The 72089-nt window shown below is 44.6% G+C and overlaps 1 protein-coding gene across 1 annotated transcript; it reads left to right on the forward strand.

The window, feature by feature from the left end:
• Nucleotides 1-21014: 21014 nt before the first annotated feature.
• On the forward strand, nucleotides 21015-46114 carry LOC119440929 (uncharacterized). The gene is made up of 8 exons (XM_049662715.1): nucleotides 21015-21104; nucleotides 22321-22367; nucleotides 24983-25021; nucleotides 30137-30181; nucleotides 33230-33323; nucleotides 36244-36383; nucleotides 43355-43508; nucleotides 46104-46114. The coding sequence occupies exons 1-8, from the start codon at nucleotides 21038-21040 to the stop codon at nucleotides 46112-46114; spliced, it is 597 nt and encodes a 198-aa protein (XP_049518672.1). The 5' UTR covers nucleotides 21015-21037.
• Nucleotides 46115-72089: the final 25975 nt, after the last annotated feature.

The raw sequence follows: 72089 nt of genomic DNA on the forward strand, positions 1-72089 counted from the left end.
GAATTGACGGGTCTTCATCTCATGCACCGTTTTTTAGTCATTCTTTGTTATTAGCAAACACTTTTTACGCAATTTATTTAAGGAGTCTGGCTTGTCTCCTGGCGACAAGATAAACCGCTTCGTAAAAAAAATTATTGCCTATGCAAGTGGACGTGGGAATTCAAATATAGGCATAATCTGTGATCATAAGTCGGAACATTCATTTTGATATAACTTTTCAAGGGTACTATTGTCGTCAGTTGAATTAGCAGAGATATTCAGTGGTTGTTACGAGAACTTAGGAATCTCTGTTAACATGTAGGCTACACGGCAGTTTCGCCATCAGCCTTTGCTTGCAAGCACCGTCAGTTTTGAAATCACGGCACCTCTTTTGCGCATCGCTGGGAAAATGGGACGGGAAACGCCAGCGAAGTTCTCTATGGTTCACTATATATAGTCAAACTCCTCTATAATTATGTATTCGGCACCCCAGAAATACTTTATTACACAGGTTGATCACTTCGGTCGAGCACCCTACCGCTAACAACGGAACAGGCTAGCCACGTTCAACAAAAGAAAGCCCTAACTTAACCTTAATTTAAGAGATATTTAGTAAAATAAATCGCCATTTTTTGTGCACCTTTTGTCGAACAGACATTGCGACTTCAACAAACCCTTTGGCACCAGGGCTCACAGTAGGCACACCAGGGATCAAGGCGAAACCCGAAAGCTACGCAATGTAAAGCTGCAAGTCATCGAATGGTGGTATCACCTCCTGTGCCGTTCAAATTATTGGGTCGCTCACAGAATCTTCATCTCTGTTTCCTTCGTTGATATACACGTCCGTTCATCACTAATGGTTTTGAAGACGTTGTCGGTTGTCAGTTACGACTACATCCCCACGTTGTCATCAATTGCGATGTATTTGTCGGACGTCGCACCCGCTGGAGCATTAGAACAAACAGCGTATGAGCTGAGCAATTCTTAATGCCGTGCATAAGGACTACTACTTACATCGGCACACCAGTCAAGTGCATCGCTAAAGCTGTTGTTAGCGCCAGCGCAGAGGGCACGTTGGTTACGTCTGCGGAAGGCAGTAAAAGCACCACCACGTGGCATTAAGGTGTCACGCGACAAACATGCCGTCCGGGACGCCTACATTCCTTCATTCTACAGGCAAATTTTCTTGCAGCGGTCTTCGTCGTAAAGGCGTTCACAATACGTAAAAAGAATAGGATTTCGGCCGCAACGTAATCAATCATTCGTTATACAGGCCATTTTCATGTAGAAGCGTTCTTTGTAGAGGCGTTGGACTGCGTATGATTACACCGTATTTTCTAGAAATGTTTTGTTGTGCGCGGTGTATTTGAGCGTGGAATTTGTCTACAGAGATCGACGAAATCGTGAGTGTGTTTTGCGTTCAATTCGTGATTGCGATGCCTTGCAAGTACCCAAACAATAAATTACATGGAAACTGGTGGGACTTTACATTACACCCTCGCTTACGCATCCGATGTTTCCTTTTTTAAACGCGTGTGAGAGTCAACTAAACTGTCATAATAAACTTGGCTGCGATCACGAAGCTCCTGATTGGGGAAATAAGCTATACGACGATTCTTTTTGATGCACTGTGCATTGTGATATCAAAGTAGCGTTGTTGCTTCTACATGAAGCGTATGTGGTTTTGGATCGCAATAATTTGCATTGTCTTTAGAAAGCGCTGAATATAGGGGGCGTAAACGTAACCTTGGCGCTGTTCGATATGTCCGAAGTGGGGATATGCTGCAGGAAATTACTGTTGCGAGATAATACGGGCATGAATCAAGCTTTCATTAGCATACGTCCCTCGGCATGAACAAAACCTCGGATGACTGCAAGGAAAGGACCGTGAGTACAGCGAGATCCCGCGTTGCCTCTTTTCTCGTGGGCTTTCCTTATCGATTATACTGCGGGCGACATTGCGTTCACCGTTCTTCCAGCCTTTCTTTTTTAATTTTTAATTTTTGGCCGTGTAGTGTAGTGTTTCATTTGATTTCCCATACTTGTGACCTTATTCGCCGCGCAAGTCGCCAATCCCGGTAATAACAGTAGCGCAGCTACCTTTGTGTCCCTGAGGAACGACGGGCGAAATGCAAGGATAATCAATTTCTTACGTAATACACTCCACTGACTACAAGCTCTCGTGAAAACTAGAAAAGCCTGGGTTACTAAGGATTTTTCGTTGCGATTATCCTTCGGAGGATAATTCACGCACTTTACTTCCATTATATGTTTCTACCTATCTACGGACGTCTCTAATCGTTTTTTTTTTCGCGAACTAGTGTCACCGGGTAGTCGAAGGTCCAACGGCGGCTGTTCTGAGATAAGAGTGTACACAACCAACCGTCGGACCAACTTCGGTCACTGGGTATGAGGCACTTGGTATGCGCCGCCCTGCAATAAGCCTCTTTCACGTCAACTTGGGTAAAGATATATGTGCCACAACGTATGTGCTGCTCTTCAATGAACCTCTTAGAAGCCAACTATGGGTTACCAGATGTGTTTCACCGGGTAGGTGCAGCTCATCAAAGAACCTCTTCGATCCCAACTTGGTTCACTGGATAGGGGCCACTAGGTTTGTGCGACTGGGTGTGTGCAACCCTTCAACGACAAAAAGAAAATCCTTGAAAATTTATCCCGTGGCGGGTGGAATCCAACTTGCGTCATAGATATTCAGATAAAATTGTTCGAATTCATATTCACACGCGCGTTACATGCAGAATTTGCGGGGGCACCGCTATACGGCACAGCGTGTCCGATGAAGCGGCAGAGAGAGGAGCATGGCTGCATACATGCCTCACGCTCGACGCGTTTCGGCGTTGGCAATACCATGTGTCGGTACATTGCTGCAATTCTAATCACATTAGCGTTGATATTCATGGCGAGGTGGGTTCTGCCGGAATTTTTCCTGGCTTGGCAATTCCTTACACCATAGTTTATGTCGCAAATAAGTACGCGGCTGCTGTTTAGATAAGGGCTATAGTTCATGCATATATCTTAGTAGCAACGGTACCACAAGTTCACTGCTGTAACTAAATAATAGAAAGTCAGCGATGGGCAAGTACAGCAGAGATACATCGAGATATTACATTCAGCTCTGTTTAGTAGCCAGAAGTTGTTATGCTTGCCTGGAGAAAGTACCTCGCGTGTGTTGGGACTTGGTCCTATGTCATCGCCGTCGCCTCACGTGTATCTGTCCACTGACATACTGTTCTTCGCCTTCTTCCTGCGCACTCCGAACGCAAGAATATTTTTCTTTCACGCACAGGAATGAGTAATCACAGATTATTATGCCGGCAATTCTTGGTGCCATGGTCGAGAAGCCGCGCTGCTTCTTCCGTCCCTGACTCCAAAATCCGCCAGTAGGAAGCTTTCGGTGGCTGCTGAAATGTGGCCAATTTTATCGCTTGCTGCGCAACAAGAATATTGGCGCTGCGTATAGACTACCACACTTGGGGGCGAAGCAGTGCAGCTGTTAAAACATTTTCATAGCTTTTACTTCATGCAGGGCCGTCGACTTTTTGGTGCTCAATACTGAATACCTCTCGCGGGATGACCAGGTTACATCAGCCCACTCGCCACTTTACGGGAAAAATTCTTGGGTGAGAATACTTGGCAGTAACGACGGGTGATGGAGAGTTGTCTTTGCTGTACACATTGAACTGCATATTACGGTGCTTGTCTGTACCGGCATGGATGATCTTATAATGTGCTAAACGTATAGCAGGATTTACTTCACTGCACGTATTGCGTGATTCTCTTTATATAAATTAAGAGCAAACAGTAGCGAATGCGAATGATCGTAAGGAAGATGGCAAGCTTGACTTGACACGACTTCGCATAGTTCATCACTTACTGCAATATTCGTATATATAACACTCACCAGGGCAAATAATTTCTGCTTAATTACCAACTACAGGGACGATAAAAAATATGACTAACATACTTGCAGATGAATGCTTCAGCCTGGAGCCTGTATTTCTGCTTATATATCATGAGCGTGAGTGCTCGTTTATATTTGCTCTTTCTTACCATTTTTTTAATCTAAGCAGTAGATAGCAGGAAGCTGTGCAGTTTTGCATACTAACCGCATTATTACGCTTATTTCTCTCTCTCTCTCTCTCTCTATGAGCATTCAGCCGTCATTGTGATAATGAAACGCTACAGGAACGAGTGGAATATTAATGAAGTGCTTGTAACAGGTTTGCCATTGCCTTTTTTTTTCTTTCGTCTAAACCATATTTCAGACAAGGATGTGGGTTTTGCGTTGCTACTATTTCTGCAGTTTTTCTTTCGTTTACATCCAGCTGTTATCATTGCCTAAATGCTAGGAATGCCCCGTAGCCCTCGTCATGTTTTATTTTTGTGTTTGAAGGTTCCACTTAAGTATTGAACCCTTATATTAGAGTGAAATATGCGAAAGTGCGCCATCGACGTCACATGAATTTGACGTCGATGGTACACATTGGCGCCTTGTTGTCGCACCGTGCCGCCTTCGAATGAGAGTGACGTCACGAGATCCTTGCGTCCGACGATCCCTGCAGAACAGCACCCTTGGAATGGTGTATGCCCGCACTGGATCTCTATCTCGGCTGGTGCCCTACAATACCGTTCATGTCGCGGGAGTTCGAGCTGCGGGAAAAGCTGCCCGGCGCTGTCAGCGTACGCGCAGGCATCGGGTGCCGAGGACCGGCCTCGCAGACCCAGTACCACTCTCGCCAGGTGTCAGGGCCTTTTTCGAGGTACCAGTGCTTTCTTCAGTGTAATAGTAATGTTTACTTGCATAGACTGGCAAGTGCTGCGTTTACCGCAGAAGCTGAAGAGAGGGGTGGGACATGCCTGGAAGCATGCGTTATGTAGCCCTATGCTTCAAGTTTTGATATACCTTTATATACGCTGTATAAGACGTGTGCTGAGAATAAATTCCGGCCGCGAGCTGCAGAGAATTAACTCATCGTTTATCAAGGCAGCGGGCTCACTTAGCGGGAACTTTCTACGATATTATGCACACGCTGTTTTCATTATCTCATTTATCTGTCTTTAACGCTTTTGTTGTTGCACTGTCCATGCCAAGACATCGTGAACGAAGTATTTCTTTTGCGTGTAACTGCAGAGATTATAGACCATTTCTTATGAGGCATAGTCAGAATATAATATTTTCTAGCTCAGTGGCACGGTCGCATTGCTTAATTCAATTTGACACCTGCACGTTTATTGCAGGTGTGTCGAACCTTAAACGACACATCGTGGATGAAAGCCTGGCAGGAAGACGATTACTGCTTTATGGATGCCAAAGAACGACGATTCATCGTTCTGGAAACAAGAGAAAGCATCACATGCAAGGCAAGTACGCATGACATCGTACATCGGTCACAGAGAGGCATCGCTACAGAAGTAAATTGCGCCGATTGAGGCACACTGGGAATGTCGTCGTGCCTCGAGACTTTAAATAATTTGGAATTGTGTTGAGTGCGCAGATATTCAGTTTTACATTGTCACTCTGCAAGCTAGCATAAATATCATTGGTGAAGGTGGGCTCCAACCACAAGTGAGCTGGCTGCAATAAACATCTTTGGCTGGCATGTGTCTAGTTGTGATAAAAAATGTCACAGTTTCGCCCTAAGGGCGAAGCAATGAATGCGATAGCAACACAGCAATGTCATACGAAGTACGGTGAGCGGCTTTGGTAGCAATATGAATTGTAGTAAACATAAGCTGATTAAGTAAGCAGGTGTGCTGCGGCGTAAGTAGACCGTCATGAAGAGAGACTTTCTGCCGACGGCAGAAAGTCGTTTGAAGTGTCCATATAATTCCTATCGCAATAAAAAGTGATATAACCATGAAACAATAGCGTATTACTGAAATCTAAGCTCCACTTTATTTCCAGGACCGATCACTCGTACAGTGGGATAGTGAATAGATTGGCAGCATATTCTCCAGGTGCATATACTTGCCAAACGAGTTCGTTTATTTATACGTTGGACAGATGAACGATGACGAGGGAATAGACACACACGGTGCTTGCATTTGAATATACTCTGAACGACACTTCGGCGCACATTATTATTTGTTTTATTTCCCTCACCCTTCGTGTTGTCTATGGCGTTGTTGCTAAGTACGAGGTCACAGTTTCGTTTTCCGGCCGGGGCAGCCGCATTCCAACGGAAGACTGTAAAAAATATCAGTTTCAGTTGAAGGCTTGCATTTGCTATGGCTATCACCAGAGCAGTTTTACCTGCTGTGTACGGAGGACTGTAAAAAATATCAGTTTCACCTGAAGGCTTGCACTTGCTATGGCTATCACCATAGCAGTTCTACCTGCTGTGTCTATCAAACACATTGATAGACATTGCAAGGCTTAGCGTTGTTCTGTAGCTCCATGGTGTTCCAACTGTACGCCTCAGGCGACGTGGCGTGATGAAGCACAGCAGTCAACTGCTCCTGCGCAACAGGAACATCACCTTGGCAGGTAACAGGCGTGCCACAATGTTCGAGATAAGATGAACGAGGAAAAGTTGGCGTTTGTCAGCGCCCCATGAAACGATTAGACAAACTTAGTTTGGTATTAACAATGCGTTTCTCTGAGGCCCTTTGCATGTACCGCTGTGTGTTATACACATAGCTCCTCAGAAGGTACGCTAATGTGTGTGCGCGCAACGTTGAGACCAGCAGCGGCAGCCAGGATGCTGTCCACGCTGCGGCAGAGCCGACTGAGGGGAGCCTGACGGAGGAACCACTTTTAATTGCCGTTTAAACAGCCAAGCTCACTGCGCGTTTCTGGTAGCCTTCTCATCCTTCACGCGCGATCTGCGCATGTCACGTCGTTACCAGGACAGCAAGATGGCGCCAACGGCGACAACTCGCCACGAGTTGCCGTATAATTGCTATCGCGATAAAATGCTCTTGCGCTAGACGTAGATGGAGTACAAATAAATTCACGTGGTCAAAATTTGTGTGTCCAAAAACAATGTTCCTTCCGCTACGGTGCCTGTACTATCTTGTGTATTTGTTGGGATCTTAAATTTCATAATTTCATTAGGTCTTTTCTTATATTTTCAGCCCGATAATACCGGTGATTGCTACTGAACACCTGTGGGATGAAACAGCACGCGAGTGCCACCAGTCGCTAAAGCACTGAAGAAAAGAGAGCATTCTGGAAAAAGACATTTTTTTTCTCGTTTCTTTCTCCCAGGGTATAAAAAGTAGAAAAACGCATAGGCTCCAAGTTCACCTAATAAAATAAAGTGCAATAATATATATTATGCGAAAGTTGCATTCGTGTCAATTTGGGAATACAAACATTCAGGTGACGCATTATCTCATCCAGTTGGTGCCACAATTTCGGTGGTAGTAGTGTGTTACATGTACATCGTATGTTGCTCAGAGAGTCAATGTCTACATGCGTCACTGATCGCGATATGCAGATCTGACCTTTTACGGATAAACACGACAGCGAGGGCATCCCTGGTAAAGGGCTCATTCACAATTATTCAGAAAAACTGGTTTTCACAGCGTCTTCGATCTCTTCCTTGATCTGTCATTGTACCTCTGGGTGAGTGCAACAAATAATTACCGTTTCAGGTGCGACCAGCTCAAAACGTGCGCCAAGAGCAGCGTGGCATCGGACAGAAACATTCAGTGCTATTTAACGGTACATGTGCGAGAAATGCGTAAGCGTTAAGGCGCATCTCTTTGAGGATCTGGATCCATGATTGGAACCGCGTTAACCATAGTGCAAACTGTTGGTTAGGAGCTCACTCGACAAACGTCCTGCCTTTTCTAGGAGCGAAGTGCAACTGTCGGGGGTCCGGAGCAGACAACCATCACATGCTCTCTCTCTCTCTCTCTCTATATATATATATATATATATATATGCGCCTCGCTGCAAAGCATGCGCCGCCTCAGCCGCTCGTCCCACTCAACTGTATTCCAGTACACTCTAGCCGAAGCGCAGCCACGACCGGTCGTGAGGGCAGTGCATGGATGGAGTGAATGGAGAAAGAAAGCATCTCGGTCCGCCATGGTGCAGCGCAATGCGCTGCTGCTAGGCGGCCGGTTGAGAACATGCGTGCAATCATGGATGGACGCAGTGCCATATTTAAGCCGCATGACGAATTATCTTATCTTACCAGTCATCGTTTTACCAATTCGCATTTGAAGAATCAGCAAGTCGCGAACGCGTTTACACCGCTCTGAAAGCATTAATTACGTACATTGCATGATTTAGGTAAGGAATACAATGGCATCCTTTGGGTTGAGGCGACTTCGATCTTTCTGGAATTTTACATTCTGTTCAAACAGCGCAAAATATGACGGAAGAAGAAAATGGAAGTAGACAGGAGTAGCACTGCTAGCTTCCAGCTGCGCCGGGGCAACCGGTTTTTCAGAGGCGAGACGCGCGAAGATAACTCTGTGCACGTTACATGCACACTACCAGAAAGCCCGAGCCCCGCCCGGACCCGGGTCAAAAAGCACATGCCGTGCCCGAGCCCGGCCCAAGCCCGTGCAACAACTGCCCTACCCGGCCCGAACCAGCCCACGGGCCAGGCCGGGCCCGGGCTTTCGGGTAAGCCCGAGCCCGTGCAGTGCTCTAGCCGACACCACTGACGTGTTCACACATACAGTGTGAACCTACTGCCGAAAGCCGAGTACATTTAGTACTTGACGGGACAATACGGAAGAGCGGGTTCGCCTGCATTTCCATGAGAAGCATAGAGTTGGAATGGGAAATATGGCAGCTTCCTGCGATATTGTCACTGTATGGCTTTTAACCACCACACCTAAGGCGTCGTTTAGTTTGTTGTGATACCACCTGTGGCCGGAACCTCTGCTTTCAGCGCAAAAAAAAAAGTCTCCTTTTTCACGTCCTACGAGCTCTGTACTTGGTTCACGTTTTAACGGGTCACATAGAAGGTGCCGTAATTAATTACTTGTGGCGCTCTCGACGAATTGAGGCGGCGTGCTGTAATTACACAGTCGACAGCTGCCTAAAAAATAATACTTGCGTTTCTCGGCGCAAAAGCAAGGACACCATCCTGTGGAGTTTTCGTCTGAGATTTCGCCGTGGTGGCAGAAAAGCGCCCCGTCCTCTCCACCCCGTCGTTCTTTTAGACATTTTCCTGCCACTAGCTGTTCTCTGCAGAGGAAAAGATAAGGTTTGGCTTACTGTCTTATTTTAACACAGAAATCCTCGTGCTGCTTTTCGCAGATGCTCTTCATTGCTGCCCACCGCTTGCTAGGCGTGGCGCTCAAGCAACTCGGGTTGGATGCTTTTCGAGCGTCACCAGAGTGTGGCCCTCAGCCCAGTCTGTTTGACGCCGTGGCTACCCAGTTCCGGCAATTCCAACGCAGTGGAGAGGGCAAGATGCAGTGGAAGTCTTCCGGCGTGCGGCTGACCGTGGTGCGAGAGAGTGGAACAACCAGCTGTGTTGGCATTGTCTAGTCAGATTACAGCCAACTGCGATCGCATTGTTTTCCTTTGAGGACCCCGTACTGCTTTTCGTAGTGCTTGATATACTTCGAATATTGAGATGATATGCACAATTTTGATAACGGTGTGTTGTTATCGCGATTTGAAATGCATGTTTAATATATTGTTTTCGTTCCCGAAGCTTGCAGTACGATCAACGCACGGAATACATGTTTATTAGTTGTGCTGCAGCTTTTGCTTGAGGAGTCTTTAGGCACCTATCTGCCCACGAATGCACTCATGTCGCAAATAGGAGACGCTGCAACTCCAAGTTTTATTTATGGAAGGGAAAATGACTTAGAATGTAGAAGAAATGTGTTCGTAATGCCCACATCTGCAATAGCACAATAGCAATTACAACTAGCATGAATTCCTATTTTTGCATTTAAGAACCGCCAGACTACTTTCGTGTTTTTGTAAGTGCCTTCTAAATCTGTCATTAAAACTCTGGCATCCTCCTTACTACAGTGATTATTATGCTATACACGTGTTACGTTCAGACAATGAAACAGTGGCTGAGTGACCGGATGATCTGTATCGTGAAAGTTGCGTTTTTCGGTGAATTGGTTGGGACGTAATATAGTTTTGTGTGATTCTTCATTGTTTAAAATTTTCTAACTTTGAAATTTTGAATTGTCAGTGAACACACATTCCTCACTATTATCAATAAAGCATTAATAATTGTGGCAAGGGGTTTCGCACCAGTGACTTCTGTTGAAGAGCACGTCCCTCGGTGTCCCTTATATCTCCTATGTTCCCTGTGGTAATATCCCCTGGACAAAGTAGCAGCAGCCTCTGCACACAGTGTTGGTAGCCCCGGAACATGCCGAAAACACAGTTCCCAATGTTACCAGCCTCTGGACTTAGCCTCATGTCTACAGGAGAGCATTGCGGAATATGTAATTACACTTTATTCATTAATGATTCCCTCACTTCTTCAATTTCAGCTGTGCCGACAATTCGGGTACACTTGACGTAGAAAAGAACCATGACCCTGTTTGTGTTTGTGAGCCAGTTAATTCACCTCATATATGTGAACATTCTACATGGCGCATGAGATTTTGTGGGTGCATCACATCAGTAAGCTGTATCAGTAAGCAATGATGGCGAAGTTAGGTTTGCTTATATTTATTACGCTGATTCAGGTACCTGGTATACCTCTATTCGTTGCTTTCTTATCTCGCTCCACTGCATAAGTGACGCGCTTTAATAGCTATTGCTTTGGATTCGTGTACTGTCGTCAGCTGCACCGATATGTGACTTAGGCTCTTATTTAGCAAACGACAAGTTCAACAAGTGGTTTCTGCACGTTGACCAGTCAATCGACAGAGGTTACCGCCTTGTGCGACGGCTTTACTCGTACCTCATTTGAGAGCAGTGTCAGCGCTCACCCTATCATTGGTCCACGTGTTCCTTGTGTGTACCTGTGAACGAGATGTATAAGCTTGCGCTGTCAAGGTGAGAGTGTCAGTTGGCGCTGCTTATGCCCTCTCAGGGAACACTGATGGTCAGATTCGCTGTTCTTAAGGATAAATATAACCCACCTCGACCACGTGCATGGCCGCTCGCGTACACTGGGAGCACGCACGCACGCACTCCCACACAAGCGCACACGCACGCACGCACGCACACACGCACACACACGCGCGCGCGCGTGCACGCACGCGCATGCACACACACTGTTTCCGTTGTTCATCGGTACGATGTTTTCCGTTGTCTCTGCGCTGCTATCTTGGACCCGCACGCACGCACGCACATTTTATCCAATCGCTTCTTAGTATCTTGTCCACGGCAGACATGCCAAAAGGGAAGCGCAGTCGAGGACGGCAGAAAACTAGGTGGGGTGATGAAGTTAGGAAATTTGCAGGCGCAAGTTAGAATCAGCTAGCGCAAGGCAGGGGTAATTGGAGATCGCAGGAAGATGCCATCGTCCTGCAGTGAACATAAATATAGGCTGATGATGATGATGATGATGATGAAGACGAAGTCAGACATTTGTTCCGTGAATTCTCTCTCCATTATGGTGTGATGCCTTGACTAACGGAACCGCTTCAAATCAAGCGGTTGCAACGGCACGTTATTATTGATTTCTGAATCTTTAATGTAGCTCAACTGTCGATCTGCTCTATGTCATTCCAACGTTATACCGTAAGCGCCGCAAAGTGTGTCCAGCACGAAGCAGCCACTGTAAGCGTTGCCAAAGAATGCATGGACGCACGATTACGCAATGTGGAAGGCCAAAGAACTTGAGAAGCAGAATTCTGCTGGCCCCGCGCCCACGCTATACCCGCGCGTTCAATCATGCAGAACGTGTTTTTTTTTTATTAAAGGACCACTTTTTCTCAAGCGAGGACCGCCGTGCGCCTCTCACCGCTTTTGATAACACTGACACCAAAAATCGTTGACTATGTGGCAAGTCGCAAGTCAGCGTCTTATGGGAAAATGCAATCGTCGCTGAGTGACATTGAGTCTGATTTTTGAAAGCGCCAAAAGCGACTCGATCGATTTCGCTCAGCCTCTGAGTGCCCATCCTAACAATGCCAGAGCGAAACGAATATCCGCCTGACCTGGTTACGCACTCCTCGTGCTCTACGTTGCAAAATCCTTGTTGTGCCTTTAGCTGACCACATTACGAAAGGTTGCGGTCGCCTTACCCACGTGTGGTCTTGTCGCACACGTGGAAAGCGTGCTCGCTGCAGTAGAAGAAAGGACGAAGCGATAGTACTAAAAACATGACTGGCAAATGCTTGCTGTAAAAACTCTCCTTGCGAAATAAAGTATAGAGGCTGTAGAACCTACACGCCGGCTCAAATGCGGCACCACTTCTTGTTATGTGATATGTAGACTTTTATAGAATTGACGTGAAGAAGAACAGGGGAAGCGTGCTCGTAATTCCCACCGGCAGAGGGGCAATGCCTCCGGCTCTGCAGAAAGAAAGGGAGCAGTAACATTGATATTGAACAAGGACAAGGAAGAAGGATAATTCATATACCGAAAATAGGCAACGCTATTGTAGTAACACAAATGCTTGCTCAACGTTGGTAATCAAAGTCGCGTTAGCCGCGTTAGCTAGTGAAAGAACAATAAATGACAAGGGGTACATTACTAATCATGCAGAATTATATTGGCTGTATATAGGGGCCGCCTATGCCGTAGTTCCTTGCACGACATTGCCATGAAACAGCAGTCCAGCTGTGTTTCAAATAATTTTCAGTATGTCTCATTTGAAAGGGCGCTTAGCTGTGTCAAGAAGCAATGTGCTCTGCACATATTGCTGATGATCCTCATTCACTGCAATGAAATTACACAAGGTACGAATCACGATTTCCGTCTTGCCGTAGAGCCGAATACTAGAGACTTGTGAATGCTATAATACCTTTGTATAATGATAATCATGCGCTGCCGTAAGTCAACTAGCATTAAAACAAGGAATGGTGGCGTTTAACTGCACGCCAGTGGGCTGCTAGTTAGGCTTGACTACCCTCATTTTCTAACATGCATCCTAAATGGAATACGCGAGATGCATTCTGATACGATGTTTTTGGAAGAGGTGAATTTTGCCACGGGATCAAAGAGATTATTACAAAGTCGGGCATAGCTTACGAAAACTTTATATATATATATATATATATATATATATATATATATATATATATATATATTTGCAACATTGGTAGCGTTTTGATTTCGGGGTTTCTTTCTAACAATAGACTAGAATGCTAAGAAAGAAGGTCCCGCACATAACGGTAACCATTCAGCTTTTGAATGCTTGTGAATGGAGGTCACTTACACACGTGAGTGATGTACATGGTTAGTTCGTGACCGCGATCACAGTTTATTGATTCTGATGTATTGCGATTTAAAGATAGCGGAAGGCTGGAACAATGGATGGATGGTAATAACTTTATTGAATTGTCCTGCAGTTTTGACGACCCGGGCTCAAGAAAATGAAGTTATTTAACTTGACAGAGAGTAGGGCCCGTGTAACTTGTTTCTACGTGTAAGAGCCTCCTGCTAGTTTGACTACAGCCGCTTCTTTCTGAGTGGAAGTGTTCTTGGCAAAAAGGGTTGGTACTGGTTATTTCACTCGCCGTAAGCATCCAGGTAGGCGGACATGTTACCTTGGGAACAGGAGCGCAGGAAACATCTCATGAAGGAGAGCGCAGGCGTCTAACTTTCCGTAATAATGGTCCTCATGGACAAACCAGGGCAGTACTAGGAAGCAAATGGTACTGTGGGTAAACCGAGCTTTCTGAAGTGTAACCCCATCGTAACACTTCTCATTGCAGAGCCGCCTTTGACGCTACGAGCAAAGCCAGAAACCAGCTTAAAATTTAATGGCTTGCCATCAAGATGGCATCAGTTGTCACCACGGCGGTTGCTAATAGAGGTTCTCTCATGAAACGTCTCCTGTCACCTCTACTTCTCTTTACCCCCTTATCTTAGTGCAGGGTAGCCAGCCAGTCCATACACATTGGCTAACCTCCCCGTCTTTCCCTCTTTTCTTCGTCCTCCTCTTCCTCATCCTTCCTCAAGAAAAGTACAACGTTAGCGAGTCAAGGATCCTCTTCTGATACTAAGAGCAAACAGTGCTTTTCCTGCAAAGACGGCATTTTAGCAGGCTTACATTATTCAATTTACAGCTTCAGCTTTGTGATAATTGTGCACGAAAAGAGCAAAACGTGTTGAAGTTGGTTTCTCTTTGTCCAATAGTCTTTTAGTGGGCACTGTTTTCTTCTAGACTGGGCAAGAATCGTAGTCCTATAGGTGGCAGTTTTCAGACATACGTTATCTGAACCCAATTCACAGTAATGTCGAGTAAAAGGTAACTCTGATTTTCTCTAGGCTACAAATTGCTATGTATGCTGTATACATTCCTTGCCAGCACAGATGATCCTGAATTTTCTTTGAACTGCGTGTGTGATAAGGAGCAGTGGTTCATTATAGGGCTCAAAGAATGCATTTTTTTTTCATTGGAAAGATTGAACAAACATACAGGGACATCAAACAGAGAAGAACCGCGGGAATACCGACTAGTGGTTTACTTCTTGAAAAGGAAAAGCATAATGACAACTGCCAAACAAAGCAGTTAATACACTTAGCACTTGCCCATTGGTCGAAACGCCATGCTGAAATTCTTTTTACCCACCGCGGCGTTTAAGCGGCTATGCCGTTCAGCTGCTGACGACGAGGTCGCCGGTTCATTTCGCGGACACAGCCGCCGTATTAGGATGGGGGAGGGGGGATGCAACATATGTACATTAAGGAAACTCAGGGGGTCAAGATTAATCAAGATCCCCGTACCCCAAACGGCGTTTCTCATATAGACCCACAGTTTCCTTCGGATGTTAAACCCCATGAATCGATAAAATTTTGTTTGTTTTGGCGTTAAGGTCACAGATGGCATGGTGGTACAGCCATCGCGTTCTCATGCTGCAATAGGCCCTAATAATTTGCTCAATATCTTGCGGATATCGTCGAAGATTATGCTTTGCTTCTAATAGCAACACTGTTAAGCGTGTTTTTCAATCTGCGCCGGCATTGTGGTCACACCGATTGTCTACTCTCTCACTTTTCCCCTTTATTTCTCTGTCTCTTTTTGTTGTGGTCTATTCCGATTACATGCCCTAAGGGTTCTCTAAAAATGCTTGGCAGTGGTACGTAGTTTATCTTCACTATATGTAGTTACTCGTTGTAAGATTTGATCAGCGTCTCTGCTTACCCGCACTCCCACGGCCGGCATTCACAGTAATTCTGCGTAACTTGTTCGATGAAATCGGCTGAGTGGTGCCGTTTCGGTTGCGTTATTTTTTTGGCTAAACACAAACGCCGCGATTTCCTAGTGATGCTTTCCACTCATTTATATGCCACTCTTGCCATCCACTGCTCATGGTCCGCTGATTCCATCCATATCGCGGGGGGAGCATCGCTTTGACCACTGACGAAGCGTGAAAAGCACAAAAAAGAATAGTATGGAAAGGCATCGCTACAATATCGCCGCCCGGCTAGTTTCTCTTGGGTTCGTCCATCAATCTGAGCATAAAACGTAACCAGTCACGTCGCAAACCACTCACAAACATTCCGTTGTTGGGGAGTCACATGATGTGTTGCTGCATTACTTAGCAATCAACGCGGATAAGTTCCTGCTACCCTTGCGCTGTTGCTGCTACTTATTGAAAAAAGGTAACGTTCACATATACAGTATTCGCTCCCGGACAAAATAAAGATATTTAGAAATAGTGGTGCATGGGAAAAAAACTTCTCTTGATAAAGCAGCTGCGTTGCACGTAGCAAGCTGACAGTAATGATGAATACATTTTGAACATAGATATCGACAGCATGTGATAAGCAATCGGGCGCAGCTAGCGATGTCGGGAAATGTACGTGGTAACGAAAGGATACTGTCTTAGCTGCCACCAAATTTAACTTGTCATTCAAACGTTTTGTAATATTTCTGCTTGTTAAGAATTATTTCGAAATCTATATTGCATTAAAGACACTATCTCATGAATCTTTTTACTGTACCAAGTAAAAATGAATAAATGAAAAGAAGCAGGAATTGGGGCCAAAACAATGCCACGTGCCAAAATCAGTTAAAACAACAAAATGTTTTCAGGAAAGAGCTGAATTTCCGCGGCTCTGACAACAACTTGCCAGGTTTAAAAAATAACTTGAATAAACAAGCTTCGCTTTGATATGTTTGTCGACATGAAAGCATATGGGACGGATTTAAATTGCCTTTGTGAGCATGTCGTCATTGAAGCGCACCCGAGCAGCATTAGGCCCCCTGATGTCACCCATTGTCATGGCTAGCGTTGCCATTTCGTTCCAGTCCGGGTGTCCGTGAAATGCACTGGGAAGTTTCCATGCCTTTTATGTGTCACGTGAACCCAATGAGAGAAAAAAAAAGATGGCGTCATGCCTTCCAGATCCGCTCAAACACAGGTGAAATGGTCGTGAGGACAGCATGCATGCAGATTACAAACGCCGCTAAAAATAAATTGTAAGCTGCGATACTGACAATGAGCTTGCGTTTTGTGCTTTGGCACGTAGTATAATTCACCAACGCTTATGATTGATATGAGTGGATGTGTTTTTCAGGCGATGCAACAAAAGGAAGCAAAACCAAACACACACACACACACACACACACACACACACACACACACACACACACACACACACACACACACACATATATATATATATATATATATATATATATATATATATCTGTGTGTATGCGTGTGTGCATCACCTTTACAACATCCAAATACGTATGTAGTCATGTCATTACTGCGGGCTTTACTCAAACAAGGATCGGCGACAGAGAAAAGATCACATGGGCAGCGCGTGTCTCCGGAATGAAAATGTTGAGAGGGTGCGGCGCTCCACAGAGAATTGATCAATTTTTGGGGGAACTGTGTGACAGCTTCGTTCGTCTTTGATTAACGATTCGGTTAATTAAGCTGTGTAGGTATGCTGCCAGCTTTATTTTCACTGTATGTTTCTTTTTTTAGAGGAATAGGCGTCGTTAAAGCGTTCATAAAAGTCCGTACAGACACGCTGAAGCACCCAAACAATGGCAAGTCATAACCTATAAAAAGCTGTTTTTGTCTCATTAAATTTATGTAGTGAACGAGGCTTCTTAGCAGGCGATTTTCACTTCTAAGCAACCTTTATTGCTTTGCGATTGCACCGAAAGAGTCATATCCTGCCTAAATAAAGCACGTAGCTTCGCGTCCACCCTACTGCATAGAGCAAAGATAAAAAAAAAGCTGTGAAATTAAGCAAATTGTGCTGATACGAGGATCTGTTAGAAAAGTATCTGACCTTTGGCCGAAAAAAAACACACAGGCATAACTGGAGCGTTGGAAACCTAATCACCCTCAACGTAGTCTGCGTCACACACTTCTCCCAGCGGTGCTGCCATTGTTGTAAGCATTCCGAGAAGGCCTCTTTCGGAATGGAGTTTAGCTCAGCTCTCGTCGCAGCCATAATGTCCTCTGTTGTCTGAAATCACGCTCCTTTCAATGGCCTGATTTTGGGAAACAGCGAGAACTCACAGAGGACCATATCAGGAGAGTAAGGAGCTTGTTGAACTACAGGAGTTCGGTTTTTCGCCAAAAAAGTCTGAATCAAGTGCGATGAATGTGCAGGAGCATTGTCGTGATGGATGCGCCAATTTCCTGTTGACCACAACTCCGGTCTCTTGCGCAGTACAGCATCACATAGGCGACGGAGGACATTCCTGCAGTACTGTTTGGTTATTGTTTGACCCTGTGGTCAAACTCGTGGTGTACCACACTGCGGGAGTCAAACAAAGCAGGCAGCATCACTTTGAGGTTGCTGCGCACTTGGCGGGCCTTCTTTGGTCTTGTTGACATGAAATGCTTCCACTGTGACGACTGGGATTGGGTTTCCGGGTCGTACCCGTACACCCAAGACTCGTCACCGGTGATTATGGTGTTCATTTTATTTTTATTACGGTGTTAACTAGTGATTATAGGATTTTTATATTTGAAACAAATTCGTGTTTTATTACAGCTACAGTGCCGTAAACCGTGAATTGTGCGATATTTATAGGCTGTCACGGCATTCAAGCTATCATTATTGTCCTTCATGCGCTTATATTTTGTTATAATGCCATTGTGTACCGGCGCACTTTTGCCCGGAATATAATATTTGAGCAGTTGAATAAACCAAATGTTTGATTTATTCCTGATGAAGCTGCGCTGCATTTGTAATAATGTGTCTGTGTCCCACTTTATGTTCTTCCAAAATCAGCCTATCTACTGTAATTGCTATAGGTGCAGGCAGCATAGTGCGTAAAATGCATCTTAAGTTTGTTTGTAATGATGTTCGTAGCCAATTATATATGTTTATTATAAATCTACCACGGGTGTTCTGTTCTCCTGCGCCTAGTCCCAGAGAAAGTAAATGACTAAACCTACTCGCAAGTTCTAACGTTATAGTCACCATGTTTTTTACGCATGATTTTTTTACGACTTAGGGCACATAATTTGTGGAATCCACTCCAGCAGTATGAGAAACACGTCATCAACTGGCGAAGCAAAGTTGCAGCAGTTTAGCCAGGACCGGTTCAACCCCGTAAAACATTATTGGGTACCCTTGGGTATTGGGTAGCATGCCTAGGGCACTAAATTGGGCAGAGAACAACAACAAAAATTCCTCTTTGCCGCCATGATATCATTGTGGCATCACCTAGTAAAGGATGCAACAAAACTACCTTACAGAATAAAAGGCAATCACAAATACTTACAAACCCTTGCCCCACAGGTTGTTAGCTCCCTTGTGTGCCACGTCTGCGAAATACTAAAGCACCAAGGAGGCATTCAGTATTGAACCGCGATGTCACGGAGGCTAGCATGCCACTGCTTGGATCACACTTGTTTCGCAAGAGATATTGGGTTCTCCTAAACGAGACCACTGGAGAGGGGTGTATTGGGCCGGTTGGTGCATCACTGAGTCAGTACAAAAGGCAGCATAGAGAATAGACTTATACAGAGATTCATGGCGCCACGTGTGTCCCTCAGATTGCACTGCTCTGTCATGGTGCAACAAGACACGCATTTTAATAAAGCGGAACTTTCATTCATCCTTCCACTCAATTGAGGGTAGTGGACTGCTGACTGCTGCAGTTCCGAGTCAAAGTGTCTGCGATGTACAAAGCCACATAAGCGCTGCTGCGTTTCTTGAAATGCACCAGCCGCGAAGACCACTTGCGATAGACTCAACAGTGAACGCTTGATTGTGTATGTATCAGTGCAAAGTTTGACCTTATCTATAACTTCTCATCTTTCAGTTCACATTCCTTCTTTGTCTTTTATGGAGACCCTACCTGCCAATTACTCCCAGCTATATTGAACCCCCGCAGCGTAACATCGAAACCACACTCTCCAAAAAAATGGGAAGAGCTTTGGCTTACCGGTGCCTACGTGGGCGGAGCCACCGACTTAGCCTGGGGGCTTTTGCCCTCGGGCCCTAGTTTCTCTGGACCTAAATAAAGTTCTTGCCATGCCATGCCAGGAGGTTTTCTGACCGAGAGTAACTAATTCTACTGTGTTGTCTTTCTCCATCGACATCTGGGAATTGAAAATTGATCTTTTCAAAGTGTTCATCAATTTCTTGCACTTTGCGAGTCATAACATTTGTGCTATGCGCAAAATTCCTTACACATATCCCATATGGTTCGCGTAACTTGCGACAAAATTTAAAAATATGCACGTGCCACGCAGCTGGGCAAAACCAAGGTGTCTTTGTTTGCCGTCGTTTGGATTAAGTCAGATAGAACACTAACAACGTGCCGCGCAGCTACTCACGTGGTATTTTGGGCGGGCTTTTGCGGCCTTCCTTTGAGGCTTGGAAATAAGTTTTGTGTAGCACGTGTTTACCAATAGAAAGATCGATCGGGAATTTGTGCACGGTGTATAATTTTCTAGCTGACACTTTTGTCCTGAATGTAATATTGAGCAGTTAAATAATTGCTATAACTAATTATGCAATTAGGCGAAATACAAAATAAAGTCTCATTTGCTCCAAGCGATGGTAAACAACAATACCTTTATTTGGTACAGTTACGTGTCACATGAGTTTTTTTTTTTTAGTTTTGACACAAGTTACCTGAGACACATGGTATATACAAAACATACATAGCAAGCGTCCAAACCACTATCGGATGGTACCTCCGCTCGCTACGTGCATCGAAGTTATACCGCGATGGTCCTTCACTGCTTTTTGCTCATACACATACTCCTGGCGGCCTCTTCAGATTTCGTTGGTACGAGTACAGTGTGTTGTTACTTTTCAAAACCCTTCATGTCTCTTAACTAGAGATTAAGATTTACTTTCCAAATATTAGGCACCAAGTTTGCGTTAACCGCAAGTTTCGAGCTTGCAGCTCCGAAGCGGAACCCGGATACCGTGTTGCGTACGGTACCATAAATTTCAGCTAATAGCACGTCACGTTACGACAGCTGTGATGACGTCCGTCTGGGAGCCTTACCCGGATGCAGCGATGATTCACACAGCAGCCGACTTTTCTGCTGCTATAAAAACAAAGAGAACGGTGCATGTTACGTTATAATATAGCATTAAGCATAAGGTCCACCCACACTAGCTTCGCTATTGCTTTTTTTGTGAGCTTACGTTTGCTTTCAGTTGCCTGCTAGTATTAGCTGAACGTTGGAATTGCGCAAGCAACCATGCTCTCAATGGTGGCGATGGCACAGCCCGCACCGTAATGTTAAAATAATTTTTCTTGTTCTCTCTATGCTCAGTGTTAAATTGCACAATTGCACACATGCACACGTGCGAACACGGCCCCGAGAGAAATAAATAGACAGTGCTAGCCTGTATAAGATGAGTACTACTCCTTTCTTCGGTGCGCTGCTAGCGCTAGTGGTCGTTCGAGATCAACTTCGTTTCTTTATGTTTCCCAAATATACTAGATACGGGAGGCTTCAGATTCGGACTTTGCTCATTCGCTAAATATCTAGCTGCCTTGGTACTTGATAGTAAATTTGTACTATGGCTGCGTTGTGTGTCACTATCGTTCTCTGGGCACTGACCGCTACACCTTCTGAAGGATCTGTTTGTAAGTATGGGGCATTATTTGTTTGATACATAGCTGTTGATTATATAAATGCATATAATAGTTTTGTGAATAAATTTAGCAATTTAAAGTGACTTTCCGAGCACAATAATACATCTGGCCCATCTTTTTCTCTTTAACATAATACGTCCCCGTAGCATTTATCCCACTTTAATTTCACAACCAGTAAGGCTTTCACCTATGATATGAAAATTGTGCCATTTGGTCATTAGAAGAACATATGATAATAATTGTACAACAGAAAGATTGCTAACAAGGAGTTACTTTTTCTGTGTTGTTTCTAGGTGCACCATTTCTGAAAATATTATTGCTTTGAAGTTCTGTATCCTATTGCTAAATTTGAAATCATGCGAAAAGTCTTAGTTAACCTTTATACAATATTGATTCTTTATTTTTAAGCTTGCCATTGCAGACCTTCAGATTAGTCCAGATTTCATTATATGATACTGCGCTGGAATTATACACCACTTTATCTCGTATGTCGACAAGAAGATCGTCTCCGATCGGTCTCTCCCATTTGATAAGCGGAAGCAACGTATATCTGGACAATATGAATGCAAACAGAACGAGAATATTTAATAGATGTGGAAATTTTTGCCGGGTCATCTGCCTAGCATGATACACCAGATAAAGAGAATTAAATGTGAAATGAAGCGCTCGTATGGATTTACACACGCTCACAACATGTGTACCGTAGTTTTTGTACAAACTGCAAACGGCGCGTTCGGACTGGGCGCTGAATGGTTGCATGTCACTCTGTGTGCATGAATTGCGAGGGTAACATGGAGGAATAAGTCCCGAAAATATCATTTGTAAGAAAATGTCTCTAACCTTATAAGCGAACAAGATATTGAAGACAATGTATTCCTTAGCAAGTTACCGCTAGAGTTCTGAGTAGGGTAAGTGGATTTCGAACATTCGTTTCTAGGGTGTTTCGTGGGCTGATCGCGAAAACAGTGCAGTCTAAAAATGTGAGAAAGGTGGTGGTGAAGATGACCACGATTATGATGATGATAATGATTGCGATGATAATAATGATTATAGTCAGGGCGACGAGGATAAAAATAGTGACAATGACAACTGAACTCGCCTAGGAAAACATTCTCTTTCAGCGACTTGAATAGTTGATTCTCCTTCAAACTATTTTGTAAGTCGAACGTGACACATGCGTCTTTTTTTTTCCTTTCTTTTTCTACAGCTGGGTGCGTCAATATCACTTTGAATGACACGCTGGACATTGGACGTGTATGTTTAATCTTTGATACCCTTTACGACATTCTGTAGCCTTAGGTAGAGATTCGTCAAGTCGAAATTGTAACAGGTTACCACCGCTATATTTTATGTCGCTTGTCCCATAAAGACAAATATTGTGGCATGAGTAGAGATGCGATGTGCGGAAAAAAACGGGAAAATTCCGGGAAAAAAAAACAGGTTTTCTTCCGTTTTTTTCGCGCAGTTGGAAAAATTGGCCAAAATTTCCGCGGGCAATAACGTACAGAAATAAAACTTCGGCAACACCCAGCGTTGAACGTGAAACCGAAACGTCGCACATGATACCAAAACACAGAGCGACGGCTGACGACTCGCCATCGATATCACATAATGTCAGCTCCAGCGTGAGCGTGGCTTCGTCATTCGGGTGCGGTTTCTCATGTTTTCGTGCCCGTTATTGTTCAATTTTGACTTTCCCTCGTGCACCTGTGGCGGAAGTCCGCATATGAAGCCGTGTGGAAGCAGATTCTGCAATGTTACGGCTAATTTCCGACGTGTGGATGCACTTGACGGTCAGGGAGACCTTCACGGTCGGGGATACATCTTGATCAATGTTTCCATAGTCGAAGCCACAACGAAAAAGCCACAGAAGAGACATTTCAGTGTTGTTTGTTCTAACTTGTGTAACAATTCTAAGCCTCACCCGTTCACAGAGAACTTAACGCGTTCGCGGTGATGCTTCTGGCTTGTTTTCGATTTGTTAAACCCTGCATTCGTTTGTGAAAAGGCAGAAAGCATTTCACTTGTGTTATTTACATAATGAGAGTTGTGAATTTTGACATTTGGCAATAAACTATTGACCGTATGCTCAAGAAAATTGCTTCTTTTCTATTTTTCCAAAATTTCAGGAAGAACGTGAAAAAAACATGTTTTTTTCCAATTGCTCAAAATTTCCGGAAATTTTGCATCTATAGGCATGAGCGACAGCACGGTTAGAAATACGTATTTAAGCACTGGCTATGGTGAACTATTTAAAGCTCCAGATTGCTATGTGCGTGTTCATTTCACTACTACCATTCACATCAAATTTCAACCTACTCGCGAGAACGTTCTATAGCTGTATCCTGTAAACGCTTGTAAAATAGCGTGTGTTCAGGAACATCTTGTTCATCATACATATTTGTCTCTGTTTCTGTCTTTGAAACATAATCATCGAACAAGCTGACAACGAAGCTGGCACCAAACAGCTGACACTGTGTTTGATATGTACCATACACCTATTTCCTAAGCTGGCGGACGGTTCTTAGTGAGTTACAATTGAGGTCATATATAGATAATATTACAGTATACTTATACTGCAAGACGAAAATAATGGTAAATTATTGTAAAATAAACTGTGTTATTGAATTGTGTTATTCAATGGGAGATCCAAGACCTACAGAAATTATTGCATTTCGTTGAAAAGCACACCATCATTAGGAAAAAATATTAACAAAAAATGGGCAATAACCTCATAAACGACGTTGAAAACAGCATTACATTACAAAAACACATCGACTTTCAACATTTTGTGACGTCTGCCCAGCAAGAGGTTGTTCCGCAATTCGAATACCCTCAAACGAAGATTGTTACCATGTCGATAATCCTGCAGTATGCAACTCGACCAAGAAGCGACTGAGCTGCTCACTGTACATCAGCACATCAATAATAATAATTGCTTTTCAGTTTTGCTTTTTGCAGAGAGAGAGAGAGAGAGAGTCAACCGCCTTCATTTTCTGTTGCGCAGCTTTCTTGTGGTGACCTGATAATAGTGCCTACTATGCTTTAACAATTTTTACGTGGAACAGCAGCAGCTGCACTGCAGGTTGGTGGGTGGGTTTGTTGGTCGCTGGTGTTATGGCTCAAGTAATTACAGTTGATAGGCCATGAATCAGGTGGTACAGTAGGGAAAAGAAAAGAAAAGAACGAGGCAATTTGCTTAATATAAACGCAAGATATAAGCATATCATTTTCTCTCCCCCCTCAACTATTCCCGTGCAGCCAATAGACGCGGCTCAAGCCGGCCGCTGGCAAATTCGTGTACCAACTGCCGACAGAAAATTTGATTGTTAAAAGCGCTCAAAGCAGTCACAGCTCTTCAAGAACTTTCACGCACCCTTAGTGGGCTTCATTTGGTTTTCCACTTGCGTTTCAGCCATATAGAGGCAGTAGCTTATTGTTCCTTCTTCCCTTCTTTTGCTGTCATTTTAGCCCCTTTTCACCTTTCCCAGTACAGGGTGGCCAACTGGGGAGACCCTCTAGTAAATCTCCTTGTCTTTCTGGAGTTGTTGTGTCTATCTTTAAACATCTGTGTAGAATTTATCCGTAGTTCATTAATAATTTCAAGGCCCCAACCGAAGAACGGCAAAGATGACTCTATTGAGGATGAGTTTCAGGCCATGAAGAACCGATCATCTTATAACTTAAGGAACTTTTGCTGGGTGTCAAGAAACCACCTCCGTCTTCGTTATTATTACGATCAAATTTCTTATATGTGCTCGCATGAAGGTTACCTGTTCGGGGCCGCTAAGAATAGCATGCCCTCGAAGACATGTTTCTGTTTATGAGAAATGGAAAGTCAGAGGTAATAAAATTACCGTTTTTTTCAGTGCATTGGCGGTAGACTGAACTATTGCTCTTCATCACTGGTGAGATATATGGTCTTTGCTTTCTCCCTTCATTTCAGAGATGTTTCTCTAGTTGTTTAACCAGCTACTATTGCAAAAGTTGATTGCGGTACACGATTTACTTGCAGTAAAAAATTTTACCCGTATTTAGGTGCCCTAATACAAGCGACAGTGACCCGTCAATTGACAATTGTAAAAGATTCGTGTGGTCCGCGCTAACTTTTTTACTACATAATTTACTGTGCGCAAACTCATATTGCTCGCGCGAAGCTTTTCTAAATGGGCAAACTTACGTATTGGTGAAGGGTTTTGTGCAAGTTACCTCAAGAATAATGTCTGCATAGAGCTGTAACTACATTCTACAACTACACCATATTTTTTAATGCGAAGCATTTCTTGGCGAACATTTGCTACTTTGACAGTATCTATCTATCTGTCTATCTAGCCGCATACGTCTTTGGGTTCTCATGGTCATTTCGTTAACTTGGTATGTACCAAAATTGGTATACTATGACAAGAGTATATGATGAACATAAATTATATGTCATGACATGAATGTCATGACATGCGTGTCATGTAGGTCATGAAACAGCCACCTACGTCTTGGTGCTCTCATGGTCGTTTCGTTAACTTGGTAGGTACCAAAACTGGCATAGTATGACAGGAGTGTATGACGAACAGAAGTGATAGGTCATGGCATAAATGTCATGACATGCGTGTCATGTAGGTCATGACAATGACCAAGCGAAAAATATTAACACTCAAAAACCACTGAAATGGCTTCGCACGTAGTACTAAGTAAAGGAAACACTAAAGGATGCTGGTATCAGTCAGAGTCATGAGCATGACTCAGCAAAAATGGCAGTGACTCATCAAAAAAAGATTAACACTCAAAAGCCACTGAAATGGGTCGGACGGGGGTACTAAGTGAAGGAACATGCTAAACGTCAATGGTTGAAGCTTATAGTCATGAGCATGACTAAGACTAGCGCCTTAAGGTTTCTTAAGTGTAGCTAAAGGGACTCCTTAGGACTCATGGCATGCGTGTCATGTAGGTAATGAAAGAGTGGCCTAGGTCTTGGTGCTCTCATGTTCGTTTCGTTAACTTGGTAGGCTCCCCGCACACTGCTTCGCATAACACCGATTCCCACTAGGCGTGGTATCTGCCGGCTTTTTTTTACTTCTTTTGGTAGATTGTCTGGATGATTGGCGTAAGAAAACATTGCCGAAAATATATCGAATAAAACTTAAGCTTTCTCACCTACAAGTTCAGCTGCTTGAATGCGCGAAATACTTAGGCTAAAACAACGGGGGCTGAATTTAGTAAGTTGCGTCGTTCGTACGCAATTGCATACCCAAAAACTTCTTAGGCTAAAATAAGCTTGCAACCGAAGTGGCAGGGCATACACCTTATGACGTCGTAGGTTAGAAAAAAGGAAGCAAAACTTGGATTAAATGACTAAGAATGAAAAAATCGCGGTCCACTGATAACATGATCGCACATCATGCATCTGCAGTTGAGGCTATATTCTTACGGAAAATCACTGCACACCCTTTTTCGCTGACTTCCTTTTCCGGGCATCTTAGAACCGAAAAGCGCAACGGCGCTCGCCCGTTCACAGCACCACCATCAAAACAATGGCAGTTAAAGTGCCAGACAATTTTCTCACATTTCTGTGAAAGACAAGACAAATGGGCACATGGTAACACATTTGGCGCAGAAAGAAACACTCAGGCGGAGCAATTGCCGGCCAGGTCTGCCAAGCTATACCACCACCACCATGACCATATTACAAAGCGATACTAAATGTCTTTATTTCTATACAAATTAGGAAAATGAAAAAAAAAACAAAGCTGCGTAATAAATTGTTCATATGGCCTCCAAGACAAGACCATAAGCACCCTTACGTTCATTAGTATAGTATGAGATTGCGCTCAAATTCCGCATGAATGCTCAATATCGGCTCCCTCGACAGTCGGTACCGTTTATAAGGTGGTGGTCAACGATGTCGTCGAGCGCCAACGGACGACGAAACGCACGCTCCCTTCGTATAGCAATCTTGTAGAGGGCATGGAGAGCTATGAAAGCAGCCCTGAAAGGTAAATGCAGAAAGAAGCCGTGGCTACCGAGACTCATAAAATTATGACCCGGAACTTCGCAACGTAACATCTGCACGTGCTAGTTTTGCTGCCTATCACACTTTCACGTCGTTTCAGCATTCATCACATCTTCTTGGATTCTGCTTAGCTGAAAAACGCGATGATGCCTCACACCTATAGACAATAGTTTGTTCTGCAAGTTCAGGTGGCCGCATTCCTAAGTTGGCGAAATCCACAAATGCGCGTATACTTTAATTTTCTAGACTAGTAATAAATCATAGGCTGGTGACGTCAGGGTCTAGAATCCCTATCTACGCTGTCTGTCATAACCCAAGTGGCACCTCATAGAAGTCAAGGCTAGTCAGTCAGCATCCCCCCGATGATCAGCGCCAATGTTTTCACAAATTTACCTTCTTCATAAGAACACACGTTCAAGTGCACCTGAGAATACTGTGCAGCACCGTGTACGAAACACATAAGAGTTCATCAGTCTAGGTGATTTCGAATCAAATATGTTCAAACTATGGATCTTGATACACTGACGCACTTTGTTCGGAGCAGTCACTACACGTATCGTATGAGGACAAGGTGCATCATGTGGTGGTATCCACGCGGCACCCGACGCCGTTCTTTCAACATGCGAATGTGGCCTCGCAGTACGAAGCAAACAGCAGCTGAAGGGTAATAGTTCGTTAAATTTCGGAGGAAATTTTTGATGTTGCAAAACGTCAGGAACCTATTTTTATGTCCATCGCAGAATGATTGTCTCCCTCCGCGATCTCCAAATGCCACTGACATGCACTAGCTGATTCCAAATTGTGCATGCAACTTTACAAATTTCATCACCCCACCTAGTTTTCTACCATCCTCGAAAGCGCTTCCTGTCGCTTAGCAGCCAGTGTGTAACTCCGATGCGCCACAGGTTATCTGTCCAAAGAATTACGTGGCCTGCCCATCTCTTAACGTTACACCTAGCATTTTTGTTCCATCTCGTTTGCGTGCGCCTTAACTTGTTCTCAAACTTCTTTGTTTCTGCCCAATATGTTAGCACTGGTGGAAGGCAATGTCTGTACCCTTGGCTTTTCAACCACCGTGGTGAGCTCCCGGTCATGATTTCGTAATGCCGGCCGTATTCGCTCCGATCTATTTTTATTCTTCTGTAAACTTTATTTTCATGATCAGGGTCCCCTGTCAGCAATCGACCAAGATGTACGGGCTCCTGTGCAGTTTCTAGAGGCTCACTACCGATCATGACTTCTCGTTAGCTTGACAGGCTGTGAAACATTACCACTGTCGTCTACATATTAATCTTCATCCCCACTCTGACAATTTCTCGGTTAATGTCATCATTCATACCTTGCAATGTGTCCGGAGCATTGCTGAACAGGATAATGTCATCGGCAAGCTGAAGGGCGTTGAAATATTCGCCGTTGAACCAATTCCTAATCCTTCCCAGTCTGATAGCTTCAGTACGAGCATAGAGATAATAGCATTGGAGAGCTTGCGTATGCTTGCCTAACCCCCTTTTTGATAAGTAATTTAGCTCTTTCCTTGTTTATAATTAAAACATGTGAAGCCGGAACTATCACGGAGGCAAGGTCGAATCGAGTCTGAGGAGTGGCGGATATGTGCTCTCTGTCGGAACGTAAATATGGAAGTTTCGCATAAATTAGACAATGTGTTAGTTGTTAGCTGAATGCGGTACGCCTCGCGGTTTTGATGTGAAGTTATTCAGTCCTTGAGTACATTTCATATAATGTGCACTTAGACCGCTAAATACAAGGAAGTGCCGTAGCTTCATCCAAACGCCCTGATTTAAGCGGTCGAACTGTACGCCGCTGGCAGAGCACAAAAGAAATCATAGTTAGAGCGATGCTAGATGCTGATCTTGCTTATACGGCGCGTTTTCGTGACCACGGCCAGCGTCGTGCACCTTTGATATTGTTCTATTCGTGATAACAGGCCTTTGTGGCCGGCTTTTGTAGGCCGTCATATTGACTTGACTACTATATATGCAGCTGGCGCGGAGCACCATAAGACCGTCGCTGGCTGGAACAAAATTATTACGCCAAAATTCACAAACAGGCCGATGAATGCTTTCTTAAGTGAGAGGAATAAAATATAGGAAGAACATAGCAAGAAGCAACTGAAAGACGTGAGTGCCATCTTTTCATGCAGGACTGATGTTAGTCTAGGGTTTAGTAGAAGCATCTCCAGCCAATCATAAGATGACGATGGCTGCCGTCTGCTGTCGCTTTTCTTTCTCGTCTGATCTTCCCAGGGCCTGTTGCTTGTTGCTTGCTTTGTGCATGCAAATCAAAAATGTGGTGGCTTCTTTATGAACGTTATGCTCCGCACTTTTGAAAAATGAAATGTCTGCAGGGATACGCGTCAATGTCATTATATACAGTATATATAATTGCATGTGTGTGTTCGTGTGCGTGCGTTTGTGCGAGCGGTGCAGATAGACATCATTATCATCGCCAGACTACTACCGCCATATCGTAGAAATTCCGTCTTGCGTCGGAAGCTGCAACCACTGTGCAAGATTTATGAATCGACTTACGCGTCCTTTTGGCGCAAGCGCTGAAGTTCGCACCTGTGCTACCATTACCTACACACGTTTTTTCGACTAGTTTTTAAGTTAGCTTAGTGAATTCCACCTCTGGTGCATATTCCTTGGCTGCTTGATTACTATTCAGAAGAAACGGTATCCTTATTGGCAACAGTAGCAGACAGTCAGGTACTTTTTTGGATGTCGCACTGGCTCCGAAAATAGGCGTGCTCCTAACGCCAATAATGCTATGCTAGCAATATGAGTGCGGCATTTAAACCTATACCAATTACTTGAATGCACTTTCAAAGTAAATGTACCAAAATTGGAACGAAACGAAGTTTAGCAAAGCCCCTCCACCAGAATTCAGTATTTGGATGTCTCAATCAAATCAAATTATAAGTATGAAAACGGAGCCTTGTATTGTGCCTTATGTGGCAGGCAATAATGGTCGCCATAACTTCGTATGTTTCTTTTCCCAGCTCCCTGTGACCAACTTGGTTACCGGAGTAACGACAATTGTTAAGGTACGTAGGTGAAAAGCTCATAATAGCAGTCATAGAGATTAGTTTTGTATACAGGTCAGTTCAGGTAACTTTAGCCAAACATTAAACATATGCAAATACCACTTAGCTGGACCGAACCAATGTAACGTTGGTTGCCGTTGCTTGGAGATACTCGGATGATTTTATGCATTCCGCCTAATTAGATAATTAGTCCTAATTATTAAATCAAATTCTCTAATATTATAAGTAGGTGAAAATTCTCAATGAGAAAATTGTAGACCAACATGAGAAACTTCCGATACAGCTTTTAATTGCTCAATACGTGCTACATAAAAGTGTTTTTCCTTGCGTGAAACATGCCTGTGAATACACGTGAAATGCCTCGAGCGGGCAGTCGCGCGGAAATTTTGCGTCAATCGCGGGCTTCTTTCACGCTCGGAAAACAATTTCATGTAGCACGTATTGAGCAACAGAAAGTTGTATCGGAAGTTTCTCATGTTGCTCTACAATTTTCTCATTGAGAATTTTTACCTACTTATAATATTAGAGAATTTCATTTAATAATTAGGACTAATTATCTAATTTGGCGGAATGCACAAAATAATCTGAATATCTCCAAGTGACGGCGAACAACATTACAGTGGTTCGGTCCACTTACGTGGCATAAAGTTACGTGAAACTCCATGTATGCTCAAAACCACATTGATTTAGTGGAGAAAACCATAAATACTATGCTGTGTGCGTGCTACGCATATTTTGTTAGGAAAAAAAAAAAACATTAGGCATAAGGTCAGAAAATGTGCTTTCGCATTGGAACTCGTTTTTAACAGCTGTTACTGGTTAATATGAAGTTCAGATTGGTGTTGTACAGACACTGAGAAAATTATTATACGATCTAAACTCGGCTTACTGCACTGAAACTAGTTTGTCGCTGACACTGGGCATATTGGCTATACATGTACGCCCTCTATAGGAATTAGTTCAATAACCGTGCTTTTGAAAATTACAAACTGGTTTATATTGCACATGGTGGAATTCGCTTTTTCATGTCGCCTAATAATTTAACAAGATTATTGCACAAGAAACGTATATTTACAAATTTACATGTGAGTAGCACAAGCGTAACGCAACCAGCCAAGATGGCGAGGAGCAACCTCTATTTTCTCTTCTTCGGTGCCGGCCTAATGCTGAGCTTTGCTTCGGTGCCGCTCTTCTTCTGTCTCGCGGAAGTATGCTGTAGTATCTTGTAAAATAAAGGCATTAATTTATTCTACAAGAGTAACTACTGATTATATTACATCACATGCTACAAGTTATAGAGTGATTTGAAGTGAAACGTATCAATCTTTTTTTTCACCACCTCTGATCTTCGCCGCAAAGAAAGATATGTTTCGACTGGTAACTTCTTCCGCATGAAAAGAAAAAAAATGTCACAGTTTCGCCCTAAGGGCGAAGCAATGAATGCGATAGCAACACAGCAATGTCATACGAAGTAAGGTGAGCGGCTTTGGTAGCAACAACACGCAGAACTGTTGTCGACGCCATCGGCGTTTTGCCCGCGTTAGCTCAAAATGCGTGCGGCGTTGGTGACTGTTGCTGGAGCCTCTGATATAAATAGGCACTTGGTGCCGCAGCTAAACGTCGCCTCCCTTCCCTCCCCCTCCCCCACGGCCTCTCGCGCGTCCGAAGAAGGCGCGTTTGCTCTACATATATGGTGATTGTAAAGGAGAAAAGAGACGCCTACTTCTGCAGCCCTTAAGCGAGCACGGCGCAGAACGCGCGTTTGTTCTCCGCCGTGCGTTCACTCCCCGTGAAAGACGCGCCCCTCGCGCCCTTTCACTCGCACATACAGCGTTCGGCGCGCGGCGACGATTTCATCTCCAAATGACGTCATACGGAACCTCACGGCGACGGCGACGGCGACGGCGACGGCGACGCCGACGGCGACGGCGACGCCGACGGCAGAAATCTGCTTTTGAGTGTCCATATAATTGCTATCGCAATAAAAAAATTGTCCCACAAAATTCTTGACTCCTAGTAGGCCGTTTGAATTTCTTTTCTTTCACAGTGAATTTTCTATCAAAGTCTGTTACTTTCATACGCACATTCCTGTGTGGATGAAAGTGACACATTCCTATGCGATAGCCTTACTCCTCTCTAAATCTGTTCATATGCGAGTTCCCCTAGCCACTTTGTATAGAAATAACTTGTACAATATAGGCGAATCCCATTACCTCGGTCAGCAAGCCGTCTTTCCTTCTGCCAAATGCACATTCAAATGCGCCTTTCTTTGACATTGCTCTGTAGGTATAATCCATGCGATCACGGCTTATTGCAAGAGCTGTATAGTGATCAGCCCCTACTACTCAGTAAATCACGAACTTTTATATATATATATATATATATATATATATATATATATACATAAAAATACGTTTTTTTAAATTTTCTCTGCATTTTACTAAAACCTTCTGCATATATGAGCTTCAGGACAAATAAGAACGCAGCTTTTAGTCGCGCATAGCCAATTGTATAATTTAAACCAAAAAATGGCGATTCCAAATCACACTCGTTTCGCGACGTTACGCCTTTTACGGGGCGTTAATGTCTTTATAGAAGATTGAACTCAATGAATGCAGTTTGCGTTGAATGCCAAATAAACATTTTTTAATTAGCCTTCGTGTGTAACGCAGTTGTATATTTACACAAAAAAGCAAGTTAAATCGAATTTAGATGTTAAACGATATAGCCAAGGGGCGATGCTGATGACGCCGATGTGAGTTTTGTAACACACTGTAACGAATGTCGGCTTAGGCTCTGGAAATAGGAAATATGTGTAAGCGCTTTCATAAATCGCTCTGACGAATTTTGTTTACTTTTGTACCTATCTCTATTGCCATTCTTAGTGCGAACTTTCAGACGTTTGGTACAGAAATGTTATTTTAATTATACGTGCAGTTTCAACTGTTTTATATACAGATTCAAATCAGTCAAGTGAGTTTGCAGGTGGTCCTCAATTTACTGCCTTGTGTTATCGGCCTTCATGATTAACGAAGTGCTTTTTATCAGTGTGTCATGACCGGCCTCCGTCAGTATGGTTCGCCCGACGGTGTAGTGAACGCACTGGGACCTTTACTTCAAATCATCGGCAACCGTCTAACTGGTAACTATGTACTTTTCTATTGTTTTTTCTAGCTCTAAGTACAAGCTTCCCATGTATTATCCAAGCAAACAGTAAAAAAAGTATGTTTATCGTATAAGAACCTAACATGTTGCAATCCCTATAGGCGCTCTTGAATGCGCAAGATAATTGACCGCTTGGTCACTCCATAATATAGAGATCAGCATTGTTACTTAGTTGTCCTCAAGAAGTTAGTCGAAGCCTTATGGGACAACACATTTTTTTTTTCGAAGAGCATTTATTGCCGAGCAGCCTGCTTACAACTGCGGCAGTTTCTTTGTTTTGATCGCAGCTCTTAGGTTCCTGTTGTGAGCGTCAGCGCGGCGTCCCTCGTAACCGCGCCCTACGAAGGATGAAAGGGCGAACGCGGATGAAATACGGCGATAGCGAAGAAATCACGAGGATGAAAGCGGAGGAGGAGGGTATGGCGAAAGCATGAGAAAGGAGTAGTGCCGAGCAAGATGGGCTCTGCGGCGACGATGGGTACGAAATGTCACCAGAGTAGCGCGCTTCGTTTGTTCACCGGCGACGCCAACGATAAGGCATGCGGCTAGCGCGTCCACAGATACCATACATGGAAACAAAGCACTGCATGAGCGCAGGTCTGTCTACAGCTGTTGCTGGGAATTGCGCCCACGCATCACCCACGCGCTTCCTCTCCTGATCTCTCGATTAGCCAGGCAGTCGCGCCACACTTCGCTCCGTTTGCAACGCGCCACACGAGACAGATTGTCCGCGCCAGCCAATATATCGCGAAATGAAAACATGTATGGAGCTGCGCTCAAATTTCGCATTAGGGAGTATCGTAACCGTCGGTGAATCTTTTAACATGACTCCATAACGACTGCGAGCCCAATTAAAAGATCACGCGACGTACAAGATGGCATGAGAAGAAAGCTCATTTCTTTCGCGGTATAGGAACCCGCGGGTGCTATTCGAAAGCAGGGCGAATCGAGATGCTCGTTGTCTATCACCGAAGACGTTACTTTACAGCTACTCTAGCGCTGCTTGCATGAAATTAAATATTAAGAAGTAGGCACAGGAATTTCACACAAATGCACTGGCAACGGCCCAAACATGCACTGTCATTTAAGGCTCACTTTGGAGGTCCCACGACGGACGCAGCCCTAAATTCATTAAAGCCCCTGGATCTTCTGAAAGTACCGCCAACTGCTTACAGCGCCTCCTGGTTTGGTCCATGTCAAAAGGTTCAAAATGCACGCGTCCGATGCGCCGCATTGCATTATAAGGCCACACAACGCCTGTGTACATGCTTGCGTTGTAGTGCACGTTAAAGAACCCCAGGTGGTCAAAATTAATCCGGAACCTTCCACTATGGCGTGCCTCATAATCAAAACTGCTTTTGGCACGTAAAACCCCAGAAAGAAGAAGTCTTTAACAGGCTAACCCTTTAGTTAACGGCGCATCAAAGCCTTTCACTGCTTTCCCTTTCCCTATGTGTGAAGAAGCAGAAAAGAGCCTGGTTCTCTTCTTTGATTCTGTTCCGATCCTGTCACTCGCCCCGTCGACAATGTGTTGGCCGAGCAGCCAGCAACGGCACCCCGACATGACGCGGGCGCAGTGCAGGACACGGGTGAATTAAGCAAACTCTGTGCGTTATTTGATCTTACCGTAGCGTGCGGGAGTTGGCCGAAGTTGAGGAGGCCTTAGAGAAATGAAGTTTTATTTACGTTATGTACAGGAGTAGAATTAGCCAAATAACAGTAAAAGAGTCATCGTTACGGCCTTCAGCAAATCGGACGCTGCGGCCCGCGGCAAGAAGAACATCTCTCTCGTCCCTGTGGTTCTCTGGCTTAAGACCCCTTGAATTCGTTGGGGACACGTCATTTTCAGCCAATCGTCGAGCGCATGCTGGTGTTGTGATGTTCATCCAATCGTAGGGCTCGTACAAGTAGCGTCATGTTCGGCCAATGGAGCCACTCCAAGGGCCCTATTCTCCTATGGCTGCCTCCTCGCCTGGTAGGCTCTCAGCTGGAGGGGACAGGTCCTTCTCGGACGGCATTCCAGTGCTGCAAGACAGCTTCTCCGGGGCCGAGGGTCAACTACCTCTAACCGTGCTGGATTTCAGTTGCAATTTAGGGAAGTGTCACGCAGATGTAGACAAAAGCTCCATGCGCGGCACACCAGGGGGGGATTACCAACCTGATTGAAGTGTTCGGTAGCATGGTCGATGCGTAACTTCGCACCATAATGTCGTGCGCCCGCGAGTGGTTCCATTCGAAGAACATAGCGGTGCGTATCTAACAGCGTGAGCTCCGTTTGCGAACGGCGAACGATGCGCACCAGGCGCGCGTCATTTGCTAGCTGCTCTTGGACAGAACCAGGCGGCGCGCTGAAGTTATCGTCCAATCGCGTAACATGGCCGCAAAATCAAAGCATTTCGCTACTGTTACAAGATCCCGGGGCTTTACAATTCATTGCACCACGAGGACATCTGGCGACCAAGTGCGCAGTGGATCTAGTTTGCTTGTTTGCGGAGCACAGCACGCGGTGATCAGGGAAATTTAATGTCATTGCATGAGTCGCGGAGTCCTAGTAAAGACGTGAAATGCGAGGCTTCGCAGAATCATCTGTACTTTGCGTCGGTATATACACTTCATGTGCTGCTAGAAATTTACAGATTTACTAAAGGAAGTTTCCTGTAACACATCAGCTAAATGTTGTGCTATTTAACGCAACAAATACACGTCGCTGAAACCGAATAGGCTTAATAACCCAGTGATATTCACCTCATTGCACCTGTCATTTCATGGCAAACTCTGTAGTTCCGTCACACACACTGCGCAGCTGCGTTATTCGTACAGCCACTTCATTCTTTGGGGTACTGCGCTGCTTCTTTTTATTTGAGAGAATACGAAGGCTTCATTTCGTTCTGTTGCAGCCGTAGAGGAACTGGGCCGCTCCACACTTGGAAACCTTACTCTTGGTGGGACTAGCACTGCTGTGAACATGTTGAAGAATGTCAACACTTGCAACGGGTCCATCAACATTTTGTTACCAGGTGTCATAAACATGAGCGCCGTAAGTCTTGCAAAACATTCTTGTGGTTGGAAAGATTGCTTTCTGCTTTCTTCGTATATTTTATGGGGCGGCGATGTAACTGGAATTCACAGCGATTACGTTTCTCGCACAATGGTGTAAATGCGCTTAAACGACGAGGACGATAGGTGAAGACGAGACATATATAGTCTTCACCTATCGTCCTCATCTTTTAAGCGCGTGTCAAACCAACTCGCCAAACTATGTGTACTTCTCGCCCAACTTTGACAATAGCGGAACTGCTTAGGTCACGTGACTATGTTTCACTTTGCGCTGGCCGAATGTTTGTATGAAACCGCCAGAGTCCGGCAAGTACTTCTTTTCAGTATTTCAACGTGCAGAAAAAGGCAATTTTTAAACGAAATCAGTAAGTGAGGCAATTGTAGATTTACCAAAATGTATAACTTAAATCGCCGTACCTACACTGCCACACTACGACGTCGTATATAGGGTGTCCCAGCTAACGTAAGCTGCTCAACGAAAAAAAAAACTAATTAAAAACACGGTGCAAGCTACGAATTTAACCAATTGTTGCTACCAATGCTACCAATTGTTTGGTTGTCTGAACGCTGACCCCCGAACACCGTAAGTTTTATCATTTACTCTTTCACTGCGTTTTTTACATTTTTTTTTCGTTGAACTGCTTGGCCAATCTTAGCTGCAACACATGGTATAGTAGGTAGAGAACTCATCTCTTCAATATCCTATAGCATACAGTACAGAACATTCTTTTATATCCACATGATACTTGCAAGAAGAACATAAATTCAACTAAGTTCGGCTTTCTAAAATGTTTATTGAATGGAATGCATTTTATGTCTAAAATTTACTCTTTTAGGAACAAAATTACCTGCTTTATTAATATAAGTGATAAGGTCCTCTACTCAGAAAAACTCTCCTAGGAAAATTGAGTTTCACCTCTTTTTGCTATGCATCATTGCTGCTAGCTCTGTTCCAGTGGTTACAGGTCCCAAAAAGTTTCATGTTGTTTTAACTTTCCAAATAAATTCTAGAACGCCAACGAGTACAGGTGACAAAAAGGTATGTAGTGCTACCTAAATCGGATCTTAATTGCGGTAGAATTTTGAGGGTGCGAAATGTTTCTACTCGAAGAAAAATATTTGCCTTCCTTGTGCACGATCTTCTTTTATCTTGTATACTGGTCACTGCCAATTTTTCTTTTTTAATTCCCTGTGGCACATTTCTAGTCCATGAGCTGGTTTACTCGAAGAGGCGGACATTACTTGCACAAGAAATTTAAATGCGTATTCGACTAAATAGCAAAAATTCACTAATATAGTTTTTAACTAATCACCTTATGGCAGATATTGCAATTTAAAAATTCTAGCGGGGGTGTTCGCAAGGTGGATCCATTTGGAACGAATTCTGAGGACGACCCAGTTTCGAGATAATAATTCCCGAAATTTGCGGAGAAATGGATGGGCGTTCCAATTACGTTCGTGCTTCAATGCATAAAGCAACCTTTTGTCAAGAAAGTAAGTGGAACGACATTACACTTTTATCGAAAGCTTGACGCCCCATGTCTCGTAAATGGTGTGATTCACACAAGTATTTTAAGTAGATATTCCTTGCAGTTTCACCCTCCAGAATTTGTAAATAGGTGACCCGTAAAACGAGAAATCACAGGGAATTGCGGGGCGCGCGCGCGCTGTCTGCTAGCAGCTTGCGGTTCGACGGACGAGGCGGCGGCATCGGCGGCATGGCCGGCGCACGTAGTTTTTCTACGCGGTTTCAACTGTCAGTCGTGCGAAGCTTTCCGTCCGCTTTGTCGACCAGCAATGTCGTACCATTCATGCAGCTGATTTCTAGGTTTCAGTTCACTCTGGGCGCGACGATGACGAGCCAAGAAATACAAGGATACGCTTTTATTCATAAACAAACCCTGGTTTTCGTTTCGGCAGCCTTTTTTGTTTCTGCCAGGTTTAGCTCTACGACATTTGCCGCTGCTTGGACGCACCGTCACTGACTGATCTGCCTGCGGATCAGTCAGATAGATGAAAAAGCTATCTTTATCCAATAATTTATCAAGCGTATACAAGCATTACTAAAATATCGGGGGCCGAGGCGATGCCTATAGCAGCCTGGTAAATACTGCCCTGTGATCGTCGCTGCAACCAATATCGTCAGTGATGGCGCAGCTAGCGTAATTAGAAAATGAAGCGCTGAAAATGTTTGAAAACTGCGCGCTGTCAACCGCACTTCTCGTCGAAACTCAAGGTTCATTTGAAGTGGTACGTTAGAAGTTTTCGCTTTTTGTCCACAAGAGGGGCAAATGGTCGTATCGCTGACATATTACGGGTGCGCATTATCTCTATTTGTGTTCAAGGAACTCCTCGCTCCTCACTTCCTCTTTCCTGTGTATATGTTTACAAATCAAATAATAAATAAGGAACTAAGGTGAGCTAGTTGGTTACGATTATTAAGTATGTATCTCACTGTGTCCCATTTAAATTTCTGCCGCAAAACCATGTTTCATAATAGTTCTCACTATATGTGCATGCGAGCACTGAAATAGTTATTGTTGCTTGAGTCAATGTTAAAGAAAGAATTATCTTGGGAAATCATTCCGTGTCGGCCCTTACACAGCTCGTTGCTGCCTGATGAGTGCCACTGTACGTTCATTTGCTTTTTGTTCACTGATGGTTCAGTTTTGGAAGTGGCAGCCATGCATCTGATGCTTGTGCACAGCTGACTCAGCAAGGAATGCTGCAAGGCAGTAGTTACATGAGTTTACCTTTAACGCTTGAATTCGAGCAGCCAATGGCTGAACAGCCGACCAGTGGTTTTGCTAGGCGCCTGCAACAGGGTAATCTTCGTAATGTGACAAAGCCGGACTGCAAGAGCATCAATAGGCTTCAATGGCGAAGCGGTGGCGGCGGCTGCACTTCCTCGGACCGAAAACAGCGACCAGACGGCGCATCCCAGAATCCCTCCCTCTTTCACGGGTCACCTATTGCAATAGATGCCGTAAGGTACTTACTGAAAACCTTAATTAGTGAATTTTGCTAATTAGTTGACTATTCGTTTCAGTTTATTGTGCAAGTAATATCCGCCTCTTCTAGTAGACCAGCTCATGGAGAAGAACTGTGCTTTCTACCAGACGCAACCTTGAAAAAATTTTGATTGTGTCCGCCGAAACACCCTGTATGGAATGCTACATAAGCTATCCAAATTGAAGTTGTCTTCATTTGCAGCACTGATTAAAACACTGTTTTTCTTATCCTGAGTAGTAGCCGTACCCAAATACACACATTACGCCCATTAAACCCCGATTTTTCAGTCCTAAGCGTGTGGAACTAGCGTCGTGCACGCAGTCTTGGTTGACGACCAAAAGGCGCTGGCAAAGCTTGTCGTATCGATTGACCTATGTTGAGTGGTATAGAATGGTCGAAAGAGGGAGGCACTAGCAACGCTTCGTAATATATGTTTAAACATTTCCAATATGTGTGTGTGTGCCAGGTAAGCAAGTCGGTGCTTGTCGCAGGTTAACATAGTCACACGGGAGGCTGTGCAGAAGAACGGACAAATTGGCACAAGGTTAGGTATTTATGTGAACAGAAGGTGCTGATGCAACTCGCGGTTGCCAATGACTACTAAAGGTGATTCACTTCGAAATTTCAGTGAGTTATCAGGAAGAATATGTAAAAAATTGCGCGCCGAATCTCCTGTGGGAGTTATCTAAATGATGCCTAAGAATTTGCTATTATCATCTGCTGTTTCCTCTTGGTAAGCTTCTGTGTTTGGTATAATTTTGAGAAACACCGCAAAGGAATCGTGAAACGTAGAAGCGTGGTTGCAACAACGAAATGCTAACCGAGACCAAGAAGAGGCGAGTAGTAGCAGTGTTCACTCATGTTATGTGATGGTGCGTTTGGATGATGCCGCTGCTTCGTTGAAGGTGACCACTGGTCAATGCTTGCTGTGGTACGTGACGTGATTGAACATTGTCACGTTTGCCGGACCAGGTACGTGGAAGTGGTCGATGACGCTGCCTTCTCTCGATGCGAATAATTATCGACCGTTATCAATGATACTCCGGCGGCGGCGGCGTATGACGCAACCGCACGAGCCCTATCTAGAAAGTGGTCAGGGATGGGGACAGAGTTCGCCGAGTGTTGATGGCTTCGTGTGCAATGTGTTTTCACCGCATAGTTAGCGTTAAAGCAAGAGGCAGCACAAAGGTCAATTCGCTCGCAGCTGCGGGTGCTGTCTTGAAAGAGATCGTCTAACGTGATGGATGGATGGAGGGACGGACGAACGGACGGACGGAGGGGTTTCCACGTTGGGTAGATGTAGAAATGCTTACGCATTTAATACCTTTGCTGTTTCTCTCGCTTTTATAGTGCTCACGAGATGTTCCAATGATATGCTCAAATGCAGTGGCGACCACGGTGAGTGCTTTGTGCCGCTGCGGCATGCCATTTCCGCGTCTGCATTCAATCTCGCCTTAGACATTTCTTGATTATTTATCATCAATTTGAATTGCGTTTGACGCCATTAACTTTAAATTCGCCAATTCATTCCTTTTTTTTTCATGATATACACAAGCCGCAACAACAAAAAACTGTATCCCCACTTTCTGCGGTTTACCATGTTGCAAGCCCTTTTTGTAGCGTAAGCCTTAAGCCATTTTATCTGCCAAAGTTAATTAGATCTGAACTTGGGTTTATGGACAGCTTGGCTCTACCAATTAGACTGTTTCTACAAATGCTCCTTCTGGGAATGAGTGAACAGCTGTGTCTGCAGGTGAACAACGTAATACGCGCAACGTACACCTACTTCGCTGCTCAAAGCACAGTGATGCACACTTTGTGAGAAATATAAGGTTCTATATGGACATGCGCTATAACACAAATGATTAGGTCAAGTCTGAGGGGAAAAAATTAAGACAGTAAAAGGCGGCATGTAGAACAACGCTATTTTTGCAATGCATGCGCCATGTTATAGAAATATTTAGAAATAGAAATTTATTGACAAATTGTCAATACATTTCTTTAAATATATATGATTATACAAGCAACATTTCACACTTTGTTTTGTCTCAAAATTAAGGTATGATCCAACAGATTTATACAAAGCAAATACAAGCACGAATGCACCAAGAACCTAAATGAAGTAATCATTTAAAGAAGGATCAACTACGTGTTGGAGAGGAGTAGTTAAGTGTCACGACAGAACCAGTATCAAGAACCTTAGCGGCGAGAACCATGTTATCCCGAAAGAGAAATTTAAACAAAAATTGCAAACGTGCATGAAAAATTCACCTAGGACCATAAATGTGTATTCGTAGAGAACTTAAGAAAATTATACATGAATGTGTACATGAGATTCATGTAATATTGTAGACTGTTACATGTTGTATTTTTTAAATGAAACATTTACATTGTACTTGGAATAATTAATGTGTTGGAGAGGTGAACAGCAATCAAGTGCAACAGTAGGCATCGATGCCATACCTAAAGTGGCCTAGAATACACGCATATGAGACAAAATACAGCTATTCCAGATACACTGTCTTTCAAAGGCAAATTCTCATGAAATATGCTTTCTCTCATTATGTTTGCAATATCTAAGAATATTTGTTTAGGTGAAATAATACCAAACGCAGCTTGTTTATTTGTTATTGTGACTGTAATTGTAGAAAACGAGCAAGAACGCAACCCAAAAAAGAAGACTCATACATGTTGTAGATTACTTTAATTAGAATAACTGGTAAATTCAATACGTTTAACATGGCCAGCGCAAAGGCGGGGAGGTTATTGCAGTGCTGTAGTTATCCTAACATTTTTTTTTCTTTTGTGTGATCCCACCTCTCCAGCTCTCTAACGGAAAACATCGGTAACGGAATGGGAATCGTGGCATACGGTGGGCAACAAACTGGCACGACTGGAATAAAAGGTGGCTTCTTTTTCAATTTCAGGCTGACATGGTAGCATCGCTGATCGATAATATTGCGGTAAGTGTCCCAGCAATTTAATTAAGTATGCAGAGCGCTGGCTCAAAACGGTTTCTGTACGTGCCCTTTTCGAAGAATTTCTTCGTTCATGGTAGGCCCTTTAAAATGGCAACGTCAAAGAATGAGCATGCATAGAACGGTTTTGAAAAGTGAACCAGCAGCTCATATTTCTGAATCAGAGGCCTTCAGCCGAAACAAGAAACTTCACATAGGGGCCTAAGTACATTTCGGCAGTCAAAGTAATAAATAAAGCAGCTTGCCAAGACTGGCGGTATTGCGACCATTGAAGCGCGCAATACGATACCTGTGATTAATGTTTCAGGATTTTATAGCGTTCACGGAATGAAAACTTATCAATGTCTTGCATGTAAGCATGAATGGCTTCCCCTTTTGTTTTATATGACTTCAACCCAAATTTTTCCTCCTTTGGTGACAGGCACTCTGCCCCGTGATGTAATTTTTAATTAAATAATGCAAATATGGGTTTCTACGTGGAAAAACCAGGATATCAATACAATGCACGCTATAGTGGGAGACTCCGGATTAAGTTTGACAGCTGAAGTTTTTTTAACACCCAAGGGCGGTGCATACGCATTTGCACCATCCGTGGGTGGTGCACCGCCCGTGGGGAACGAAATGGGTGGCCCCATTTCATTCCCATCGAAATCGGGCCACCGCGGCCGGGCTTTGATCCCGCGCACTCGGACTTAGACGCGCAATGCCAAAGCCACTACGCCACCATGGCGGGTATCTACGTTTAGGGCTGTTTATAGCAATGCAGCTGTTGATTTACTGGAAGAAAAAGACGTTTTTCAAAGCACAAACGAATCTCTTCTCGTGGAACACCACACTCACTGATAGACAAAGAATAAACGAGAAAGAGCGCATGTAATAAATGTTTTACTGTCGCTATAGCCCAAAGAAACCGCTGCGATGTTCACACCTCCGTGCTGATATTTCATTTCATCTCATTCAGTGCATCCTGAAAAGTCTTCCTCAAGTGCAGCTTATGACTACGATAACAAACGTCGCCTGTGATCTGCAACAACTTCTGCTCAACATCCAGAGCTCGACCGTTGGCCCCACAGTGACCACTATCTTGACTATCCTCAGTCCAATTTTCAACGAATGTGAGTTGATGACGCGATTCTGCAGATAATCGCAATTTGTCAGATATAATAGAAAGGTAGATGGCGATAACAAGCTGAAGTATTTTGGGAGGAATTTTGGGCTTGTTGTTTCAATTGGGTATGGCTTGAAAGATGCACAGCGTAACCAGTTCTCATTGCAGTAGTGAAATTGTGGTGTCACTGATGGCGATAACAAGCTGAACTATTTTGGGAGGAATTTTGGGCTTGTTCTTTCAATTGGGTATGGCTTGAAAGATGCACAGCGTAACCAGTTCTCATTGCAATAGTGAAATTGTGATGTCACTGATCAGAGGCGTGGAATGAGCGACCTGATAAACCTGAAAACGTCAATATTTCTCTCAGATGGACTAGTCTGTTGTCATATTCTCGATTCACGTTACCAGCTCGAAATTAAACTGGACACTGGAAGGAGACGTAGAGGTTTGCATTGGCAACTGCGTTTAATTTCGCGCTGGTAACGTAAAAACAGCAAACCAAGATAGATGATCATTTCAAGAGGGGAAGTGATACTGGGTGTTGCGATAGGCTTAGTAGGAGCACAATAATCTTACTGAAGGGAAACGTGTGCACATCGGGAATTTTTTCTGATAATAAATAATATAATGTGTTCTGGGCCTACCTGGCAAATACCTAATCTAAACTGAGAAACAACACAGATTCTGCCCAGGGAAACACAAGCTAGAGGCGCTTCTCTTTGTGGCTTATTTCAGGACATAATTTTCATTTATATTCAGGCAATGAGCAAGCGGAGGTTCTTCAATACGAAAAGAATAAGGTGCAATTGCCGATAGGTGTATAAAAATTGAAGGTAAAGCTCAGTCGCAAAATGATGCCTCGTTGCCGCAGAAGTTATAAACATGCCATTCCAAATACATCGTTTCTTTTAAGGCGAAGCATCCTTTGTGAACCATCCCGGACTCTCCTGGTGCTGCTGTGTTTCCGAGTATCTCATATTTGAAAAAAAAATGTTTAGTGATGTACCCGATGATAAAGTCGAACTTCGGTCCCCAGTACAGCAGGTCCATGCTCAGAGCATTCGGGCACTCCCGCACGTATACTTCTATCGTGCCAACACCAACTATCTCCTTGAGCTACTCGCCGCATGTTTCACATTGGGTAGCTCTGGTGCGTGAGAGCACACGCGCGCGCGCATGCCAGGTTTCCTTTACGCTAAAGACACCGGAAAGAAATGGCCAAACTTATAGCACTTGATGAACCGCTTCAGGAAAGATTCGCGTATCACTGGCTCCAAGCGGGGCAGTGGATATGCATATTTTCATTTTCATATTTGTGCAATGTTTCCGCACTCAGTTATTTACCCATTTGCTAATGAAGTTGATCCGTGTTTTCGCCCAGTATAATCGCAATTCAAATATCACGTTGAAAGTACACCTATCAAAAAGAGACGTGTGTTTTCAGTTGTAGCCTTCGTTAGCCGGAAGATCTCCGGCGACGTCGAAAAAAAAAAGGAAACTTGCTGGCTTATTTGAGCCTCAAAAACGACGATTGAGCTTACTGCCTGCTCGCGATTTTCCCGAGGTTGAGCGAGATTACAAATATTGCGTAACCTCTGCGGTAGCCCATTGGCTATGGCGTTGGGCTGCTGAGCGTGAAGTCGCAGATTCGATTGCGGTCGTGGCAGCCGCACCCCGATGAGGCCGCCATGGCCGGAATGCAAAAACGCTTGTGTAGCTTACGCATACTGGGTGCATATTAAAAACTCCAGGTGGGCAAAATTCATCCGGAGCAACCTCCCCCCCCCCTCCCCAGTACCGTGTTCCTCACAATCAGATCGTGGTTTGGGGACGTAAATCCCTAAATATAGTATATTATAATATAGTACTACATCGCTACCCCCCCTACGCATTGTCTACGCAGCTCGTTCCTTTTTTTTGCCTTGTTAAGATCCAGCAAATTGCAGCGCTGGGAGTACTCAAGGGAGTACCACAGCTGAAACTTGCAAGAGATTTTTCCTGATGTTCGACTGCTTTGACATCATCTGTGCCGCCGAGTGCTCAATCTTGGCAAAATGGGAGGCGTGATCCAATGACGAAGGGCAAAGCGACTGGAAAATTAAAATACTGTTCACAGGATTAGGTCCCCTACCTACAACACTCTATCGCTGAAAACCTGTACTCCGTGTTTGCTCCAGATGCTAGTAGAAGACCAAGCGACTTTAATAACGGACGCTTGATTCATCGTTTGCCTTCAGTTTCCGTAGTCAGCTATGAGCAGTCAGGAGGTCGCCTGATCTAAAGCATATCTTAGCATATCTAAAAATGAGCTGTGCGACAGTCGCAAAGTTTACTACTCGATGTTTATGTCAGCACTGTGCTCAAGAAAGCAGCACAAAAAGGTACGTGCATATGTGTTGCGCACATCCTATGCTATATAGAAAGTTCATAAGCAAGGCATGCTGCTCAAATTTTCTCCATAGATTACACAGAGAGCAAGCCTGACGACGTGGAGACATTTGTCAGTCAACTGTTATTGTATATAAGTTCGATGTTTCTTTCACATATTTTTTGCCGTCTATGGCTTGTCGTTTACTTATTTTTTCTGTTTACCCTTCAGGTGGTCATTGACAGCAAGATTGCTTCTATAAAAATAAATGGATACTACGAAGTTTACAATGTCTAAATGGGCGTCCTGGGAAACAAATGGACACCAGATAACAACGAAATAAAAAGTGCTTCAATGGTCCTTAATGTTTCATTATCCACAAATACCTTGCTTCCGCAGCCAAAACAGGCTAAGTGGTATTCGGCCGTCAGAAATATTGATTTGTTGTGTTGCAAATCCAATAGATGCTTAGGCGATCGAGACGCGTGTCGACAAAGAGATAAATAGATTGGGCTCCTCAGAAGGTGTTATAATAAGGCATAGCACGACGGTAATTCCCCAAAACTTGCACGATTGGCCTCATAGAGCTCAGTAGCCTTTCAGTGGATGCAGTATATGGATAGTGGGTAAAGGCGCAGAATTTCCACATAAATTGTTCTCTACTTTCTTCGAAGGTGCGCTCGAAGTTACGAACTGTGGAGGAAGTAGACAAGTGCAGGCACATAAAATGACGCTTTCATTCGTGTCTTTATGTACATCAATCGCACTTTGTGACGCCAGGAGCATCATTGCACAATAATAATTAGCAATTCCGCTAAGAACGCAGCACTATTAAAGTATGATATTTTTATTTAAACCCAACAGCTGTTGTAGGGAGAGTTGCTCAGTGCTGGCAGATCTTGTGTGAATACCAAGGAGATATGTCACTGCCCAGCTCATAACCAACTTCGCACGTTTCGATATCTCGAGAGAAACTGAGCCCATAAACTAAAATGCATAGTTAGCACGACTGTAAGTGCACGTATCATGTGGAATTGAGTCGGTACAATGCTAGGAAGCTTTGCTAATGGCAACGTGTTGCAGCCTTCAAAAAGAACATGCTACAAAGAATACGCAAATGAACCAAACTGGTTTTAAGGCAGTTAGGAGGAAACGAAAGCTATACGCATGAATGGGAGGAGTCTCGAGGGAAATGCATAAGCGTTGTTTAGCAAAGCTCTAATGTGTTGATGCTCCCATCGGAGCAGCACGTGGAAGGTAGGCCCATTAGGACCGTGGTTGAAACTTGTTTCCACCACACTCTTCAGTGTCACGGAAACTTTAAACTGAAAGCTACAACAGCTTACAATGTTCTGGTAATTCATTCAGTGATTGTACACAGCGATTATTTTGGTTGAGTCTGCCTAGTAACCAGCTCAAGTGACGTCATCAGCAAAACATAGCGGCTCAAAATTAAGTATTTCCGGATTACTTGCCCTTAGTAAAGGACATTCGTGAGTGCCACTATGCATGACATTCAGTGGACATTGTTCAAAAACGGATGTATTCCTAAGACGGTAAGCGAGAGCTGCACCTGAACGAGCATGTCGTGCTTGTAAAGAAAGCTACAAGGCTGGCCTCACCCCGAACTATCGTATTCTTTCGTGACAACCACACTGTTATTCTTTAAGCATAGTACATTGATCGGCTGGCCACGTAGTCCCGGAATATGCATGCTGCAGCTTATCATGCGCATACAAACCAGACATTTTCTTCAGACACGTTAAAAGCGCGTGTGCATAGCCTCAGCTATGCAATAAGTTGAACAGTATGACAGCAGCTACGCATCGACATCTGAAAGATGCATTCGGTGTTCAAGCCGGTGGAGGTTGCCAAGGCGCTTGGGCGTTAACGACAGGGAAATCTTCGGGCATCGCAGACAAAGTTAATTTATAATATCTTCAAAGCTATTGCCTGTTGATGGCTATTTTATTGTTTGTGGACCCTTTCATCTTTGCATGCGCGGAACTTCAAAGCCACGCCAGGACTTGTTGCGTTACCCTTTTCGACGCTTCATAGCTTTTCTCTGGGCGTAAACTTGGGCATCAGCATCACAAATGCTCTTGATAGCTCCTAAGTCTTGCCCTAGGTAGCTTCTATTAACAATGGCGCTGGTAAGGTAACACATGGAGAATCACGAATTAGGTTTCATCGCACGCAAGCCCACGGTGAGCACTGAAGTCATAAAGCTATAATTTATTCACAGCCAGGAAAGTAGTAAACCAAGGGTAATAAAAGGAGAACAATCTCACTGTCGGTATTTCGACACACCCGGCTGCACCACGCTCAGTACACGTTGACCGAGTGTGAGCTGTCAGGAGCTTCGGGCCGTTTACGGCCTCGGTATACGCCTAGTGATACCCGTATAGTGATACCCGCACTCGTATACTCACAACTATACTACCGCAGTGAGACTAAGAAGTCGGTAGAGCGTCATGTAGTAAATGCTACCTTATGGAGAGTTATGGATGCCTGGACTTGTGGTCACGGCACTTTACGTAGAAGATGGCAGTGGACGTACACACTAATTGTCAGAATGAAACACATGCGCGAGCGGCACCTGTAAACAACGCTTTTTCAACGACTTCTTGGAAAGCTAAGGCTGTGTCTGAAGATAAAGAGGCAGAGGGCGCTCTACCTTTACCAACCGTGCAGACAGTCTAAAGCGTGAAGTGAGCTCTGGCATCTTTTTTTTTTGTTTATGATAATTTATTACATTTGCTGCAAAAATCAAACAATTTATGTTTCCTGTCAACCTGAGGTAAGCGTTTTTTTCGCCTAGGTCGAGAGACATGCGCTATCGTAATTTTGTACTGCTGCAAAGATTAACACTTTAGGACTTCGCACACACAGACAGATTAAGGCTATGAATTTCGTGGGCTAGGGAAAAATATGTGTGAAATGGTAAGGCAAGGAAGGCGCACATTTATTTACTTAGGTATTTACTTACTTATTCTTTCATTCAAGAATACTTTCAAAATCTTCAGATAATATGTTGTACGGAAGGCACATGAAATTTCTGTTTTTACATATTGCCGATAAATAATGAAGTTTAATGATATATTCAATCGTATTCGAACTATTGCAAGTAGCAACAATCATCTCAGTAACTAAATAGCTGAAACGAAAATTTATTACTGCATATAAAAAGAAGCAATAAAGCTTTAAGAACAAATAGGCGCATAATAGGTGACCCGTAAAACGAGCAATCGCAGGGAATTGTGGGGCGCGCCGTCTGCTAGCTGCTTCCGGTTCGACGGACGACGCGGCGGCATCGGCAGCTTGCCCGGCGCACGTGTTTTTCTACGCAGTTTCAACTCTCAGTAGTGCGAAGCTTTCCGTCGGCTTTGTCGACTAGCAATGTCATAACATTCATGCAGCTGATTTCTAGGTTTCAGTTAACTCTGGGTGTGACGATGATGAGCCAAGAAAAGCAAGAATACGCTTTTATTGATAAACGAACTCTGGTTTTCGTTTCGGCAGCCTTTTTTTTTTGTTTCTGACAGGTTTAGCTCTACGAGATTTGCTGCTGCTTGCATGCACCGTCACTGACTGATCTGCCTGCGGGTCAGTCAGAAGGATGAAAAAGCTATCTTTATCCGATAATTTATCAAGCGTAGAGAAGCATTATTTAGACAATCGTGTGCTGAGTCGATGGCTATAGTAGCCTGGTAAATACTGCCCTGTGATCGTCGCTGCAACCGATGTCGTCAGTATAACGGCGCAGCTAGCATAATTAGAAAATGAAGCGCTGAAAACGTTTTAAAACTGCGCGCCGTCAACGGCATTTCTTGGTTGGAGCTCTAGGTTGATTTCAAGTGGTACGTATATATATATATATATATACTTAGAACTTTTCGCTTTTCTGTAATCAAGATGGGGAAATGGCCGCATCGCCGACATATTACGGCTGCGCATTACATCTAGCTGTGTTCAAGGAACTAAGGTGGGCTATTTGGTTACGAGTATTATGTATCTCGCTGTGTCCCATTTAAATTTGTGCCACAATACCATGTTTCATAATACCTCCCTCTACATGTGCATGCGAGTACTGAAATAGTTATTGTTGCTTGAGTCAATGTTAGAGAAAGAAATATCTTGGGGAATCATTCCGTGTCGGCCTTTACACAGCTCATCGCCGCCTGATAAGTGGCACTGTGCGTTCATTTTCTTTTTGTTCACGGATGGTTCAGTTTTGGAAGTGGCAGCCATGCATCTGATGCTTGTGCACAGCTGACTCAGCAAGGGATGCTGCAAGGCAGTAGTTACATGAGTTTACCTTTAACGCTTGAATTTGAGCAGCCAATGGCTGAACAGCCGACCGGGTTTTGCTAGGCGCCTGCAACCGGGTAATCTTCGAATGTGACAAAGCCGGACTGCAAGAGCATCAATAGGCTTCAACGGCGAAGCGGTGGCGGTGGCTGCTCTTCCTCAAACCGGAAACAGCGAGCAGACGGCGCATTCCAGAGTCCCTCGCTCATTAACTGGTCACCTATTTAGTCAAACAACTTCAATGTACATACATGCACACAGATAAAAGTGTGGCAGAGTTTCCAGTGATGTTTTGGTTACAAAATCAGCCGAGATGAGAAGAAAAAATTCTGCACGACACTTCCGCACTAACTACGAAAAAAAAGCGACGTGTGCATTTTAATTTAAAAGATCTATTTGATACTTCTTTAATGACAGTGAGGGCACTTGTAAAGCTAGCACGTAATTTTGTTAACAATTGCAGCAAACTTGCACATGGATAATTCGTTATATAGCAACAGTGGAATTCAGTGAGTTCAGGTCCGCAATCGAGAGAGGAAAAAATAAATATTCGAAACAGGGGCCGTGAAAAGGATATATTGTCACGTTTAATGAAGAGGCGACTTCTAAAAGAGGCCGTTAAGGTAAGTCCGAGTCGCCAAAGGGGCAGCGCAGCAACGACAAAAGACCAAGGCGCTAGCTCGTGAACAAGACTGTCCTCGTCTTCTTCTGGGAGCAAGTGGCACAAGCACGTGGCATTACCCCTCCTCCCAGAAGAGCATCGACTCGATGCTAAACAAAACATGGACGGGCAGAAAGACTTGTCCCAGGAGAAACGTAATGGTCCGGAAACCACGACTATTGTGGTGTGCGATATGGTTTTAACCGCACTACGTGCACAATCTCGGGCCGCGGTTGTCGGCGTCGTGGTGGCTGGGTGCCGTCAGGAAGGACTTCATAATTGAGGTCACTCACTCGCCGAAGCACTTTGTAAGGGCCGAAGTACCGTCTGAGAAGTTTTTCCGAAAGGCCTTTACGGCGGACGGGGGTCCAAACGAGCACTTGGTCACCCGGTTGGTACTCAACTTGTCGGTGGCGAAGGTTGTAGTGTCGCGCGTCAATACACTGTTGTTTCCTGATGTTCACGCGAGCCAATTGGCGTGCTTCCTCGGCGCGTTGCACGAAACACTCAGTGTCTTCATCAAGATTGTCAGAAGTGTCACATGGTAACATGGCTTCTAACATCGTCTGCACTTCACGACCGTAAACAAGAGCAAAAGGCGTGAAGCGTGTGGTCTCTTGCGTAGCGGTGTTGTACGCAAACGTGACGTATGGTAGTACTTCGTCCCACGTCTTTTGCTGCACGTCTATGTACATCGACAGCATGTCGGTCATTGTTTTGTTAATCCTTTCAGTCAAGCCATTTGCTTGAGGGTGATAGGCAGTCGTCTTTAGGTGCGTGGTGTAACTCAGCTGAAAAACTTCTTCAAGCAGCCTTGCCCTAAACGCCGCTCCTCGATCCGTGATGACACAGGATGGGGCGCCATGACGTAGTACGATGTTCTGTACGAAAAACTGCGCAACCTCAGAAGCTGTGCCTTTAGGAAGAGCCTTTGTTTCAGCATAGGGGGTCAAATAGTCTATGGCGATGATTATCCACTTGTTTCTGGAAGTAGACACGGAAACGGGCCCAGGAGGTCCATGCCGACTTGATCGAAGGGTCCTCGAGGCGGCTTGATAGGATTCAGCAATCCCGCAGGCTTCACATTCGGCGACTTTCGGCGTTGGCATTCATGGCAGGCTTGGACGTATCGCTTAACGCAAGTGGCGAGTTGCGGCCAGTAGTACGATTTCCGTACCCTGGCAAAGGTTCGAGTGAAACCCAAGTGGCCACACGCAGGCTCGTCGTGGCATGCTTACAAGATTTCGTCACGAAGGTCTGCGGGTACGACCAAAAGATAGGTGTTGTTGCTGGCAGCAGAATTCTTGTATAGGACGCCCTGTCGTAAACACAACGACGACATAACGCGAGCAATTTGCGGGGGCAGAGTGACGTTGCGGACTTCTAGATGTTCAATCACAGGGTGCAATTCACAGTCTGCTCGCTGCCGTGTCGATACGTCTGTCCCGCTTATGGCGCCAAGAAAAGCGCTGTCGTCTTCGATGTGCTGACCGGCAGATTCAACAGGTGCGCGCGACAATGTGTCGGCATCGTCGTGTGTGCGGCCGGACTTGTACACGATGGTCACGTCGCATTCCTGCAGGTGCAGGCTCCACCGTGCCAGTCGTCCAGAAGGGTCTCTTAGGTTTGCCAGCCAGCATAAGGAGTGATGATCCGTCACGACCTTGAATGGGCGGCCATAGAGGTAAGGTCGAAACTTGGCAAGTGCCCATACGACGGCAAGACACTGTTTCTCCGTGGTAGTGTAATTGGACTCGGGTCGTGATAGGGTGCGACTGGCGTAAGCTATGGCCCTTTCGTCGTTCTCCTGCCGCTGTACGACCAACGCACACAGACCGATGTTACTGGCGTCGGTATGAATTTCTGTTTCGGCGTCCTCGTCGAAATGTCCAAGAACCGGGGGTGATGCCAGGCGATGTCGAAGCTCGGCGAAAGCTGCGTCTTGTTCAGAGCAACAGATGAACGGCGTATCGTCTCTATTGAGACGAGTAAGTGGTGCAGCAATTTTAGAAAAATTGCGTATAAAGCGCCGGTAGTATGCGCAATCCCAGGGCGCGTCGAACGCTTTTTTTTGTCTGTAGGAGTCGGAAAATCAGCTACAGCAGCAGTTTTCTCGGGATCGGGACGGACGCCTTCCGCGCTCACGACATGCCCAAGAAACTTCAATTCTTCATAACCGAAGTGACATTTCTGAGGCTTTAACGTGAGGTTAGCCGATCAAATTGCCTCGAGAACTTGCCACAGCAGCTTAAGATGTCCGGAGAAGCTGCCTGAAGATACGACCACATCATCCAGGTAGACGAGACAGGTTTGCCATTTCAGGTCAGCTAGTACCGTGTCCATCATCCGTTGGAAGGTTGCCGGAGCAGAGCACAACCCGAACGGAAGTACTCGGAACTCGTAAAGTCCATCCGGAGTGAGAAAGGCTGTTTTCTCCCGGTCACGCTCGTCTACCTCTATTTGCCAGTACCCACTTTTCAAGTCAAGGGAGGAAAAATACTTGGTTCGCCGTAGCCGGTCAAGAGAGTCATCTATGCGCGGCAACGGATAAACGTCCTTCTTTGTGACGCTGTTGAGTTTTCTGTAATCAACACAGAAGCGGAGAGTGCCGTCCTTCTTGTTTACCAGGACAACCGGTGACGACCACGGACTGTTTGAAGGCTGGATGACGCCATCGTCAATCATTTCCTTGACTTGTCGTTGAATTGCTTCTCGTTCTTTCTGCGAAACACGATATAGCTGCTGGTGAATAGGACGTGCATCCTCGTAAGTAATTATCCTATGCTGCGTGATGGGTGTCTGACTGACTTTCGACGATCGAGCAAAGCAGTCCTTGAATTCACGCAACAGTCCCCGCAGTGCCGCCTTATTGTCCTCCGACAGCTCGTTATTGATGTCGATATCTGGGACGCATTCTTCATCGCTGTCGATTTTTCCACACGCGAAACACTCAATGACGTCCTCCTAGGCTTCAGCGTAAGCGACGGCAGTGCCCCGGAAGAGGTGTCGGTGCTCATTTGTGAAATTGGTGATCAAGACGTCAGCTTGGCCATCCCTAACGTCAATGATTCCTCGAGCCACGCTAATTCCGAGCGTAAGTAGAAGGGAGACGTTACACTCTGCGAGGACTTCGCCTTCACGTATGTCCTCGGACGTTACCGCAATCATTACACTAGCACGAGGTGGTATCGTGACGCTGTCGTCGGAAATTCGAAGAGCGGCTGTGCGGCGGCTGGCATCTCGTGTCGTCGCTTTCTTTGTAGAGAAAGAGATACAGCGTCGGCGGAGGTCGATGATGGCGCCATACTCTCTAAGAAAGTCTAGGCCGAGTATTAATTCACGGGAGCATTCTCGGAAAACAAGGGAGCTGATCCGAAATGTAGAATTTTGAATTTGCACCCGAGAAGTGCACACACCAAGCCGTTTGACGACATGTCCGCCAGCTGTCCGTACGTGCGTCCCTGTCCACGGCGTAATGACTTTCTTTAAATGGCTTGACAGTTTTCCGCTGATAATCGAATAGTCAGCGCCAGTGTCGATTAAGGCAGTAACATTTCGACCGTCGATCAGCACAGGTATGTTCATGGAGAAGTCTCCAGCCTGAGATACTGGCGTCGTCAAGTCTCCATCGGTCTGAGGTCGCTTCGATTGGAGGTCTTCGGCACGTCCAGTATCAGCGGCCTTGCCTCGAAAGGTCGCTGACGTTAGTTTTCCAGGCGAGGGCTCGGAGATCGTCCTTGCGACATCCGCCTTGCACCTCCCGAATAGGATGGTGGTGGTGACGGCGATCGCGACTGGCACCTTGATGACGGTGGCGCACGCTGTCGGGCGAGAAAATCTTCAATCTCGGGTGGCCGTTGTCCGAAACGGGGTCGGGGTGAATTGACAGGAAACCCCTGGAGTCCAAGGCGGGAGTATAAATGTCCCGCCTCACCACAGTGGTAACAGAGCGGTCGACGGTCAGGCATGCGCCAAATGTCCGATTTACGCGCGGATGGCCGAGCCTCTCTAAAATAAGGAACCACCTGCGCTGACAGAAGCGTCGCATACGGGGTGATGGCAGGTAGGGGCGCTGGTGCCGGGATATGGGGCTCGAACGCGTCGGCATAAGTCGCACGCTGGTAGTCGCTCATGGTAGGAGGCGTCACCGGCGACGGGGCGGGGCATCTTAAAACGTCAGCGTATGTTGCCCGTCGAGGTTCACTTGATGTTGTGAAGGCCTCAACTGGTGGAGCGGCCTGAAGTGCTGCTTCGTAACGTGGTGCGCCGAGCGCATGCTGCACTTCGTCACGCACGACGCTAGCGATGAAGTTGGCTGAAGGCTGTTGCGTCTGATGCAGCTGTCGCAGCTCGTCGCGGACTACCGCTCGGATAATCTCGCGAAGCGACTCGACGTCGGTCGTGAGAGCTCCTAGGCCACTGGTAGCAGAGGAGAGATTCACTTGCCGATCGTATTGGTGCGAGCGCTGGTGCAGGGCCTTCTCCATGGCGACAGCGTCAGTGAGAAACTCCGCAACCGTTTTGGGCGGACTACGAACGAGTCCACCAAAAAAGCTGCTCTTTCACTCCGCGCATCAAGTGACGCAGCTTCTTGTCTTCCGACATGGTAGGGTCAGCTCGCCTGAACAGACGCACCATGTCTTCCACGTACATAGTCACACTCTCGTTGGGTTTCTGAATGCGAGACTGGAGGGCTCATTCTGCTCGTTCTCGACGATCGGAGCTGGCGTGGGGGTCCAAGAGCCTGCGACAGAACTCACGCCATGATGTCAGGATGCCTTCGCGGTTCGGGAACCACGTGCGAGCACCATCCAAAAGATAGAAATAAATGTTTTTGAGCTTCGCCTCGTCGGCCCATCCGTTGAACTCTGCTACGCGCTCGAAGTCCGCCAGCCAGTCTTCCACGTCTTCTAGAAGGTCGCCATGGAAGGGACTTGGCACACGCGGTTTTTGCAGCGTGTAATGAGGAGGTATCGGAGGTACCGGAGTAGCCGTCGCAGGGTTTGTCGAGGTAGTAGCGGATGTAGCATCCATACCTGCCGACGTTGTGGTTGCACTCTCAGGTAGCGGCTCAAACTCGGTGGCCAATCCCTGGATTCTCCGGCTGGCGCGATGTACTGGCGTGAGCACCGGTAGCGATCTAGCGTTCCTGCTGCTAGGAGGGGTCTGTTGTATGGGTCGAGAATACCCAGCACCTCCACCAGAAAAATGTCACGTTTAATGAAGAGGCGACTTCGAAAAGAGGCCGTTAAGATAAGTCCGAGTCGCCAAAGGGGCAGCGCAGCTTGGTTTGGTTTGGTTTGGTGCCTGTAGATATAGCACAACCCACTATGGGGGATTGGCCATGAATCGGGCAGCAGTGGGAAGAAAAATGAAGGATACCTAAATGGGATTTTCTTACTTAAGAATGAGATAATCAATGAATTATAATCGTTAATATTAATTTTCATGCTATAGCATCTTAAAATTTGAAGCAAATATTTTTGTTGTGAGAAAAAAAATTAGCATGGCAGTCTCTTTGTTTCCATTACAAAATTAAATATGGCATCACATACGTTCCTATTACAGTGTCCTAGTGCCGACGCCCCCAGAGATAGAATGATAGGTAACGTAATGTTCAATCCAAGTTGGCGGAGGGGACCTTCTAGAAGTCGTTTTCTATGCATGGTGAACCTACGACACTCTATAAAGAAATGATCCATAGTTTCGGGTTCATTGCAATAAAAGCATTGAGGGGAAGGCGCCAAACCAGACCTATGGGTATAGAAATTAAGCCTTGGTATTCGGCAACGCATTCTAGTAAACGATACTTCAAATTTTCTTGTTGAACACCATCTGCTGTGCCAAGGAAACCTAAGGTGCTGAAAATCGGTGTTATTGAGTACACATGATTTGGCCTGTTCTTGGACAGAAAATTTTTAAATCTCGCAGAAGTGACGTATGCCGAAGGTCTTAGGATCCTCAGTACCGGGCCGTTAAGAGATGCCGCTGCTAGTGCGTCTGCAGATTCGTTTAAAGTGAGCCCCACGTGCCCAGGCACCCATACCAGATGGATAAGGCGTAAATGTTGGGGGATGGTTGAATGAAATTCTCGGAGAATGATAGATGAATTGGGCACTGATAAAGCGGAGCAAACAGACAAGGAGTCGGTTAAGATTACGGCTGAAGTAATAGATGTGGGAAGTTTTCGTAGAGCTAGGAAGATCGCTAATAACTCCGCCTGAAATATTGGCGTAAAGTCGGGTAGTCGAAGGGAGAAAGACCAATTTAAGGATGCCGAAAAAATGCCCACACCTGCCTTCTCTTCACTGACAGAAGCATCTGTGGCTATTACTGCATTTATTTGGAGGTTCTCGAGGTGGTCATCTAGCAAACTTTTTAGGTATCGAATAGGCAGGAGTTTAGCGTTATTAGGAAATATATCATCGAATTCAACGCTTACTGTCGCAGTAGGGAAATTTGGAAATCCACATCACGGATTGATATTTCTAATGGCTCTAATAGTTTCTGCACAAAAACTACCTGGGGACAACGCAGTCTGGACCATTGATTCTCAAAGAATGCAGTCGGTTCTCTAATAAACATATAGAAGGAGCGTCTCTGGGGAGAAGCATATATGTTCAGTAACGTTTGGACTGTCAGTATACGAAAACGAGTTTGAAGAGAAGGCAGGTGAGTTTCATGATAAAGAATATTATTCGCTACATATTTGGAAGGCCGAGACATAGACGTAGTGATTCGCGTTCTAAAAGAACCAGAGGGCGTAATTTATAAATAGGACCTCCAGAAAATAACACGCATCCAAACTCTAGAATGGGGCGGACATACATACAATAAATCATCAGCAAGGTCTCTCTGCGCATTCCAAAACGATTGCTGCTGACTCTTCGTAATAAACCAACTGCGCGTGCTCCTTTAGATGCGATGTATTCTATGTGTGTCTTCCAATTAAGCTTTTCTGTGTAAATCATTCCCAGATATTTTAAAGATTGCACCTGTGGAATAATCTCCTGGCCATACGACAGTGTTATTCGGATAGGAAAAGTTAAGGGAAAAACAATGATTGCACTTTTGCTGACATTTAGCGACATTTGTATTCCTTTTAGCCAAATTTCAATCTGATTCAAATACAATTGCAAAGTTTTATATAAGCTATGAATATCATTTGATACTGAGAAAAATGCGATATCATCAGCGTATACGTATACCTGTACGTCATGATGTGTCGGGATGTGATTTAGTAAAATATTAAATAATACGGGGGAAAGTACTGCACCTTGAGGAACGCCCCTTGTCTGTTTGTAAATGTGAGAAGACACACCGTTTTGATAGCAATAAAATGTGCGTCCGCTTAGAAAATTTTGAATCCATGCAATTATGTACTGTGGGAGACTCACACTTTCGAGTCTGTTGATTAAGGTACTGTGATCGACACTGTCATACGCCTTCGCAATGTCTAATGTGACTAAGGCAGCGTACTGGTTGTTGCGGCGAGCGAGTTGAATTCGACTCTCCAAGTCAACATGAGCACACCAAATTGAGCAGCCGGGCCTGAATCCTATTTGAGAATCACTTAATATTTGGTTCTCGCCTATCCACCTATCGATGTGACCATACAGAACTCTCTCAATTAACTTTACTAGATTTGAGGTCAGAGAAATAGGTCTAATGTTATCTATTGTATATCCATCACCCGGCTTTTTGAGTAGCGGAATTATTTTGGCAACCTTCCAGTCTGGATGAATCCATGCATTTTTAATCGAGAAATTTATAAGATTCAGCAAATCCTGGGGTGATAATTCGAATAATAGTTTTATCATTGCTGTAGTTATGCCATCAGGACCTGGGGCTGAAGCTGGCAGCATCTTTACCACTCTCATTAATTCTTCTAATGTGACTGCTATGTAATCATTAGCTGTTTCAGGCGCCGGTATATGATAGGGGCGAAGTGATGTGAATCGACGCTCTAAGCCTTTTGCAATCTCCTCCAGTGATTGTACCAATTCAGTGGAAGTTAAGCTAACAGACTCTATATTTATTGGGGGTGAAACAATCTGTTTAGACCGTAGAAACCTAAATAGGGCTTTTTTATTACTAGACTGCGATAGGTAACTGTAATGTTTAGTGTTATAATTTTCTTTCGCTTGGTGAACTGTTTGCCTGAATGTAGTTGCAACAAATTTATAGTCATTCCAATTACGTGGACATTGATTATACAGTAACTTTCTCCAGGCTGCCTTTCTTCTTCTATATTCGCGTTCACAGTCCGGATTCCACCATGGTGAATAAGTACCCCCTTTAGTTGACTGCATACTGAAGCTGGATTTTTTGTAGCTGTCACTTATCACTTGACACAAATTAACTGCCTTAACTTCATCATTTAGGCCAACCTGTTTATTTAAAGCTGATCGCAGTGAATCTTGAAATTTACTATAGTTAACAAAGGTGCGGACATGCTTTTCGACCAAATTAATTGGTCGCATGACCTCAAAAATTATTGGAAGATGGTCGCTATTTGTGGCCGACGTGATAGCAGACCAGGAGAAAATTGCACAACCCGAGCTGGAAAAAGTTAGGTCTAACACCGAACGCGATTTGCCGGATACATAAGTTGGGGTTCTCGAATTTACACAGTTAAGATTATTTGACGAAACCCAATCCAACAATCTCTTACCACAAGAGTCGGACCGATAACCCCATGATACGTGGTGAGAATTAAAGTCACCAGCTATGATTAGATCCTTTCTGCAGGCTGCAAGCACGGCATCGAGAGAACCTGTATTGAGAACTCCTGTAGGAAAATAAACATTGACTACCGAAAATGGGGCGCATCCAGGAAGCGTTAAATCCAATGCTAGAATCTCACTTTCAGCAGAGAATGACTGGTGACTAATCTTAGCTCTATGACAAATTTTGTTGAGATGAAAAATGCTAATCCCCCTCTACGAGAAGGGCGATCTAGACGAAAACTGCGATAATTCTTTAAATGAAAACTCTTTTCTGTGGATAACCAAGTTTCTTGCAAAATAATCAAATCAGGAGAAAGTTCTTCACAGAGATATAACAGATCAGCGGCTGCAGCAAAAATGGAACGACAGTTCCACTGCAGCACTTTCAAGCTTCCTATGTTGACGATATTCCGGCAGTATTTACTGCCGTCTGTAGAATGTTATCCTTTAGGAAATCATCCTTTGTTAACCTGTCATTTTGACTCTTTTTAGCTTTTAGTTTATGGAGGGTAGTTGCTCTCGGGGAGTTTGGAGAAGCACGACGTTTACACGTTCGAGCATCTAAATCCATGTTCTCAGTGGTATCTGAACCAGTCTCGTGACTGTTAAAGCCCTCAGGTTCGACAGGAGTTGCGGGAGCTGCGGTGTCATCAGTACTGCGAGGCGAGGCCTCTGCCGATTGGTGTTTCTTTATATTTTCATCAGAAACTGCGATTCCAGAAGGAACATTTGGATGCGCAGTAACATGCAAAAGTTGCGACAACTGAGATGTGAAAACTTGCCCAATTGTCTCTGAAAGGTTCGTAAATAAACTGTCAAGGGCTTTTGCCATAGCCTTCTCTACCGCTGCAGCTACAACATCACCAAGAGATGCATCCATAGCTTTGGAGTGACGAGCAGCAGCTTCAGCATAACCACATGATTTCTCTAAGGCAAGAGCATGAGCTTCACGACGCGAACACCGTTTCCTTTCTATAATTTGCATAATTTCAAGCTCTTGGTCTCTCGCAGGGCATTTCGTACAGTCCGCAGGGTGGGAACCTTCACACAAACAGCATCGTTCGCTCTGAGAGGAACACGTTTTTCCATCGTGGCCTTCTCCGCAAATGCGGCACCGAACATCAGATCTACATCCCTTAATACTGTGGCCATATCGCCAACACTGAACGCATTGCACTGGGCGGGGAGAAAGTGCTTCCACCCTGTATAATAAGGGCCACGCCTTGATCTCTGACGGCCTAGTTGTGCCTGCAAAGGTGACAATGACCGACTCTGTGGGGACTCTTTGATTATCAGAAACGCGTGAAGCATCGGTAGACTGATACGGCACCTGCCGGGGAGAACATCTCCAGGACCTCGGAAGCACACAGACTCGCATCGACTCCACGAACTAGCCCCTTAACGCAAGCTAGATGAGGAGGAATAAAAGGCCTCACCGGGTGATTCGCGAACATTTGACACTGCAGAAGGTCGGAGACACAGGTCTGGTCCGGCGAACAGCATAGAATGCCCCCTCTGCCAAACTGTCGAACATCGGTTATGCTTTGGAAGTGCGGGGTTGCTTTCCGCAGCTCTTCTTGAGTCACCTTTGGATTTTTCACGCGGATGTATCCCCCATTGGTCGGCACTAGGGCCACTGGAACGCTGTGAATACCACTGCGCAAGAAAGCCTCTATGGGAATGTCATTATTGGGAAGTGAAGCCGTCCAGAGGAAAGACCTCTGGCCGGGAGAAGAAAGAGACATTAGGAACTCACAATCAGATTAATTACACAATAAGAGGAAAGTACTAAACAAAGCTAAAGAAAAATAAGCCGCCCGATACTTGACCAATTCCCCGCAACACGACTCGAACAGCACGGGCACAGGGGCACAGGGGATCGCAGCCAGCCGGCGTTCGAACCGTCGTGCAGCGCAGCACCGACAAAAGACCAAGGCGCTAGCTCGTGCACAAGACTGTCCTCGTCTTCTTCTGGGAGCAAGTGGCACAAGCGCGTGGCAATATTTACAATTTTGAGCGACTCTCTTTCATTTTTTTTAGCTTTTAGCACTATACAAAACGAGAGCGACACAATATTTGTTCCAATATTACGTCATTCTAGCAAGTGGCACAACACATGAAAATTTAAATGTTCAACAGAATTATCATACACGTAATCTTCCTCTACTCAGCAGGTGCTTCTCGTGTTCTCTATCAGCTTATCGGCCAGGGGAGCCCGCCCCTGTGTCAGGTTCCATAGTCTGTCTACGGAAATCTCGATAGAAATGGGATAACCTGCTATCTACGCTTCACGTTATCGTTTGATGTATTATGATTGTTTACAGATAGTATTATTGCAAAGTCGGGCACGAAAGCTTATGAACCACGGGATATAAAAAAAAGATATCTGCATAGCTCAGCAGCCTCGAACCAGACTGTAGTAGTATATAGAAACACCATGGCGTTGGAGAGTTTTACAGGCTGCGATGTCAAACTGCTCGAAAATTCAACGGTTTTTAGGCCCCCAGTCTGGAAACGTTTATGGTTGACAGTGTACGTTTTTTTTTTTTCAAGCACAATCGATCACGTACGTACTGCAGCTCTTCCTATCACATATAACCAAGGCGACGATACACTCGCGGTATTTGCCGCGATAGCTTACTGGCTATGGCGTTGCACTGCAGAGACCCAGGTCGCGGGCTCATTCCCGGTTGCGGCAGCCTCATTTCAATGGGGGAAATGAGACGGCCGACCAACCTCTAACCAATCTGCTTTTCCGGTAGCCATTTCATGCTTACATCTATACCTTGGGTCTAGTGTGTGTGTCCTGACGTGTTCTGACCTGTGCTCAGACATGTAGTTAGCTCAGACATTCAAAGTGTTCCACCATGGCATGGAAGCGGGCTTCCATATCTGGAGCCACGGTGAATATGTAGAATATATCCTCTTTCTCTAGCTCCTACTCCCTGACGTGCTCAGCCCTGTGGCTGGAAGGATCCTCGGCCGAAACGCTACCCCGAGTCCCAACAGCACTCAAAGGAGCACATCCGGGCGCCGTTGCTAGAACAAAACGACATCATCCCGGCAACCAGTCAAAGGTTAAGAAAATGCGGCCTCTGGCCCCCAACCCTTTGTAGAGGACTGAAATACATACGCTTGTTACTGCCCAAGCAAGTTACCAATATCACTGAAGCTGTAAATTCTAGTACGCTGAAGTTTTATTTCTCATTTTCAATCATCATCAGCGTATATGTATGACCACTGCAGGACGAAGGCCTCTCCCTGCGACCTCCAATTACCCCTGTCTTGCGCTAGCTGATTCCAACTTGCGCCTGCAAATTTCCGAACTTCATTACAAAAAAAAAAACTTGCCGCATGTGGGGCACAATCCCACGTCTTCGCATTATACGTGCGATGCTCTTACCATTGACCTACTGCGGCGCTATTTTCCCATCCACTTTCCGGGGTATTTCTGTTTTACTACTACAACTCCCAGGTTACACTTGAGATGTTTATTGTATTGATCCTCATAGTGAACATATTATCCAGATAGCGCTCAAAAGGCCGTCTCCAAATACCTATTCACCATTTACGGCGTGCTACTGCGGCAAGAAAGAGATTTCTATGTCACATTGGGCGTGCTGAAATCCCTCATAGCACACATAATCGCTTATTTCAGCCTCTTTACACTCCATAAGATTGCCCTCATGTCCGCTCTGACATAAAGACACTGCTTTTGAATTGTGAAGGGTCTGATAAAAGAGATTATGTGTGCTATGTACTCTGGCACATAGCACGCAGGGCAAAGTTGTGATCCATTTCACCTAATTCTCTAGAAGGAGTATTTTTTATTAGTAGTGTTCAGACAAACACAACTTATCTGGTTGACATCTATACCTTTCTTCTCGTCACTTCTCTCTCTATCTCTCTAGGCATATTCGGTATGGCAGTGTAGACTACGACATGTATTGGACTCTCCACTCGGGCCGCCACTATCTCCTGCAACACAAATGATTCCTTAACTATTCTGCTATGGAGTGGTCTCTATGAGATGCTTTGTTACTTTATTATATGCGTTGGAGGTTTTGTGCGTGGTGGTATGCGTCTGCCATATGTTATCAGTGTTCAGCCTCATTTATCGTCGCATTTACCTTAAGTAGCGTGCTCGGCGTATCGCGAGGAAACGTGTGCCTCTCGCTCGCTAACTATGGTAGAAAACGGACGCTGTGAGTCTTGGCGTTGCTTCCTTCTCGCTTCAACGCCATGAGTGCTCCCATCTTCATCCATCTTCGCCCGTTCTGCCATTTTGCGGCCTCTTAGCGTGCATCCCACTTATTCTGGCGCAAGAATCATATGAAATAATGGCAGCGCAGGGCGATTTACACTTAATTAAAGGTGCACTTGTTCCAGTATGGGCGCAGAACAAGAAAAGTCTCGGTGAGGACGCAATATAACGTTCCGTGTCGGAACTCTTGGCGATGGCATTAAGCAAAGAGTGTTCCATCGACCCGTCGCCGTGCCATTTCTGGCCACTGGAACAGTATCGCGAGACATGATAGGAGGAATCTGCGGCGTTTAACGCGGGCTCCCATAAGAAATTAGCTACGCGAACAGAGCTTGCCACCTCTATTTAATAGGGACCCACACTAAGGCCTAAGTTTAACACTCAGTGAACCCGTGAAAGTGCAGGCCTGACAATCAAGCTTTTTCGTTTCTAGAAGTGGCTGTGCGGTACACGCTACATGATTATGCGAGTAGCTCACTGGGCGAGTTGTTTCACAGTTTGGAAAAGAAGAATGCCAGCAGCGAAAAGGATGGTAAACATGACTATAGGGAGGAAGGCGGAGACCGAGATGAAAGTATAGGAGCAGCTGTCACTCCCATTCTCCGTACACGCTATATGTTCAGTGCAGCAACTATAATCATCATGACTAACTTTCATTGACTTCACACCACAATTGCACAAGTAGTTGTGCGTGCTATAGCCTAATTCAACAATTGTATGGTGGAAGTAGTCACTCACAGAAGAATCCAAGCACAAGATTTCCACCCTTAGCGAGGATAATGGGCCCTTGAATGGATTTAACTGAATTAAACAAAAACTAAATGAAAATCCTTCTACATCACGCCTGGTGATTTAATTATGGTATTGCAATGTAAGTAAAGAGATAATACTGCTTCACGTTAGACTTTGTGAAACAGGTATCGCACAGAGATCGCAAATTGTAGTAGCAACATCCTGAATGGCTACCTATATTACTGCAGTATGTCCTACATCGTTTGAGGGCTTGCGACGCTATGGTCACTCTGGGCTTTCCATGTTTAACTTGTTTTATTTTAGACGGAATATCGAGACATCTAGCGTCCCTAACTATCTATAATGCGGTTTGATTGCGTACGTGTTGTAAATAATTTCTCAAGGTATACTCAACTTGATTAATATCTCTAATCCTCCGCTCCAGCTATCCGACTGTCAGCATCACTGGATAATCTCCATTTACCCATGCACCAGCGTAACGCAGGCACGAGTTTTATACTGCTAATGTGAATCTAATGAACCATGCCTGTCTTTAGCTTCCAGTGCACACAGGATGGCGTTTGAGTCTTTTACGGCACGTATAGTCTGGACATTGGGATTCCTGCGGTTTGCGCGAAATAGTGTGCTATATACTTGCGTTCGCGATATGCGCAGATGTACAGCAGTATTTGGCCATCTATACAGCTCACCTTGATGGCGGACTTTCCTGAGAGGTATTTAAAATTTCGGTATCATTCATTCTGTAATAAATATTTGGGGGTGTAGTTTTTGGAGGTGCTCTAAATGTACTATATGGGCAACCTGTAACCTTGATTTTTCACATGGCGCTCATTGGTGATAGGAGCCTGTAAATAAGTGCACTGCGCCTACTGCCTGCTTGCTTTTTTCACTTCATAAGGTTCCTGCCCCAATGATCACATAACAAAGCTACATTCTTCTAGCTGGTCAAAGTCATAAGACACTGGACTTGCGTTAAACAAAGATACTTATTTTATCACCCTTATTCAGCATCTTCAGCACAAATAAGCTGACCAGGGGGGTATTCTGTAATAGCCCACCTAGTGGACTGTATATTTCGGCTGTCGCTGATTGGCTGCAGCTGTAAGAGAGAGAAGGAGACGGCAGCTGGGGACACGTGTCTCCTCCCCACTCGTGCAGCTCCAGGCAATCAGTAGCGGCCGAAATGTACCGTCCACTAGATGGAATCTTACAGAATACACCCCCTCCCCCCCAGATCTTTCAGCCTGAGGGCACCCTCAAAGCTTTAAGTATAACTATATGTTTTCCTTAACATGCCACGCAATCAATCATGTCACATGTGATCATTTAGGCAGAACGACTGCCTTTCCCTGTATTTTTGGAAAATTACTTAGAGACTTTAACAGTAATGTGGAGCAGATAAGTCAAGGCCAGTGCAAAAGCCATACGCAGGAAAACATTTGACACCGAAAAGCTTGCTCCATAAAAAAGAAGATATAAAAAAAAAACATATGTAGGAATTGAGGGGAATCTTTCCTCTACCTTAAGTGACCATAGTTCCCATGCGACCTGTCCACAAATTTTCACGCGTGTTATTCGTGTCATATGTTATCCAGTATTATCATGCTAGATACCCCATACGCCAGAACTAACGATCAGGGAAAACGATGATAATTGAAAATTGGCGCAGACTTGAGCAAGCCTAATCATAACAATTTAGCCAGAGTATCGCTTTCCTGCACCCACCAGGCGCGATGTTTCGAGATGCTTTGTTCTCAATAATATTCATACCAGATGTTCCTTAAAGAGGAAACATTAGTGATTTGCACAAACATATTGTGTTGGACAAAAAATGGAGCTGGACAGGCCTTGTAATGCGTAGGATGGATCACCGGTAGACCATTAGAGTTACAGAATGGATACCAAGAGAAGGGAAGCGCAATCGAGGACGGCAAAAAACTAGGTGGGATGATGAAGTTAGGATATTTGCAGGCACAAATTGGAATCAGCTTGTGCAAGACAGGGGTAATTGGAGATCGCAGAGAGAGGCCTTCGTCCTGCAGTGGACATAAATATAGGCTGATCATGATGATGATGATTGTTTGGGAACAGAGCAGTACTCATGGGCAGTGGGGTTACAGATAGGACAACGCTTGAGTTCAATTAAATGACTAGATTTTGTGTACAAAGGGTTCCACCAAAGGAGCTCTTAAAAGCAACCTTGAAATACACTCGCCTATTCTGATCGCGCACACGGTATTCCTTCACTGTCACTATTCGTACACGCCTGTACTGTATCGAGCAATGCTTGTAAGCCATGCGTGCGCATGCGCCACTGCCAGTGAAACGAACCATAGATAATGACTACACGTTATCTTACAGCTTACTATATATATATATATAGTAAGCTATAATATATATATATATATATATATATATATATATATATATACATACATTCGTCGTCTGAATAAAGGCTCTTTTTGTTACTGGCTTCCACTCGTCACACTCGCCACAGATACATGTACTAAATCAAGCAACACTTTAGGGCTTCTCAGAACGGTGACCTTATTGCACCAAAGTAAACAAAGCAGCAATATAAACCTGAAGGAAGCGCAGGACCAGAACATAATATAGACCGAAGGAAAGCAAAAGCACGAAGTGCATATTCTTTTTCAGTGGTTTTCACAGCGGCTACTGTCTACTGCCAGGTAGCTTTCTTGCAGCGCGTTTTGTTTTGCAAATGAAGCTGCGGAACAACGGGACGCGGTTGTAAAAGCCACCTAAGGCAATTAAGTGTTGGCTGGTAGGCGGCTGACGTGACGTAACACTCCGGACATGTGTCTTACCCTTACACGACGTCATTGTGGCAAGGATGGGTTAGGCTTAGGAAACGAGAAGCCCACGTTACCTCGCGATCAACGGCGCGTGTGCGCAGTAGAAAGGTTTCACCACGGCGTGGCCGAGAATATGTTTATGAACCATCTAGGCTTCGGAGAAGTCGAATAGTGCATTGGCCATGCAACACTTGAGCAAGGAATCGTCGTGGCATTGCACAACTAAATTTGGCACGCCTGTTGACTGTACCGACAAGAAATTACGGAAGCAGTGCCTTTCGTTTGTGTTCCAAGTGCGTTTGCAGAAAAGCAAAAGGAAATAATTTTTGTCCTATTTTGGAGAAATATTGCTGTAGTTATGAGAGTAGTACAGGTTCGGAAGTAGCTGGCACCTAAATTATTTACACAATCAACGCAATACCTTTTTTTTATAATCTTAGTGAAGGTGTGACGATTTTTATTATCATTGTCGAATGGCTGGCTTATATTTTTATCTCAATACGCCATGAAAATATGTGTCAGAAATGCTCAAAGTAATGTCCGCCTGTATATAATTTAGGCTTTCACGATTTTATTTATTTATTAATTTGTTTGTTTATTTATTTCGACTTATTTAGTCATACTGCCAGCCCTGAAATTCGCACAATTACGCCCACATTTCACAAATGGTGTACTTACAAGCGATGGTACAATTAGAGAAATGCTTAGTAGGTGGACTTCAATATCTCATATATTACTTTTCGTTGCTTCATTCGGTAAACAATTCAACTGTGTATAGTTCCAGAGCTCCATAAGCGTGTCCTCCCCCACGAAAGAAAGAAAACCTAACTAAATCAGTAGGGGCTTGTATTGGTTGGTTGATGGGAGTGGCGGTTGTTATATCATCACTCGGCACGCTGTTTTTCACTTTGCTGACGAAAAGCCAAAAGTTTCTTGGTGAGTGCTTCAGAATGCTAGGGAGTATTCAAGAACCGAGGCCGTCATTTTGTAGCGATGCATTATGCTTAATTCTATACTAGCCTTATCATCTGCCGCTCACGGCCAACTGATCCCGTTGATAACGTGAGTGGACCGTCGCTCTGACCACTGACCAAGCGCGAAAAGCGCGATAAGGCATTAGCATCGGAAAGGCATCGCTACCAAATACCGGCCCAACTCACCCAAGCTTCCACCCTTGTAGGTTCGCGAGTGTTTTATTTTTAACAGAAACTCTGCCTTTAGGTTTCTTTTCGCCCCTCAAATTTCAATTGCCAGAGATTTCATTTTGCGCAGTACTTTTATCTTACTTTTTACGTGAATAACGCTTCTATTTATCCGCGTATTGCACCGTTTTAGAGCGCAGCTCTTAGGCACGCTTTTGCGTTGAGCGTCGGCGTCCCTCAGCGTAACGATTTTTTTCTTTACATAAATGATCTTCCTCAGGCACTGCACTTCTCAGAAATTCTGATGTATGCAGATGACACGGCACTTACATTTACTGGTAAATCGCTTATAATGCCGCAGAACCGTATAATGATGGAACTGTCAGCTCTGTCTTCCTGGTTTTCAGGTAATCGATTGACGCTGAATGTAGCAAAAACAAAATATGTAATTTTTCATTCTAGACAAAAGACACTAGATTACAGTTTAATTTCTCTCTCGTTAGACGCCACTTTAATTGAGCAAGTATTCTCGTTTAAATACTTAGGGGTTCTTTTCGATAATCATTTACATTGGAAGGACCACGTCAACAACGTATGTAAGAAATTAGCGTTCGGGTGCTACACTCTGATAAAAGCCAAGCAGTATTTTCCATCTTCCGTGCTTAGATCTCTATACTTTTCGTTCTGTCACTCTCACATTAGCTATTGCATTGAATATTGGGGACTTACATATGTGACATACTTATCGCCTGTAATGCGTCTTCAAAAACGGGCATTACGGATTATTAGCTAAAGCGCATTCTGCCTATCAAGCACACATTTTTTTGAAGAGCTTCGTATTTTATCTTTTATGTCATTGCGAAGTTATAAGATCTGCATCACGATAAACAACATTATTCAAACGAATTCTCCATTACCGTCGAGCATTTTCTTTTTCCCAAACCATGATACAAGGCATGCTTTTAATCTCAATTTTAACCTACCAAAATGTAGTAACTTGTACGGTGAACGGCTAATTCAGTTTGCCGGCGCCAAAGTTTGGAATGAGCTACCAATAGAAATAAAAGTAGCTAGAGATTTGGAGATGAGTTGCAAACTGTATTACTTATCTAAATAAACAGAACGGTGAAATGTCTTGTTACTGCTGCGTGATTGTTCTTTCTTTTTCGTATTTTTGTTTTTCTTTGTTTTTCCCCTTTAATTTGGGTTGTGAAATGTTTGTTTCCTTCAGAGAATTCTTCAATTGCATAAGTATGAATCTGTGGTTGTTACACTTTGGTATAGTGTGTTTTTAAGTAACATTTTATGCTTACATTTCAAGGACATGTTACATGTGAGCGTTGCTTGTTTTTCTCCTTGTACATTACCTGTATGCAAAATCAATATTGGACTGGCTACTAGCTATTAAGCTATTGGTCCAAAGAGTGTTTTGCACATTCATTTCGGGTCTTTAATAAAGTGTTTCCTCCTCAAAAAAAAGAAAAACCGAGCGAACGAGCATAGCGAAGGATGAGAGAGAGAAGGCGGAGCGCCGCGGGGGAGGAAAGACAGCGAAAACGAGGAGAGCGTGAGGACGAAAGCGCTCGAGAAGGAAAGTATGGCGTAAGGGTGAGGAGGAAAACGGAGTGCCGCACGAGACGTGCTCCACGGTGGGTACTAGGCATGAGGCGAGCGCGTCCACGATACCATGCATCGAAACAAAGCACTGGTGTGGGCCTCGGACCCACTGCGCATGCGCTACTACGTCAGCACCGCCACCGCGAAAGAATGCTCTCCGTGCGAGCTACGCGTTCCCGTGTTCGCGCTTCTTTCTGAACAATTTGCCACACAACCGGTGGAAATGCTTCGTCTGCCACTGCTGCTAAACGAGTGGCTCGAGCAGAGGCTCAGCGTAGCGACCGATAGGACCCTGTGGTTCAGAATCAAATTCATTGCCACAATATATCGCGGATTAAAAACACAGTAACAGCTGCTCTGAAAATTCGAATCAGGGAGTATCGTAATCGTCGGTGAATTTCTTTAGCACGTTTAACTACAAAATAATCTACATGCAATAAACGTTTTTTTAATGTTTGCACAGCTCAGAAGATTCCGACCCTGACGAGCTTTCAAAATCATGAAGAGACATTTCTAAATTTTCCAGAATTGAGGTACCCTCTCCATGGCCATTGTCTTTACCATTAGCATAGAACAAACTCAGCATTCAGCCAGCGACGACGTTACTCGAGATGACAAGTGATGCACCCACGCGATGTTCACGGTCCCATGGCCTGCATAAGCCCCTAAGGTAATGTAGGAATCACTGCTGCTTACAGAACTTGACGCGATGAAAATAGACGGGAGGACCTGCAATAACAATAATGCCGGCTTTGGTATGCTGTCTGTAGACCAGGTGCCGTATGCTTTCTCCGTCTTTAAGAGCAAAGTTAAAAAATTATTTTAGCCAAGCCGTCTTAGTCATTTTAGCCTTGGCGCAATAAAGTCGAGGATGACTGAGTATCGTCTCGTATACCGCTAACTATGATTGCGTGGTAAAGTTCTTCCGGTAGGAAGTCCACAAATGAATGTACACAGCCTGTGCGGTCTGCATCGCATTGACTGTAAAAGTAGGAGGGGGCTATTGGGTTCATTTACAACGTAACCTGCATTCATATATATATATATATATATATATATATATATATTGCTAAGACAAGAATACAGGTTACGTTGTTAATGAACCAAATAGCCCTATATATATATATATATACGACAAGAATAAAGGATACGTCGTAAATGAACCCAATAGCCCCATCCTTTTTCTACAGTCAATGCGATGCAGACAGCACAGGCTGTGTTTCATTTACAACATAACCTGTATTCTTGTCCTATCAATATATATATATATATATATTTATATATATTCCTTTGCCACCAAAGCTGTTTTGCCATCGCAATGAGCGTGTTTGTCATTTTCCGGTTTTCAACAGCTCTCGCTCTCGCGACTGCTTCTTATCCGTCCAGCGCATCAAGCACTCGCTACTCCAGCAAGCTACGCCGTTATCGCAGGTTTCTCTGCGGGCCTGTGGGACCAGCGGGGTAAACGACTAATTGCTGGCTTGCCTAAATGCCCATCAGCACCCAGACAGGGTGGCGCTGATGCCATGGTCGAATACGACGACGATTAAAGCGATGCTAAGTGCGTAGAGCTGACTGACATGGTTCCAAAAGGAAACAGGGTCTCGGACAGCAGTGTTTTGTGACACCAACAATGCGTGAATTTAGTCATTGAAGATATGCATTGAGATTAGCAGAGCAGACAATTTCGGCTACAACGAATCGCGCAGCTCTTTAATCAATGAATGTATACATGTCAGGAGTGCTGAGCGATAACGAGACTGGTAGAAGCTGTGTGTAATGATAGCTGCAAATGTTCGCCTGGCTCTCGCCTTGGAACACTACTCTAGCTGTTGGTTGTGAGATAAGATGTACAGTGATTCGACAAACACATAAATGGCAGCACAAAATACGTGCACACTCCACCTGCTCTTAATGAATCACT

This window comes from Dermacentor silvarum, chromosome 2 (assembly GCF_013339745.2).
Source record: "Dermacentor silvarum isolate Dsil-2018 chromosome 2, BIME_Dsil_1.4, whole genome shotgun sequence".
NCBI lineage: Eukaryota > Metazoa > Arthropoda > Arachnida > Ixodida > Ixodidae > Dermacentor > Dermacentor silvarum.

Coding starts and splice junctions, on each gene's coding strand:
- LOC119440929 (XM_049662715.1), top strand. CDS start 21,038: ATGGCTGCGTTGTGTGTCACTATCGTTCTCTGGGCACTGACCGCTACA. Junction 33,324..36,243: donor CATCGGCAACCGTCTAACTG/GTAACTATGTAC, acceptor GTTCTGTTGCAG/CCGTAGAGGAACTGGGCCGC. Junction 36,384..43,354: donor GTGTCATAAACATGAGCGCC/GTAAGTCTTGCA, acceptor CATCTCATTCAG/TGCATCCTGAAAAGTCTTCC.